This window comes from Coptis chinensis, chromosome 9 (genome assembly GCF_015680905.1).
Source record: "Coptis chinensis isolate HL-2020 chromosome 9, ASM1568090v1, whole genome shotgun sequence".
In the NCBI taxonomy this organism is placed as follows: Eukaryota; Viridiplantae; Streptophyta; class Magnoliopsida; order Ranunculales; family Ranunculaceae; genus Coptis; species Coptis chinensis.
In genome coordinates, this window is record NC_141464.1 from 72,003,041 (window position 1) to 72,069,168 (window position 66,128).

General features: G+C 39.2%; 5 protein-coding genes and 2 long non-coding RNA genes across 8 annotated transcripts in view; 4 read left to right on the forward strand and 3 right to left on the reverse strand.

The window, feature by feature from the left end:
* LOC147477846 (Pseudouridine synthase family protein) overlaps nucleotides 1-3,866 on the reverse strand; it is a 4,643-nt gene extending 777 nt beyond the window's left edge. Inside the window, exons 1-8 of the mRNA XM_086584721.1 lie at nucleotides 3,336-3,866; nucleotides 2,433-2,561; nucleotides 2,100-2,354; nucleotides 1,878-1,959; nucleotides 1,068-1,183; nucleotides 935-989; nucleotides 711-822; nucleotides 31-200 (exon numbers count right to left, since the gene is read on the reverse strand). Coding sequence (XP_086440847.1) covers nucleotides 31-200; nucleotides 711-822; nucleotides 935-989; nucleotides 1,068-1,183; nucleotides 1,878-1,959; nucleotides 2,100-2,354; nucleotides 2,433-2,561; nucleotides 3,336-3,640 — 1,224 coding nt within the window. The 5' untranslated portion in view covers nucleotides 3,641-3,866. The remainder of the gene's footprint in view (nucleotides 1-30; nucleotides 201-710; nucleotides 823-934; nucleotides 990-1,067; nucleotides 1,184-1,877; nucleotides 1,960-2,099; nucleotides 2,355-2,432; nucleotides 2,562-3,335) is intronic.
* A 2,034-nt stretch (nucleotides 3,867-5,900) lies between these two features.
* SGP1 (Ras-related small GTP-binding family protein) lies at nucleotides 5,901-8,609 on the reverse strand. The gene is made up of 6 exons (XM_086584722.1): nucleotides 8,123-8,609; nucleotides 7,914-8,034; nucleotides 7,712-7,808; nucleotides 7,586-7,625; nucleotides 7,404-7,487; nucleotides 5,901-6,289 (listed from the first exon to the last, which is right to left on the reverse strand). Exons 1-6 carry the CDS (start codon nucleotides 8,423-8,425, stop codon nucleotides 6,125-6,127), a joined length of 810 nt encoding a protein of 269 aa, XP_086440848.1. The 5' UTR covers nucleotides 8,426-8,609; the 3' UTR covers nucleotides 5,901-6,124.
* A 17,862-nt stretch (nucleotides 8,610-26,471) lies between these two features.
* LOC147477848 (uncharacterized) lies at nucleotides 26,472-28,463 on the forward strand. The gene is made up of 2 exons (XR_015208139.1): nucleotides 26,472-26,816; nucleotides 28,189-28,463. It is a non-coding gene; the product is annotated as an uncharacterized LOC147477848 (long non-coding RNA).
* Nucleotides 28,464-33,508: 5,045 nt separating this feature from the next.
* On the forward strand, nucleotides 33,509-33,871 carry LOC147477849 (uncharacterized). Its single transcript, XM_086586100.1, has one exon. The coding sequence runs from the start codon at nucleotides 33,509-33,511 to the stop codon at nucleotides 33,869-33,871; it is 363 nt and encodes a 120-aa protein (XP_086442226.1).
* Nucleotides 33,872-34,366: 495 nt separating this feature from the next.
* Nucleotides 34,367-37,204, forward strand: LOC147477850 (uncharacterized). 2 transcript variants are annotated; one of them, XR_015208501.1, is made up of 5 exons: nucleotides 34,367-34,684; nucleotides 34,777-34,864; nucleotides 34,977-35,050; nucleotides 35,458-35,532; nucleotides 36,898-37,204. It is a non-coding gene; the product is annotated as an uncharacterized LOC147477850 (long non-coding RNA). The 2 variants fall into 2 exon arrangements; XR_015208500.1 differs by lacking the exon at nucleotides 36,898-37,204 and having other exon boundaries at nucleotides 34,445-34,684; nucleotides 35,458-35,564.
* A 10,774-nt stretch (nucleotides 37,205-47,978) lies between these two features.
* Nucleotides 47,979-53,246, reverse strand: LOC147477851 (zinc finger BED domain-containing protein RICESLEEPER 2-like). The gene is made up of 6 exons (XM_086586101.1): nucleotides 52,914-53,246; nucleotides 52,672-52,839; nucleotides 52,434-52,593; nucleotides 49,495-49,625; nucleotides 48,727-49,383; nucleotides 47,979-48,626 (listed from the first exon to the last, which is right to left on the reverse strand). The coding sequence occupies exons 1-6, from the start codon at nucleotides 53,244-53,246 to the stop codon at nucleotides 47,979-47,981; spliced, it is 2,097 nt and encodes a 698-aa protein (XP_086442227.1).
* A 2,471-nt stretch (nucleotides 53,247-55,717) lies between these two features.
* CYP77B1 (cytochrome P450, family 77, subfamily B, polypeptide 1) lies at nucleotides 55,718-57,482 on the forward strand. The gene has a single exon (XM_086584138.1). It carries the CDS (start codon nucleotides 55,759-55,761, stop codon nucleotides 57,292-57,294), a length of 1,536 nt encoding a protein of 511 aa, XP_086440264.1. The 5' UTR covers nucleotides 55,718-55,758; the 3' UTR covers nucleotides 57,295-57,482.
* The last annotated feature ends 8,646 nt before the right edge of the window (nucleotides 57,483-66,128 follow it).

Genomic DNA, 66,128 nt, shown 5'->3' on the forward strand with positions numbered 1-66,128 from the left:
GAAGGAAAAAGGTATGGAAAACCAAAGCACCTGGTGAGTGCGACCTGTTAAAAGGTTGATTTTACATTCATATGCAACATCCTTTGAAGGCCATCCACAGTCATCAACGCAATACTTCTCTTGAATGAAGACATTTGGCCACGGAACCTCCTTACATTCCAAGACATCAAGCTGGCACAGATTCCATCCTCTATGAAAATCTGGTACAAAAGTCTTATGTATGTCACATACTCACATCAAACCACGGGAGCAACATAAATTTTGACTCATTCTAATAAAATCTGTATCCTTTTAAAACGTAAGTGTAAGTTGCAATTCTAACATACATCAATGAGGCTTACTAGATGAGATAATTATATAGCTGGACAAAAGGTGGCTTCTGCAAGTTTATGGTAACTTAAAACACGAAATCGGTAATGAGCAGTATAAGGGTGCCTTTACTGCTATATAAATTACTAGGTGGGACCCAGATCCAGTACTTATCAGTAATCACACTGCTTAAGTTTTATTCTCTGACTCAAGGCAAAGGCATCACTGGAGGGACACCAAACCCAGGTACACTCTTCAGAGTAACAAGGTGTGGGTGATAATTTTTTCTCTTTACTCTATGTCAAACTTATTTGTGGAGAACCCCACTATGTGCTACATAACATGACATATATTGAAAATAATCAATAAGAAATGCAATTTATGCTAATAATCTATATTACCTTTCGAAACAAGTCTTGGAGCAATATTCACTGGACGCATGTAATGAGTAATTGTTCCAAGTGGCACAGGAGCAGCAGCAAGAGCTCGATAAAGCTTTTTCACTCTTTTTTCCTGTTTAAGAAGATTATGGTTATAGCCGACTTCAACATAGGGTTTTTGGACAAAAGAATTCACATATTGCAACTGTCTTATTCACTATTAGAAAAATAAGTTGTGAAAATACCCTGATCTTTCCATGAAAAACCGAGCAGTACTCCTTAGTCCTAGCTAAAACAACACTGCAAGATATCAACTGATTACTTTTTGGCTATATTCCTAAGTACAGTCCTAAATCTTAATTCCTTCCAGATTAATACCAGCCTGCCGTGCAATTATCAATCTGATGAGTTGTCTTTAATGGAATTGCTAAGCCCAAAGCACGAGTAGCAAATGTTGCACAGCTCTCCTCAATATTGTCTGTTGTTCCTCCTACCTGCTCAAAACTGATATATATTAATTTACTCTTAAGAACTAAAAAGTTGTATTTGGTCAATAAGTTCCTAGATTAAATATCAATCAGACGAGATAGACATAGAGTCCAGAAGCATAGAGTTATAACCCGCATAAGGCAAGCTTTTGGTAATATGTCCAAATCAGAAAAGGAATATCTGTGTTGAACAAGTGGCTCAGGTTATGGAAAATACTGATATAATAGATTAATAGAATGAACACCAAGTGAGGAGCAACAATCATGTCACATTTAAATAAAGGATTATATTCTAAGTCAACAGTCACATCACATTTAAATAAATGATCATAGTCTAAGTCCAGAGTGAGAGTTCACTCCAGTGAAAAGTGTATGGACATAGATATTTGAAGCATGGTTTTATGCTAATTGTCTGACATTGCTTTCCATGTTCTTGGTATGAGACGTATATGCTTTTCCACAGACGCAGATAATAAAGGTTAACCTACAATGTATGATTTACATACATAACAAGATCAAGACCAACAAAGGGTCAAAAATGCTACACATTTATATATGAGTATATGACACAAGAACATCAGCATCATCCTATTACTCCTATCAAAATTTCAAAACTCTAATGACACCGCTTTGTTTATAAAAGTTAAATGTGGCTTGTAAAGGTGCAAAGTAGGCAGCAGGAAAAAATTATCAAACTGACCGAGGTACCAGCAGGTTTGTCCAGAACCACATAAGATTCAGCCACAGCTATAATTCTCGATTTCCAATCAATTTCATAGGACCTGCCCAAGTTACCAAGAGTAATGAGTGCTTTGAAAAAAAGATAGCATCAAAAAATATTAGTTGGAAAACTTGGAATGCACGAAGAAAAGGAGGTCAAAAACAGATCAATCACAATTTAATTGAAATGAAGATTAAGTACCTGGGAAAACGTTTTGGGTGTACATGAACTCGTATGTATGTTCCAGCCTCAACGAACTCATGAACATGGGTAATACGGAAGGTCTTCTGTGCTTCTCTTACAGTTTTTCCTTTCACTGACAGTCTCTTTTTCAAAACTGACGGTGATGTTACTTCTTTAAACAGTCGAATCTGCTCAGGAGTCGCACTAGGAGGAGGCTTCGGGCAAACTAAGGCATAGTACACAGCACCAAAGTGGATAAGGTCTGCAACAAACCTACACACGTAAAATCTTCAATATACGATGCATATGCTGTGAAACAAACCCCATTACAAATACAGGAGCAGCACTCACAGAGGAGGAAGATCCAAAGATTTACATATAAAATCAAGAACAGGCCCTCCTTCTGAGACAACTAGGTGCTCAATTCGTGGCGGTCCATTCTCTAGTGGACAAGGAAGCAAACGACCGTATTCAGGGTAGCTGCAATCGAATTATTTCTCAGATATTACAGACTCATAAAAAGATTTCACAGTCCAGATCTTAAAATCCTAAAAACAACAATAAATAAATGCATACATGGAAATGGCACATACACAGCACGAACAAGAGATTTGCGGTTTTATTAAAGGCATGCCTTCAATAAGAAGTTTCCATGTAACGTAGATTATTTTATTATACGTTTCAAGTAGATAACTAGAATCAGGGAAGTAACGAATGAGTCCAGGTACACAAACCCTGAAGTACCTTCATGCCACTGTCTAGAACAAGCTCATGATCCTACGTTGTAACTAAAACAAAGTAACACACTTACTTTAATGTACTGTTACAAACATCACTCATTCATGGCGTATCACCGGCATTGACCTCAAGACTTGAAGTACTGTTACAGACATTACTAATAGTGAAAATTTGATTGACTTGAAAAACAATGTACCAAGTACAACCAGTATATTGGATACAAAATGCTCTAGTCTGCAAATTGTCTCAGGTCCCCTACGTTCTAATGCTCTATCCCAAATACCATGAGCTACTCTAAACTATGGCATGCACAAACAAACTGAAAACAAACACACCCCACTATATAAACCATGAAAACTCAAAACGAAAGTACTCAACTTATCAACTTACAGTACAAAATAAAATTTTTAAAAAAAAAAAAAAAAAAACAATCTTTAACAATATTTAAACAAAACAAAGTAAAGAAACTAGCTCAAAGCCTCAAACAAACACATAAAACTTGAAAAGAAATAGTACCCATCATGTGTAGAGCTACTAATAGTAACTCCAATTTCTGCTTTCGAAGATGCATGACTAGTAAACGTTCTGTTGCTTGAGCCCCAAGAAAACTTCCCCAAGTTCTTGTTTTTCTTAGTGATAAAATGAGAAGTGGCTAGTGTGCGGAGAAGTGTGATAGGCAGAGATAAAGTTTTGCAATTTGAGGTGCATAGTGAAGAAATGAATGTGTTTGTGAAGATTGAAGTGAAACTAACGACGCCACTCATTTGCAGAGAAGGATGAAGAGAGAATGTAGAGGAAGTAGATATGGCAAAGTGTAGCATAATATGTCGGCATATATCACCATATCGATACTGAAATATTTGAATAGTGGGATTTCGTAGCCAATGTGGCAATGTTATAGCTATTGAAATTTTGCCGAAATTGGACCGGTATAAATAATAGCTTGAGATATACGTGAGGGCCCGGGCCCAACAAAAACATAAAGGCCAAGGCCCGTGGCTATATGAAAATTTAAAAGCAGTACCAGGTGTACCACACAGCCTAGATACTTAGGCTGTTCGCCATATGCCATCATCCCACATTCCCACTACCATTCAATCCTTCATATCATTCCAGATTGTATGTATAATTGTATATACACTTACTCCAAAACCTGCTAATAGGCAACATATAACTCTTTCAGTGTTCTTACTTAGTCCATACAACCTTGATATATATCATTACAGGAATGACCAACTAATAAAATTAGTATAATAAATACACAGAATATGAAACAAAAGAAGAAGAAAAAACTTGATAAGGCGAACTGGCCATGTTAGAGATATGGTCTTTTAAGGAATGGGTGGCATCAGAAAAATGGCACAAAGCTCCTTGCAAAGTTGAATTTTATTCATTTAGATCTTGATTGGCGATTGGGTTTGCTTCAAATTCCGTGGCAGTCCATTATTGAGTCCCAAATCATGAAGGGAAGTAGGCAAATTTATTACATCAGCTGTCCTTGCCCCAACCGGTTTATCTTTGGTGGCAAGTTTACCTTTGTCTCAGCCAAGATGAGGAATCTGATTCCGGTCACCAAGAGAAGGTTCCGATTTCTTTAACAATTAATTTACTTCAACATATTATCACTATTAAATTAAATTAATAAGTTATCATTAACAGCCAATTGAAGTTTTGAACCATTTCATTTGTTGTATATACGGCTTCCAATTATTCTTTTCACCCTCATATGCATACCTTTTCATTTTTCAATTCACATACGAAATTGCATTCTGTACTTTTCACCATCTCCATATCAATTCAAAAAAAATCGAAGTACACAATAACACAATTTTAACTACTAGTTCGTCTTTTATACGGTATAATATGAAAAAATTCAGTTATATTTTGTTGCATTATAAATTTCTAAGTAATATTTTGTCTGGATTGTTCATGAATTACTTACATAACTTAGTTCTTTGTTTATACTTAGAGCATTACCAATGGGTTGTGTAAATTTATACAGCCACGTAGATGCCATATGGGTTTTTTAAAAGAAATTTACACAATAAGTGTAATGAGTAAAAATATGCAATCAAAAGTAAACTAATATAATCTTTTTGCAAAATGTGCAAAAATGAGTCACGGCTTTCTATTGATTTAAATAAAGATAATGCAAAACTTGTGGAGTCCCATTTTTTTTTACCGGATAGTTAGAATTAATTGAGTAAAAAAAATGTATAAAACTATTCTCATTTTTAAACAACCATTTAAACACTTTTAAGTTAAAAGTCATTTTAGACAATAGAGGTTTTTTTAGTGAGAATTATGTAATTTTACACTAAAAGTGTTTTACACAATTCCTATTGGTCATGCTCTTACGTGCTAAGACTTTAGTTATTTGATATTTTGTTGGTGTCGACAGGAGCTCAAGACATTTGAGAGCCCTAAGCAAAATCCAAATACCAATGGATGCGAATAGTTTTTTTTGTTGGAGAAGGGCCAGAAAAATGTAGGAAAGAGCGAGGAAACGAAAGGTTTTAGAACTAATTTAATTTTATAATTTTCAATTTAAAACGTTATAAACCATTAGAACCATTATATTGGGGGCCTTTGGGCTGCGGGGCCTAAGCAGTTGCTTATTTGGCTATCGAGCTTAGGTGGGATAATTTCTCACAATGATTCTTATTTTAAATAATGAAGTGGAAGGTTCCAACTTAAGTGTTATTTCAAAACCTTCCATTTCAAAGTTTAAACATACTTTTTATAAACTATTTTTTTCGTTTAAAAAATACGGACATTATTATGGACCTTATTATATGGCAATTGTAAACCTGGATCTTAAAATTTAAGTATTAATCCTTAGGTTTAAAACGTTCGTCCTTATTATTCATATTATACGGAAAAAAATGTATAATATGTATATAATACGGGTATAAAACAGAGTATTAGCTAGGAAGATTACTAACCCCATATGTGAAGGACATATTAATTGAGCACATCATGAGCAAAGCTTTTTCGATGTACTTCAACTTGATATTTGAATTGGAAATAATCGTGAACTGTTGCGTGCCCACCAAGCTGTTCCCCAACTTTAAAGTACTCTTTTCTACATAAAGGAAAACCACTTATATAGCACTTTTCTCCAAAATGTATGCCTTCATGAACGCCATGTTAGAAAAGTATATCCATGATGCTGTAGAGGCTTTTTACAATCTCTCTTCTCTATCAAAATTTAAACTGGATTAATTAATAAAAAGAAGCCACTAATTCCAAGTAAGATATTTTGTAACTTTGGTATGTACATAATTTCTAAGCCTTTAAGACGCTTAGAAATCAATGATAGGTTCTCCAATCGTCAAATTTCGTTCTACAGTCCATGGCAAGTTAAAGAGCTTCGCCGTGATGAACTTGAAAATCTTATTGACGTTTATATTGTGGGTTGCACTCGAAAAGAAGAGTGTTGCTTTCATGGCCTTTGCGTACATTCTTGCCTGTTCAATTCAGATAAATTTATATTAGTGTTTCTGCATGTTAATGTTAGCAGATATTGATCAGAAAAATAAATATATTAAAGGACCTATTGAAGACAAATTGTAAGAGATCAGATCAGAGGTCATCAAATCATTCAGATGAATTATATTTTGGATATCTTGGATATCAATTTCAAATTAAAGTAGTTGTCTTTTACGCAACAAATAAATTGATCGATGCATAAATTCAACTAACCATTAAATATGACAATAAAAATAGGATAGAGGATTTGTCCCCAACTTTGAAGCCTTGCAGGTAGAAACAATAATTCTTTCAGTGGTTGAAATGTCAAGTGTCCAAATCGTACATTCATTTGCCAAGTTTTTTTTTTTTTTTTTTTTTTTTTTGGCAAAGCATTTGTTAAGTTATGAAACACAACTATCAGTCTTACATCCTGCGGAGGTGAAACAATATTCTTAATTTGCATGGCATTGCATATCCAAAATGTTAGTTCAAGCCACATTTTCGAGTCAACAGATGCATCATAATTCATACATACTCTGTTTGGTCTAAAATTCATGATATATAAGCAGATGGCTTCAAATAATTGTTCAAAATCCTGGTTGTGTGAGATCAACAACTTTCTTTCTTGTGTAGAAGCAGGCAATAGCTTTTTTAGGGATATGGAGAGGGACCATCTACAATTTCGTTTTGATGGAAACTTCTGAACTAAGCTGAAGAAGAACTCCACAGGATTTGGCTTTTGGTGTTTGTCAAAATCTAGCAGAATACAGACGTCAAGCATATTTGTCTTATAATTGACCTCGATCGTCTGTTCTAAAGTCTTGCCAAATGCCAATCACTTTCCATCATTTAATCATTACACTCCACCCAATTTTAACCCCAAGTAAGGTTGCACCTCAAAACTGACTTCCTTACAATTGCATACTTTCCTTAAAAAGCAATTATTCGATATTTCAATCTAAACTGTTCAGTTAAGACTTAAGACTTGCGAGAAGTAAAACTTATCCCCTAAATGCAGAGTTTACATGACACTTGGTACACATACTGCTGAGTGCTGATTAGAACTTAAGATTCATTCAACTAGTACGAGCAATGCAGTCGAAAATTTACCTGGCTCACAATTGTCCACTGCACAGCTAAAGGAAGATTTGCGAAATCATCGAACTTCGTTCCAATTAGTATAGGAATTGCCGTCTATAATAACGAAAAAATACAATGTTGTCAGATGGCTAAATGAGTGGTTACATCTAAATGTATGGACTGAAATTTGGGAGTTGAAGGACTTTAGGTACCTGATTGTATTTCCTTGCTTGTTTATACCAACCAAGAACACTGCAGTCATAAACCTTCCTCATTAGAAATCAAAAACAGAAAAAATAAGTCCAATCAGAACATGCTCAAATTAATCACGAACTAACCTGTTTAGTGTACACCGGCTAGTAAGATCAAACATGATCAGAATTGCTACCGCATCTTTACAAGCCATAGGAACATGGTCTAGAGATCCGTGATCACCTGAATCACAAAATTTGTTATAGAAAAAATAAATAAAAATAAAACTTGATAAATGTTAATGAAACAGTTACCAATATTACTTCAATTCAAACAAAACAAACTTACCTCCAACGTCCCATATACTATAAGCAATCCGTGCACCTTGAACAAAGAACATTTTGTCTACCAAATTCAATCCTTTCATTTCTAAGCATCTTTTTTCTTGCTCATCTCCTACGTACTTTACCTTTCAAATCAAAGAAAAAGTGTTACTATTAATCAAAAAGCAGGACTACTTATCATACAAAGACATGAACAAAATGTTTGATACTCACTAGAAAACTAGTTTTTCCAATCTGACAATCACCCAAAAGACTAATCTTAAGAGCCACCAAATCAGAATCTGTTTCGTACCCACTACACGACGGTTCACCGTTAACTAGCCCGGCCTCGACAAGTGCTGGAGAAGGGCAAGATGATATAGTACGATGCAGACGGCGATAACCAATTGGTTTTCGCATAGAACACATAAATAAATGATCCCAGAGATACCGAAAAAACCTCCGAAAGAACGCAACGCGCTCGTGTAGCATCCATTTAACGTTAAATTGGATGACTTTTCGACCAAGTTGAGTCATGTTTGTATGGCCTTAAGATCTGTTGTTGCCATGGAAATGCATTCTAAAGCTCCTTACATAACATACTTGCATATATTTTCCTCTTACTATGTGCTAATGGTTGCAAAAGTGACTTTGTTAACTGAGACGGTTGACCGGTATTTTGAGACTACCCAAACAGTCCAAATAGCCGGCTCGGTGCATTGCACGCTATTTGCCTATTTGGTGCTTTATAGGTTCCTAAGAAGGGTAGTTAGGTAAATCAAAATATTTAATTGATAAGAGGGTAGTGGTCATTTTAAAATAACGACCTTAGGTTAAAACTCTGTTTTTTTTTTTTTTGGTGCAATGGTTAAAACTCTGTAAATACACACAGAACACAAACATCTCGTGACGACCGCTGTTTAATAAAAAAGAAAACCTTTACAACGTGATGCGTTTTATAAGGAGTGTTATCTAATATCTAGTACTATCTATTTATCTAATGTAATTGGAAATTTAAAAAAAAAATACATTTCACTATTAATGCACCCCATCTGGCGTAAATGAGTCCAAACCAAAAGCACTGGTTTGCCTCATACAGTCATACCAAACTATTAGGAAGGTCGTAATTCGAGTCTCTTGTGGGGTTGGCAGGACTACACGGGCGTGGATGCTTCACGTCTGGACTTCTGGTGTTGGTTGAAAAAACAGTGGTGGTCAGTGTGTCAGTGATTGGCTTTTGAATCGCACGATGTCGAGTATTGATTCGAGGATGTAGATCAAGGACCTCATACCTTCATGTATATAAAAAAGTTAAAGTTGCAAACCTCATCAAAATGACACAAAGCGACACATATGCAGATATGCTTAGAGGATAATGATGGTGTGGTATAACCATAGTACAAAATATCATTATATAAGTATTTATCGATATTTAATTTTTGGATATGTATCGTGGATATATTCTCTTTTTTGGAGATATTTGACATTGTTTCACATACAAATATCGTAGATATATTCAATATATCAACAAATATCATAGATATTGTGGATATTTCTTGATATATCATGATATGTTATTTATATTTATTTGAAATATAATGATAATATTAAATAAAATTGTTATATACACAAAATATCGCAAAATATCACAAATATCACAAATATCGTTAAAATATCGCCGATATTTGCAGTCGCATATATCTCTGAACATATCGTGATATTTATATATCTTTATTTGAAATCCGGATAGATATCCCCAAATATCGCGATATATCGGGATATTTTGTACTATGGGTATAACTATATAATACCGTGTCTGATTTGCATATATTTAGAACATATTTAATGGTGAGACCTAAAAAACACTAAATTTTTTTGAGCAAACTAACACCAAACTAAATAAACACCAAACAATTTCAGCGGAAACTTCAAAAAGTGAGCAACAAATATACGTTACAGTGTTGAAACCGTGCCAAATAAAGCCCAACACAACCGCTGCTTTTGGAACACCGCGAGAGAAAAACCCACAATAAAAACTTGTTTTTAGTCAGAAATGAGAAAGTGTTTTTGCCCACGCGGTGTTGGCAAAACCGCACGGTGTTTCGAACACCACATCGCACATTTGGTTCAGCACCAAAACAAATACTAAATTCCAGCCGATTTGGTGTTTGGTTTGGTATCCAAGAGGTCTCACCATTAAAAATAAAAAACACCAAATTTTCAAGAATTTGGTGTTTGATGTTCAAGAGGTCTCACCATTAAAGATACTTTTAGGACGAGAATTGCTAGCGTCGTGCTAAAGGCCAGGGTAGGACCATTCTCTCCCACATGAAGACAGAAATAGATACCTCCTTACCTCTTCAACAAGTTCTCAATTTTAATAGGAAATAAACTAAAAGGCATAATCAAAATGTTAGAGGAAGAAAAATCTAATGGCAAAGTCATTAAGTTTTGGGCAGTTTGTGAAGTTTCAAATAAGAACAACCCACACCACTCCCTCTTCCCATTGAAACTTGGTCCATTTTCAGATAATTTGCAAACTCATAGGTTTTTTGGAACCCGAAATTGATGGAGAAAATTGGCAATTCAAATTATATATTTATAGATGAGCTATTCTAAAATGCGCTGGATGCACCGGTGCTCTGGATTCAAGACTTATGTGGGGCAATACACTCTCACCTTTTGCTGGTGGAGGGCTTAAATGGGAGAGTACACATACAACCATTGTCACCAAGTACGGTACAGGTTTAAAACGGTGTACTTGAAAAAAACTTAGTTTGTGTTTTTTAAACGGAACGCGTCCGGGAAAAAACAAAAAAAAAAAAAACGTAAAAAAACGTGGGGCATAAAAAACGGGTTTAAAACGGTAAAACGGGTTTAAAACGTATAATACGTAAAAAAAAGGTAAAAACCGATGATAAATAATATAATAGATAAGGAGTTTGATTTTCTATAAAAGTGGAAAAAAAAATAGACACATAAAATAAAAATAATAATAATACAAACGAAAGAAAATTCAAATACATGAAAGTATCAAATTATCATTACTCATCCAAATACTAAAAGTTTTAGACTCAGTGCCAAAACACTACTCAAAATAAGATACTACTAATTACCAACCATAATGGCATAATTAAGTACTACAAATAAGTTAATAACTTTAAAATTTTCAATTAATTATTAATAGTCCAAAGCAAAATAGAACGGTCTCAATAAGTCAATTTAACACCACTATTCAAAAAGGTAAACTCCAAAACCCTTTTCTTTTCTAGCGTTAAAAAAAAAAAAAAAAAAAAAGTTTTAAACAGGAGATTTTTAAAATCTCGGGTTTTAAATGTTTTTTAAGTTTAAAACGGGTCTTAAACTGGAACCAGACGCCTTGGCAATATCTAGGGTTTTAAACGCATTTTTTTCAAAAAAACGCCGTATTTGGTGACAATGCATACAGCATGCGTACTCTAGATTTTGCAATATATATATACCAAATTCCCATTGAGTTGAATATTTTGGGAAATTTGATGAGTTATCTAATGTTAGATGTCAATGTAATTGCCTAGAAAAGATGTGTTGAGGTCTAATGCTCTTCTTATGTTAATCATGTTAAGGAAGACAGTTGAACAAAATAATAATTTGAAGGATCATATCTGCGTCAGTGAGGAAGAAGTATGAGCGTTAGTTTGAGTTATTTTTATTATGCAGGGGTAATTTTGGCATGGGACAAAGACCATAAAGAATTGGTGTGAGGTCAATATCTTTTGTCACTTGGGGAGAAGAATGGTCCTAACTAGAGCTGTCAATGGGTTTCGATAATCCGATAATCGATTCGAACCAAACCGATAAAAAACGGTTTGGGTTGGGATAATTTGATTTATTTTCTACCGACTCGAAACCGAACCGAACCGATAAGATATTGGTTTGGTTTCGGATTTGTCCTCTACCGAACCGATATGAACCCGAACCGATAAGATGACATTTTAGTAATATTTATGATTAATTTTGTATATGTTTATCAATTATGTGATTGAAATTAATTGATTTAATTTAAGATTTAATTGATTTTATAGTTTTCGGTTCGGATCGGTTCGGATTTAGTTTGTAATATTTCTTATCAGTTCGGTTCGATTTCGGATTCTCAATTTTTTTATCGGTTCAGTTCGGTTTCGGGTTCCTAACTTTCTTATTGGTTCGGGTTCGAATTTTCCAAAACCCGACCCAAACCGATCCATTGACAGCCCTAGTCCTAACCCTTTAAAAGGAGCAGGACAGTAGCAATTCTCATTTTGAACATTTTGTTGTTTGTCTATTTTAACCTCCTATTTTGTTTAGCGCGCCAACTTTTTTTTTCTTTGGGCCACCAGCCCAAATTTGGCCCATTTGTAATTTTGTAAACAGCTCAATTCCCTGATGTCTTCTGTTAGTTTTTCATTTTGTTGTATTGTAGCTTAGTTTAGATAACTTGTAGTAAAAACTAAAAAGTAGAGTTGGGTAACTTGGTATTAGTGAGCAAATACATCATGTTTCTACCCTATATAACAATTCCATACATTTGTTCCCACGTATGGTTTGCTTCACCAAACGTCTATACTCTAATGTATCGTATTATTTAGCCTAACCTGGGAAATAATAGATTGCGAAAAGTAATTCCATGTATGGCGATGAGATGCAAAATTCCCAACAAGGCCCAACACCTAAAAGGGAACTACTGGAGCACTATTCTCAAGTCTCAACCATCTACTGGGGGCTCCATGAGCTGGTAGAAATGGTCGTTTAGTAGAGTATGATGGACACCTAAGACAGCAACCACCTAGCTAGTTTAGATATAGAACAGTTTTTAATTTTTATTGATGGACATTATAAGTTGGTTATTATAAAATACTATAATGTAGTACCCACCTAATATCATTAGAAAATTTAGTTCCATGTATGGAATCTTGTTAAAAATATCTAACCAGATTAGAAGATAAGATTTCATTTGAATTAGGTAATACATGCTCCTCAACTAGGTACAAAATTCCATAAGGTTCGATAAGATTGGATTTTTTTGGCCGACGAGGTTTTACACGTGTAAGAGATTATGAACATTATTATTTGAATGCCCCTTGTGACATAAAACGTGCAACGGAGTTGCAAAGTCCACGCATATATTCTAGAACGGAGGTATATATATCACGATAATTACGATGATTATTAAACTGGGTACAACTTGATAATTAAGCGGTCTTTAGTGGTTAAGAGCACTAATTTTCTTCAGTTTGGTAGCTTCTTAGTTTATTACTATACGTGAATTGATAACACAATGCTTGTTACGTTTGTCATCAGAAGTAGGAAGATTGACCATAATATGCAATGATCAAGCCTACTTCTTGAAGTCATAGTGAAGATAAAAAGTTGTGAAGATTTCAGCTAAGAAAATGACATTGCAACAGTTACGCCAAAATATCTTTATGGACTATATACCTCAATGATTAACCATATGCATTAGAAAAACAAGAAAGATCCTCCATGTGTAATGACTACTAACGTTCACATATGATGGATTTTCGTTGTTCAGATAACCATCGGTAATATTATCTTAAAATATATCAAATTAAGTTGTGAAGATTGATATTAATTAGTTTGCATGTAACAGAAGCTGGTGCATGATGCGTTCTTTCCTCTTAATTTTCTTTTAAAAACTATTCATATAGCTTCGCTTGCTAAAAAACACAGAAAATTGTTTAAATATATATCAAATTGTCGGAGCTCCTTAAGGATCAGACTTAACATTACACCAATTTCTTTCATAGAGGCCGGAAAGGTGTTGGTTGTGTGGAAATGGTTACTCTTCTTGTGAGGAAGAAGATGTCTACGTATCTAGTGTCTTGAAGGAACTGGAATCAAATCAACGTAATTCTTCGGCTAGTTTTTATAAGTGTCGAGAGCATGTAGTTGGTGTTAGAATAGTTGTATGAACACAAAGAACTAAAAGTAGAACGCGAAGGAGCGATGCAATGAAGAAACAAGGACGGAATGGCGGGAATAACCAAGGCGGATTAGTCCCGTCGTCCTTAAGGAAAGATTTAAGCCCCTTCCAATGGTACGTAAAGGCAACAGTGAAGCGTCTTCTTCCTCCACAGGATTCAATGGTTAAAGCACCTGACTTTGCACTAGAACGGACTACCCTCTAGAAGCGGCAATATAACTCTCTCGGGCGGCGACAAGAAGAAGAAGAAGAAAAAAATTTGGTTTGAGTTTTCGTCGTTTCACGAGTTGAGTTTCGATCAAGTCTCCTCTCTATGGACTCACAGTCCTATTTATAGAGGTTAGGAGGAAGAGAGACCAACTCCTAATAGAACACTGAAACTTGCTGCTTAAGAAAAAGGCAAAACAAGTTTAGGCTATTAGTCAAACCACTACCCACAACAGTAAGCCCAAGCCCAGGCTCGAACCCTACCCGATGTGGTGGATAACCAATGTGGGACTATCTACTCTGCACTAAAGTGGAGAGAACACATATGGTTCATCTCCTCCACTTTGCACACACTCACAAGTATTTCGAAATACACTTAGAGATTCCAACAATCCCCCACTATTTCAAAATACTAATAGTCCCCCACTATTTTGGAATAGGATATTACAAAAGAAATGGGTTAACGAAATGCCAGAGAGAATCGAAAAAGCAATGCATAAGATACTGGTGCTTTACGGGCTTGAACCAGTCATAGGGTAACATGTCTTATAATACGTGAAAGTAGTGGATTAAAAAATCTTTGAACCAACATTCCCTTGTAGTAAAATAGAGGACATGCACCCCATTGCTCTTTCATTATATGCCCTGCGGTGTTGCTTTTTGGCCCTTGTCTTTTGTGTTCCATGAATGCTCTAGAGTACTTGCACGAATACTCATAAGAACCGACCCAGTTCTACATTCACGTAGGTGGATATCCATCAAGTGTACATTGCAGTTAAAATACACTATCTCATTATAAAAAATGGACTATGGATTCCAATAAGAGTAAAATAACTCATCCTTTCTCATTGCAATTCAAGTTATACAAAGTATACAAAAAATGATATCTAGTCATAGGGTGGGACGTCTCAAAGAAAGACAATAGCATACCAGAGCGACGAGGTGACTTGTTTTTCCTTTTGAACCTAATTCATGGGATCTCCAATCACATAGGTGGGGTTGCCGTCAGTGTCGCCCTCTATCTAAGGCAAAAGTCCCATCCCCCTCGACATATAACCACTTGCCTCCAAAGAAGTGGTGCGGTTAGACATGTGGCCAAACTAAGTCCAACCTAACATAATCTCTAGCAGCTGTTTGATTAAGTTATATCTCAACTTACATGTATTATTTTCCCATTGCACATAAGATAACATGTCTTAGCTATTGCAATGAGACAGTTGCAAAGCATATACACATCAGAAGGCTTTTTAGAGCCAATGGGAAGATTTGCCAAAAGGTTGCTAACCCACTCAGCATCATCACATGCCTTTTCTAAGGTGATTAGCTTGGATGATATCCAAGACACTCAATTTTCACCAAAGGTAAACACATAAACATTACTGGATCCAGTTTATAACATATTACCCTTCTAACAATGATGGAAATCTACTAAATATCAGTCCATAATCAATGGCTCTGCTATAGTACTTGGATAATCTGACAATATACATCAAAGTTCCTTATAAGGACACAATGGGTTATCAGCTCAGTATGCCATTAATGTAGGCAATGTCATGTCTCACATATATTATCCATCAAGTACAATTGGCTACCATTAATATTGACATATTTAGTATGAGAAAACACAAGGAGATTATTTTTCATAAGATGGATATTTGCCACAAAAGGTGTTAACACATGCTTACTATCATAATACCCATACTTTTCGATGAAAAATATTTCTACTAAGTGCTATAACAATATAATGAGACCAACATGAGTTTTAATTCCTATATTCACGGTCATTCAATTACGTAGTGCGAAATTCCCTATACCATCCGGCGGTGCGGTTTAAGGTACGATGTGGCCTTCAACTATATTCAAACGTCAACATCTTGACAACTGAATATAGCAGTTACAGAAATGAGTTTAACAACATAATAAACTATCATTTTCAATGATGGTTTATGATGTGTTTCAAATAGGAATTTCTCTGTCTCATACACATTCTCAATGCTAGCACTCATGATATTAAATCATCTAAACAAAGAGAGATTAACACATATGTCTTGCTTTTACTCTAAAAAAGTATACATTTTTTATCAACAACGGTACTTTGACATCCATATGACACTAATATGTTGTTGAATTGCTCATGCCATTTATAGGCGCTTGAATCAACTCATACAAAGATTTAACTAAATTGTATACCTTCACTCATCACGGTACTACTTGGTATTGTAGTTCTGACAACTACTCAACTAGAGTCTTTAGAATTACGTAGAAGAAATTCTAGTTATATGAGCAAGGTTTCAAAATAGTATAAATCGGTCTCCGATGAAACCCCCGGCTATTATTATTAGCATTGTATTTTTTGCAATACAACTATCACGCGTTTTAGTTTTCTCTTGAAGATCCAATTCAACCTATAGATCCCCAATAAATCAAAAGTCCAGGTTTATAGGAGTTGTATCCTTCAAAAAGACATTTCTCATAGGCGGACAACTTCCTTATAGGTTAATGAATCTTCCTTAAGAAACATATAAACATCATCACCGTTAATGGTGGAAATACTCATTGATAGTCTTCCAAATTTCTTGTGCAGAAATAATGGGATTATCTTATGTAGTTCATTATGAACATTCAACCACTCTATGCCAATTTCGAAAAAAGCACAACCTCAAATAAAATTAGCATATAAGACATTCAATAATAGTGTGGTATCTACAAAATTGTTATCACTCATGACAACCGAAAACAAACATCACTATTATGAGTTTCACCAATGAACATCTACTTGATAATTCTAAAAAAAAAAAAAAAAATATATATATATATATATATATATATATATATATATATATATATATATATATATATATATATATTTCTTTTAGATTCATTCACAATAGCCTTGGCAAGACACCCCCACATTTTGAAACATTTTTTGGATAGGCCCAAGACCTTTCCATACTTTGTAGTCAGGTGTCTTTCCAATTATCTTGTGAGATGAACTATGGTAAAACAATTGTCATGCATATGAGTCACTACCCCCACAGTTCAATGGTTACTTAACCTAATCAAACTTACATGCAAAACATATTATACCGCTACAAACACTAAAAAAGAAACAACAACAATAAAATGCACTCTTATGACAAGAATATACTTTACTCAAGTCTATGATTCTAGATCATATTAAACATAGTCATATTATGTTCATGCTATCTATATGAAAGGAAATCCACAAGTGATTCAAATGAATTTTTAAAGAATAGAAGAATTAGATGAAAAAGGTTTTACCCAAGATAATATCATTATCATCCTTCTTTTCATCATTCAACATTCCAACTGTCATAGGGAGACAATCCACGCACTTGTACATCACCTTGGCTATTTATCCATAGTCATAGGAGGATAATGCCTAATAAGACAATCTACAAGCGTTACATCTCCTTGTCTAAAATAGTCACTGGAGGATATTGTCTAAGAAGACAAACCATTACCTTACATCTCCTTGACTAAATTAGGTTTAAGATGATATTGATTGTTTCCCATATTGTTTCCTCTCGTAGACAACGATGCTCATTACTTAATAATATATGATATGGTTAAACTTCATGTGAATGTTAAATAATGCATTCATGCCAAACATGGTAAATATCATATCATAGGTTCAGGAAAAGTAAACTTTAACTGTACCCTTCACAACAAAAAGTATATAATATTTAAGCAAATCTAGCCACTGAATATGCAAAACAACTGAGGACTCCACCTCCTCTTTTTATATGAGCTCAAGTAAGATAGAATACCTTATCAACAAGACCTCAAGTACTACCACAACATCTAATGGCTCAATCCATTAATGTCTTCAACTAGAAAAATTTACCAATAAACTATTATCAAGTTTAAAGTAAATCTACGATGATTAATATCCAAAACTAGCATGCTACACAACTTTAACATATGTTATATTGGATATAAGCTACAAGTTACTTCATCTAACATGTGTTTTCACAACAGTACAATTATAACCATCGTCTAACAACACGTTCACTCAATAAAGATAAGCAATTATGCATTGAATACATTATAATTACTATCCAAGATTTGAGTGTGGTTGATATTAACTATCTTAAGGTCTCTCTTAGACCATCTACATACATCTACATATGTACAAAGAAAATTAATATCAAACTACTTCTAGTCAAACCAATTAATTCCTCGATTGATAAACATTATAATTTGTTGACTAGGTTATTAAAGAAGTTTAAGCTTAGGGATTTCCCTCCTAAGAAAAACTAGCATGCAACTCAAGACAAGAATATCACCATATAATCAAACCAAAAGAATTGCAAAGAGTGAAAGAATACGATACCTAACCGATTGAAAAATCGGATTACCATATTTTCCTCCTAGAAAAAACAGTTCAAAAGAACTGTAATTCTTAACCAGCTCATGAAGAATTGGGTATCAAGCCTTATACCACTGGAAAGCTCTTTGAATCAGCTTTTCAACCCAAAAAGCGGATTGCAAAACCGAGTTCTGAGCTGAAAGTTATAGCAGTTTCCGTAACGAGTGATGCAGCAGTAAAAAAGACAAACTTTGACTTTTTCTTGATAGAAATCTCATATTTGACTCCCACAAACGTAGGAGAAAGGTCTACAACCATATAGGGTTTGATAAACCACAAAAGATCAATAAATATTGAATCTTTAATTGGTTTCCCTAACAAAAACGAAATTATTAGAAAATTTCTAAAGTCATAACACAATAACACAAAAATAATTCAAAGTAAAAGACTTATCTTTTGATTCTTCAGATTAAAGCACTCTCCTTTGTTCTACTACAAAACTCTTTCCTTAAGATTGTTAGAATAGTTGTATGAACACAGCAACTAAAGTAGAGAACGAGGACGTAGCAATGAAGAAACAAGGACATACAAAGCGATGGCGGGAATAACTAAAGCAGATTAGTCACGTCCCTTAGGAAAGATTTAAGCCCCTTCCAATGGTGCGAAAGGCAAGCAAAGCATGCCTTCCTCACGAGGATTCAATGGTTAACAGAGCCTGACTTTGCACTAGAACAGACTACCCTCTAGAACAGCAATATAACTCTCTCGGGGTGGCCGGGGAAGAAGAGAAGAAGAAAATTTGGTTTGAGTTTTTCGTTTCTCGAAGCGAGTTGAGTTTCTGATCAAGTCTCCTCTCTCTATGGACTCACAGTCCTATTTATAGAGGTTAGGAGGAAGAGAGACCAACTCCTAATAGAACGCTGAAACTTGCTGCTCAAGAAAAAGGCAAAACAAGTTTAGGCTATTGGTCAAACCACTACCCACAACAGTAAGCCCAAGCCCAGGCTCGAACCCTACCCGATGTGGTGGATAACCAATGTGGGACTATCTACTATGCACTAAAGTGGAGATAACACATATGGTTCATCTCCTCCACTTTGCACACACTCACAAGTATTTCGATATACACTTAGAGATTCCAACAGTTGGTTGGACATGTGTGACGATATGGACATGTGTGCTACGAGTATGAGTAACACGTCCTTATGAGCTGTACGTGTATAGTGATTCCTGATATAGTGTTGTTCGAGCAAGTGAGGAAGAGTATGGTTAATGTAGCAATGATTTGAGTGTTGCAGTGAACAAAAATCTTATACTAATGATAGTAATGATGAGTTTAGCAGATTGGCAAGTGATGACATCATGAGATGAGGTCGTTGTAAAGGTTGGATTTCGTTAACCTTACAGACGTAGGCAATTTCTGATGAGAAAGGGTTTGACGGATTGAATTGACCGAGTTCGTATGGGTGAACTGCCTACGTATCAACTCTCTTGGGGGAACTTGAATCAGGACAGACATAGTTCTTCATTCTCTTTATATATTCAAGGTTCCCTCGTCTCCCACGTCAGGTCAAATCCAGGTCTTTAGGTCACTTGCGAGCCATGATGACGAGTTATGGGTATTTACTATAATGCGTACCTGAAACTTCGGTCTTGATGGCAGTCATAAAGACATATGTTACTAGCCGTTGTGGGATGGGGAGAATGAGCACTGAGGAGATCGCTTATAGGTGAGATCATCTACTCTACTCGAGTCGTTTAGAAACGAGCTCATTCCACAAGTACCTGAGATCGGTTGGTGATGACATCGTTCTAAGTGCGAGTTGCGTAGGTTGTTTGCCTGAGTCAAATCTATATGAAGTGAGCTCGGAGGATGAAGATATGAGATTGGTTGTTAACTCTAATGTACTTGACACATGTTTAATATTCATTAGATTGTGAATATTACTCCCTCACAGTCGTGTATTGAGAGGTTAGAGTCGAGTCGATCTCCAGAGTTATATGAGTGTGAGGAGTATGTAGAGTCGAATCGAGGGTTTGTAGAGTCATCGGATGTTGTAGACTTGTTGGTCGCATGTGGTGTGAGTCGATGTCTTAATTGTGGGGTTCGTTGTATACGAGCTGTGGGGTGTCCACGTGAGTATGACATAGGACGTCCCTTAAAAATTGTAAAGAAAAATTTGAGTGATTTCAATTCATTTACAAATTACAACTATACAAGTCAGGACTCAAGTTAAAATTACAAATAAGATGCGATATAAAACCACGAATGTAATTCTCAATTCCTACTAAATTATGCGGCAGCACAAACTTAATTGTATTAATTTGGCTCTCCGCTCGCGCTTCATCAATTTATGTATAGTACTATGTCAATGATCTGTTCTTGATTGGGATGATCCACAATATCGCATTATGTTTCTAAATGGCCTTGCCAATCCAGAGTCCAGACATCCAGGACAGGAAGAAATCTACAGAAAAATAGTGTTTCTAAAATGAAAACCGAGCTAAGTGGGATCTACTTGGTTGCATAATTTTGGTCTTGAACTCATGGTTTTTGCTTTCAATCATTTTAGAGAAGTGAGTTCGAAATGTGTTTAAGCAGAATTTACATACATTTGAGTATTTGACATTCCCCAGTTGAGACAGTATCACAGATTCACAGTAGTGGGTAAAGTCAAAAGCGGGGCTTAGGCTTTAGGCCCTTATTGCAAAACTGATATCCACCATTCTCCGACCTATGGTTATGAATGGGTTGGGCTATTGGGCTTGGACCTATGCACTAATGAACCTTTAAACAGGCTGGACTCGTACTGCTCGGATAAAAGCCTAAAGAAATAAAGAGACTTCCATGGATCTTATACAACCCCACATCTTGATTCCTAGCATGCATTAGTATAAAGTAGCAAACCAAAAATTGCTTTGGAATAAAGAGTCGGTGCACTTTGATGATTACCACCACCACAACCAGGGATAGAAATGTATTAAAATGCTCATTTGTATAAGAAAAAAAATTCCATTACGTATCGTTATCATCCTCATGATTGCAATTAATTATAGTGCTCATGCTGAGTGTCATGATCATCACAACTAGTTATAGCAACTACACTAAGTACTATAAGTATATAATGACCCAAAATTGTTAATTGAATTGCAAATCCTCTCATATCCAACTAATGCTAAGGAGAGGTTCAGTGACCATGTCATTGTTTACTGGTCCGGCTGAAATGTTTATCGGATGGTGTTGGGTTCGTCGAGCTTCAAGGAGGCGGAGAAGTTGTACAGTACGATTAGGTAACAAGCGTCGTACTTTGGTCCAACGATCACGCCCAATAGTTCGGTTCCGCTTTGTGGTTGTTCCACTGCGAAGGTTGAAGAAGCTACTAATGGATGGAAGGTTGATAGATTCATTTTGCTTGTATTTCTCATCCATCTACCCCTCATTGTTTCCATTTATCTGATACTAGCTTGTAAAATGGTCACGTTCTATCTGTACGTGTTCTTATAATGTTCATAATGTTCATGATGTTCAAAATAATTCTTGGACATGTATGTAACATTCAAAAGTAATGACAGATTTGGAGGCATTCTATAATGTTCAATTGTGCATATTTTCCCCTCTCTAGCTCCCTTTTGTTTTTCCAGTGTAAATACATGCTTTTTATTTAGTACATGCTTAATCAGTCACCTCACTCAGTCCTGCAAGCTAGATAATCAACCTATTCTCTGTATCAAATTGTCCCAATTCGTTGCCAATCAATTATCGTGCGTTCACATGGTCTATATCTCTCGGAAGGCTTGAGCTCTAAAACTTTTGTATCATCACTCAAAAGTTTTACCAATTTTACTAGTCGGCACTTGCAAAAGAAAAACCAGAACTCATAACACCCTTTTATATATAATAGTATTAAGTATTAACTGCTTTGTTTTGATTCGAAAAAAAAATGACCAACCACTTGAATTCTTTTCAAGGTAAATCAAATGTACCTCGTTGCAATGGCCATTGTTTCTATATAGTTCTATACAGATCGGCAGTTCAAACATATAGTCCAAAGCATGAATGAGCATAGTAATAGAGCACAGAACACACTGGTCTGTTAATCTACAACAGCTCAAAGACTTGGAAGACTTGGTCTTATACAAGTGTCAGCAGATCCCATTTTCTGTAACAACTTAAGAGATCATTGTCTGTAACAACTTAAGAGATAACTCTTAGATATCCTCCAGAGATTGCTTCTGTATGGAGTCTATATAAGTCGAACAGTTTCACTTAAAGCAAATTAATAAAAACAACTTATTATTATCTATTTCTTTATGGTATCATAACTTCTATAGTCTCCAACGTGTAAGTAAGATCCTGTTTTTTATTCATTTAACAATTTCAGCCAATGGCCAACACATCAGTACCAAAGTATCCGTATCCAGCAAATCTCAATGTAGCCAATTTCGTCTCTCTTAAACTCTCCTCTACAAACTATCTCCTGTGGGGAACACAAGTAATTTTGTCATTGATTGAAAGTCAAGACCTACTTGGTTTTGTTACAGGTAATACAATTCCACCGTATACTGAGATTACTGATGCTAACAACACCAATATAATACCGAATCCAGATCTGGCAGCATGGACTCGCACCGATCGATTGGTAAAAGCATGGATAATGGCAACCATCTCTGAAGAAGCTTTGGGAGTCGTAGTTGGTTTGAAAACATCACATGATGTATGGTTTGCATTACAAAATGCATTTTCTCAAGAATCTCAAGCTAGGGAGTTTAGGGAGTTCGAACTACTTCTCAAACTTCAGGAGAAGAAAAAGGATTCAACACCTTTATCTGACTATATCAAGGACTTCAAGGCTATATGTGATCAGTTAAATGCCATTGGAAAGCCACTCTCTGATGATAAAAGGGTATTATGGCTTCTTAATACTCTTGGACCAAGGTATGAATCTTTTGCAACTGCTATGTTAAAACCTCTAGTTCCATCTTATGTTGATCTTATTCCACTTTTGCAAAGTCATGAACTCCGAAATAAGTCAACCTTTTCTGAAAATGTCAATCCTAATGTGGCATTTGTGGGGCAACGTCGTAACATTCGACCTCAATGGGAGCGTGGCTCATCATCATTTAGCTCTAGAGGTCGTGGCTTTACACAGACTAGCAATAGGCCTAACTATAACAACAGGTCACAGCTTACAGCACCAAGGAATCCTACTCTTGCTTAGGCTCAACCTCCTACTGCTCAACCTGCTATCTTATTCTGTCAAATATGTAACAAAAGAGGACACAATGCTCTCAAGTGTTGGCACCGATTCGATAACAGTTTTCAAGATGAGAACGTTCCACAAGCCTTAGCTGCTCTCCATATGAATGACTCTAATGATGGCGAGTGGGTTCCAGATACTGGAGCTACATCACACATGACTGATAATCCAGGTACTCTTTGCAATTTACAACCATATACTGGATTTGATTATGTTATGGTTGGTAATGGAGATCGTCTACCCATCACACATACTGGTGATGCCACTTATAACTCTTTACTACAAATTAAAATGTTCTTGTGGTACGATATTAAGAAGAAGTTGCTCTCTGTTTCTCAATTAACATCTAATTATCCGTGTTATTTTGAGTTTGAAAAAAATGGTTTTCTGATTAAGGATCGAAAAACGAACCAGGTGATGGCATCGGGGAGTAGACAAGCAGGACTATATGTTTTAGCCGATGCCAAAGCTAAAGCTTTCTTCTCAAATAGATTTCGAGTTACAGATGAAAGTACTTGGCACAGTCGGCTAGGCCACCCTCATTCCAGAATCATTGCTTTTCTTAAGAAGAATAACTCTATTTCAGTTAATAAAAGTTCTTTTGGCTTATGTATGAGCTGTGAGATGAGTAAAAGCTCCAAACTCCCATTTGTTTCGTCAAGCAGTAGGTCTTCTGAACCACTCTTTAAAGTTCATTGTGACCTTTGTGGTGCTGCACCAGTTTTATCTAATCAAGGCTTTCGATATTATGTTGTCTTTGTTGATGATTTTTCGCGATATACATGGCTTTATCCTATCAAGCAAAAGTCTGACTTTTACAGTGTATTTCTATTGTTCCAAATGATGGTGGAGAAACAATTTGAGAAGAAAATCAAAATTTTTCAGTCAGATAATGGGGGTGAATTCTTGAAACAAGAGTTCCTTGATCATCTTAGTGGTGAAAGCATAATTCATCAACTATCATGCCCAGGTACTCCTGAACAAAACAACGTAGCAGAGCGTAAACACCGTCATGTTGTTGAACTTGGCTTAGCTATGATGTTTCATGCGTCAATTCCTAAGAAATATTGGGTCGAGGCTTTTAACACATCCACATTTCTAATAAACCGACCTTCCCCAACTCTTAACATGGCCACTCCATATAATCTACTACATCAAAAACCGCCCACATATGATTTCCTTAGAACTTTTGGCAGTCTATGCTATCCTTATCTACGAGGATATACAAAGGATAAACTAGAACCAAGATCTCTCCCTTGTGTATTTATGGGTTATAGTGTTAAACACAAAGGCTATCGGTGCCTCAATCCTCAAAATGGGCGTGTTTATATCTCGCGTCATGTCGTCTTTGATGAGTGTTGGTTTCCCTTTCACAGGCCCACACAATCCCAAGATACACTCGTTGACACAAGTCACACAACTCATTTTCAGAATTGGTTGCATCCTATTGAAACTCATTCCAAAAATCCTCCCACTCAACTTTGCTCACCTGCTGGCCAAGAACTTGCTAGGCTATTTAATTCAGCTCCTATCAATCCATCACTACTGTAAAGTCCTGAATTATTATTAAGGGTATTTTCGTAAATTTCCTATTAAATCTAGGGTCGTTTATGTAAGTTGGTCGTCGGGTTTATATTTCAAAGGTACGTAACTTACCGAAACTTGACTCCGACTCATAAGTCACGTTAGGTAAGCGACCATAGGCGAAAATTTGACAAAATGCCGGTTAGCGGTTTTCTGCGTCGAAGCTGGCACGAGTTAACAGCTTACACGCAGGGGTGGGTTATTGTATAGCCTGCGGTGAGATAGAATATAGAAGACTAAATTTAGCGGGATGGGCCGAAAAATAATTACACGCCAGCGGCGTCAATTTCGTTAGTGGTTAGGAGTCTAAGTAGGGCGTTAAGGCTAATTCGGATATATTGGGCTTGGGCCCAAATATATCGGCCCAAATTGAACCCACGAAATCGCGAAACCGAAAAATCGAAAATCAGCAAACCCAAAATCGCGAAACCAACCTCTTCTTCCCCAATTCGACAGTAACAAAAACCTAGGAGAGAGAAACCAAAAAATCCTCTCCATTCACATCGATCCAACCATAAATTCTTCACACCCAAACCTATAGACACTAAACCCAAATGAGAGAATTCGAAATCTCTTAAAAAAATTGAGCATCTCGAAGCCAAATCGCGGCGGCAGTTGGGGTAATTCCTCTCCAACCGATTCAACCCCAAGAATTCGAACAACTAATTCCTAACAACACCCAAAGCAAGTGTGGGGATTCAAAAACGTTTGGAATTGAAAAGCGATTTTCATGAGAGGTGAGTTTGAATTCGTTTCAAATAAATAGTAGCTTCAATTTCGATTTCTTGAGATTGTAATGCTGAATTTGATTGTGTTAGGGGTGTTGAAGGTCGGCATGGCAGTTTGGAGGAGTTAAAGTGGAGGAAACTTGATGGTGGAGCCGAAAATTCTTGGAGTCAATCGTCGGGTTTCGCGAAAGGTTAGTGAATTTAAACACAAATCGATAGTATAAACTTCGATTTCGAGTTCATTAGTGGTATTGGAAAGAAAAATGATAATAATAATTGGAATTGGTTGTTTAATGTCGGCAGTAGCTCGGGTTGGAGAAGGAGAGCTACGATTTTGGTGGAACAGCGAGCTAGGAACGATTTTTGTTGCTGATTCGGTAAGAATCTTCGGCTATTCACTCGATTTTGAGCAGTTCATGTCAGTTTATAATTGTTTAAGAGTAGATTAAGTAATGAACGATTGATAAGGAAGACAACAGTAAATATTGCGAGAATTTAATGTGAATGAAGAGTGGAATTTGTTTGTAGTTGAAATTTTGAATTTGAATTGAGAGGGGATAGGATTGGCGTCGATATGAGGGCCTGCCATGGTCGAAATAGCCCGTAGAGACCGTCAGAGTAACAGTGCCAGAAATGGCCTGTAGCTCTGTTAACGGTAGTTAGATAAAAATTTATCCGAAACCAAATTCGTAGTGTCGAGATTCTTCTCGACTTACGTTATATAAGAATTCTCGTTCGTTCGATAATTTCTAATGGTCGACGTATATATATATGATGTGTAGGAGTAAATACTGAGGGATTGATTAAGCGAGCTTGATTCTGTTAAGTGGGCTTGAGGAGAACGGAGCTTGCTAAGGTAGGAACCTACATACCAATATATAGTCTGCTTATTTTCATGCATGATTTGAGTTGTTTAAAATGTTAAGAAATAGTTTGCGTATCAACCATGCATGTATATATGATATTCATGTTTTTGCATTGTAGTTTTCCTCGATATGAATTAAGTATATGGATAGCTTTCGCGTGAAATGGTTTTCTGTAAAATCGGGGGTAGCGAGGGATTGTTTTTTTGGTTAAAAGTGAAAAAACTGGTTTTGGGGAAAGGTTCGCGTCTCTTGTCTCAGTAAGGAGACAGAGAGATGGATTTTGTAATGCGGGTAAGGATTACCCGGTTGTTTGTAACTAGGTGCGAAGTTCTGGATTGGTCCCGGGATGGTCGTGTTATTTACGATGATTCGCCGTTTGGGAATCATCGGTTGTTATTTACTATGACTGGCCCGTTTGGGAGTCATAGGTTGTTCTGCTCGATTTCGGGAAATCCAGGAACTCACACCTATATAATCAACAGTTTTAAAAGAAAAACTAGATATGTAACTAGAGTATTTGAAAATAATCGGTAATACGAGTATATATATATATAGATATTACTATGTTTATCACGAGGAGATTTAGAAAAGGAACTGTGAATTCCTATAAAGAAGGAACTGTTGTCGCATTTCCGGAGACGGCAGTTCGCTCTAGGATTCCAACTGTGGTGTACACCTTTCGAGGTGGTGGGCCACCTTTAAAGGGATGCATCATGGATGTAGTAGTCGGGAATTCCTTTTCTACTTTTCTAGATAACCATGCTTGTAGTGTCATGTATTGTATGGTGATTAGCTTGAGTGGGGTTACATGTTACCTCGATGAGGTTTAGACGCGAGGAGTGAGAGTTTAGTCCACTCCTGGATGTGTGTCAGGATCCTGAGCAGTCTGCAGTCGTCGAACGGTTGACCACCGTAAGTTAGGTGACAGCCCGTATGGGGGGTAGGGTCACAGGCCCACCCGAGCCCTAAAAGCTTTGGGGATTTTTGTATAATACGAACACAACAACGGCATTTCAGCTCCTCCCCGGTAAAATCGAAAACAACGGTGCATGGTTCACCGGGAATCTTGAACCGAGATTGCCCGCGGATGGCCGAGTTGAGTACCAGTCGTACCCTCACCATTCTAATAGGATGCAGCGGCCACAATAGTTGTATGATGATTGTGAAAACTCTATTTTGAATATCAATGAAGCATGTCGAGATGATTTCTGCTAGTTAGTGATGTATATATACATAATCACAATATTTGAATACTATTATAGAACCCTGCATGTTTTAAATGTTTTCTATAAGTAGTCTATTTATTGGCTATGTGCGTTTCTACTGGGCATAGTTGTTTGCTCATCCTACTTAACATTTCAGACGAGCCAGTTGCGGAGGAGGGTTTCCCTAACCCTAGTGATGACGGGTATGGTGATTTGGGAGGATTCCCTTATGCTTGACGAGAGGCAGAGTCAAGGTTATATTTGGACTGTATAGAGATGACCTAGGTTATTCTTTTGCTGTATATAATGAGCCTAGCTCTTTTCCTTTGGTTGTATAGAAAGAGACTAGTTTCTTTTGTTGTATATATAGAGAGCTAGGTCATTTTGATGTAATAATCGTATTTGGCAACGGTTCTCCTTGTTTTGTAGTTATATCGTCCATATCCCCGTAGTAGTTAGAGTTAAGTGTAGTATATATGGTTGTTGGATGTATGTATGGTTGTTGGAAGGGAATTATAAGATGTCCAGGGTTTATGATGGTTATGACAGGTTTTTAGGGTTTACGAACGTCGATCAAACAAAGGAAACTCTGCCGAAATTTCGGTAGAATCGGGATAGGTGTGCGCCTCGAGATTCATTCCACGCCCCGGGATGTGTGTTGGGTCTCGGTGATGTGAAAACGGTATCGTGAGCGCCCACTATTAGATCCGTCCCGGGAGTCAGTAGTGGGGGACTCGGTCGCGACGTGTTTCAAAAGTTTTAGTCGGAAACCGATAAAACTCTGAGTAGGGGTTACGTACGTTAAGCGTTAGTACTAGCTTAGCAATGTCGAGGCGCCGTTCGGGGTAGTTGTTGTCAGCGGAGAGCTGGAGACGGTCGAAAAGTTTGGACGAATCGGACACTATAAGGGTCAGAGTGAATTTTCATTTCGAGGTGCGGTAACCGGGCGCTTGCCCAAGTTTTACCTCGAGCCGACTGCGCTCATTTCTTGAAATTTACTACTCGCTCATTCTATGCATGTGAATTCCATGGGCGGCCTATGCTTCTTGCATAATTTTGAGAACTCTCTCTCTAATTTATCATCATAATCGAGTTGGCTCTTTGTGTATGTGCGAGAATAGTCACCATGGATCCCGAAAGTACTAGTGGTGATGATGCTACGGATCGTGGTCGGGAGGACCGAATGGATAGGCTCTCTCTATGATGAATCAAATGGCTCAAGCCAAAAAATGAGATGAGAGCTGAGATCGAAAAGTTTGAGGGCTAGTCGGAACGAGCCCCAAACTCTTTCGACATCCATTATTATTCCACCTGGTGTAACACCGAGGTAGCATCCCCACCACGTGAGGGTTGAGGAGTTCAGCCACTAGTGCAAAGTCAATCGGGTTTTTGGCGGCAAATTTCATCAGTTACGCCCACTGAATTTGTGGGGTCTTCCGAGGTTAAAGTAGTCAAGACTGGTTGTTAGACATGTCTAGTATCTTTGGACTCCATGATGTGTACCGATGCGGAGCGGGTTACTTTGGCTGCCTTCATGCTTAGAGGTGAAGCCAAACACCGGTGGATCGGTGTTAAGGATGTGGAGACGTTTTCGTGAGTTGGCTAAGTTTGAGGAACTCTTCCTTTTGAGGTATGTCACCGAGGCGCGAGAGATAAGAAGCGAATGGAATTCCTCAAGTTAGAACAAAGGAAACATGACCGTGGGACAGGATGAAGAGAGATTCACTGTTCTTTCACGATACGGGAAGGAGATGATTTCCACAGAAAAAGCTAAGGCTCGGAAATTCATTGACGGTTTGAAACCGTATATGCAGAGCAAGATGTCGGTCCTTCAGATCGATACTTATGCTGAGGCTGTGAGAAGAGCTCAAGGAATTGAAAGAGTTGATGATCAGTTATTGCTACAGAGGCAAGAGGTTGGAAGGGTAAGACAGTCGGCATCTCAGGGTAGGCAGGATACGGGAAAGAGGCAGGTTTACCAGGGTAGTGGTTCAGGGTCACAACAGATGTATAGGCCAGTCATTCAGCAGGCACCACAGTGGAGGGCACCAGCTGTACACAGGGGTTTGAATGTGGTTAGGCCAGCACAGAGTCTACCAGCTGCGAGACCGATGAGTGGATCACAGAGGCCACCGAGGGTACCTGCTCCTTCTCAGACCAGAGCACCAGTGCAGAATTTGAGGCCTCCGGGTCAGAGAGCTAGATTGCAATCTGTAATACCCCAGAGTACACAGTCAGGGAGAGAGAGTGTGGTTTGCTATGGTTGCGGTGAAGCTGGGCATATCAAGCGGTTTTGTCCCAAGTCCACTTCAGGGGTGGAACAGAGACCACAGGCCAAGGTGTATTATCTAGTGCCAGAGGAAGAAGTTGTGGATCCTGCATCAGTCCAAGAGGAAGCCACGGTATATAATGCTATGGGGGCAGATATCAGTGCTACCGATCAAGTGGTGGAAGGTATGATATGTTTGTTTACTCATAAGGTGCATGTTTTGTTTGATACGGGTGCTACTCATTCATTCATTGCTAAAAATATGGTGGAGATTCTTGGTTTGGATGTAGTTAATACCGGGAGGAAGCTTATTCTATCTACTCCTCTAGGAAAGAAAACTATGTTCTTTGAAGTTTGTCACCATTGTGTGATAAAGATAGGTGATAGGGAGATGATAGTCGATCTAACGGTGATGGACCTAAAAGATTTCGATGTCATCGTAGGGATGGATTTGTTAGGGAAGTATCATGCCCATGTAGATTGTTTTGCCAAAACAGTGACGCTTAGAGTACCGGGACAGCCTGAGGTTGTGTTTGAGGGGATTAGAAATACGGTATCTCGAGTGGTGAAGGCCAAGTCTGATTTCAAGTATGATAGATAATGGATTGTTAGTCGGTCTTAGTCTCCAAGGGCGAAGTTGAATCTTCCGAGCTTGTTCCTCAGAAGTTAGTGAGTTTGGCGCAGTTGTTCCCGGATGCATTGCCGGGATTGCCTCCCGGGCGTGAGATAGATTTTGTAATAGATCTAATGCCGAACGCGTCGCCTATTTCGATGATTCCTTATCGAATGGCTCCTCTGAAAATGAGAGAACTCAAGTCCCAATTAGATGAATTGAAAAGATTGGGGTTTATAAGGGAAAGCCACCACCTTGGGGAGCAGCACCGGTGTTATTTGTGAAGAAGAAGGATGGGTCATTTCGCTATGTGTGGATTATCGGAAGCTGAATAATGTGACTATCAAGAACAAATATCCGTTGCCTAGGATTAATGACCATTCGATCGGTTAAGGGTGCCAAGTATTTCTCAAGATAGATCTCCGAACAAGGCTACCATCGATGAGAATTCGAGAAGAAGATATACTGAAGATGACTTTCCGCACCACGGCTAGGGCATTTTGAGTTTTTGGTGTTACCATTTGATTGACAAATGCTCCGCCTGCATTTATGGATCTCATGCACCGAAAGTGATGTGGAAATACTTAGATCAATTTGTTATCGTGATTCATAGATGACATCTTGATTTATTCCAAGACTAGGGTCGAACACAAGGAACACTTGAGGATTGTCTTCCAAACATTAGTTGATCATCGCCTTTATGCCAAGTTCAGCAAGTGTGAGTTCCGGTTGAATGAAATGAGGTTCTTAGGGCATGTCAGATCGGAGAATGGAATCAAAGTTGACCGCTCAAAGATAGAGGCAAATGAATAATTGGCCGAGACCGACGTCAGCGACAGAAATCAGGAGTTTCTTGGGATTGGCAGGGTATTACCGTCGTTTTGTAGAAGGATTCTCTAGCATAGCGTCGTCCTTAACTAGATTGACACAGAAGGATGTGAAGTTTGAATGGACGGAGGCATGCGAGAAAGCTTTCCAAGAGCTAAAGACGCGATTGATAACAGCGCCAGTTTTGACTATTCCAGATCCGGAGAAGAGTTATGTGATTTATACTGACGCCTCTAACACCGGGTTAGGATGTGTCTTAATGCAAGAAGGCCAAGTGATAGCGTATGCGTCTAGACAATTGAATGCCCATGAGAAGAATTATCCTACTCATGACTTGGAGTTAGCGGCGATTATCCATGCTCTAAAGATATGGAGGCATTATGTGTATGGTGAGAAGTTTGAGATATTCTCTGATCACAAGAGTCTCAAATACTTGTTCTCGCAGAAAGATTTGAATATGAGGCAGAGGAGATGGGTTGAGTACATGGAGGACTATACCTTCACATTGCAATACCATCCGGGTAAAGCAAATGTAGTTGCCGATGCTTTGAGTAGGAAGCGAGAACATGTCTGTGCTCAGATGATGATGAAGGAGTGGCAATTGCTGGAGTCTGCTGCTTCTTATGGTTTTGAAATCACGGGAAAGGGAAGTGGAGATCCTCAGAAATGCTGTTATTTAGCACAGATGACAGTGACGGCAGAAAACACCTTGGTTCAAGAGATTGTGAATGCTCAGAATACCTCGAGGGATGGACCTAGGTACCGAGGATATGTGGATAATGCTGAGGATGTTGATTGGGAAAAATCCGGAGATGGAAGCATCAGATTCCGAGGAAGAATTTGGGTGCCTTTTGATCACTCCTTGCGGAATAGTATCTTGAAGGAGGCACATAGATCGAAGTATACCATTCATCCTGGTGGTACCAAAATGTACAGAGATCTGGCGCCGGGTTTTGGTGGCCGGGAATGAAGCGGCACATTGCGGAATATGTGAAGAAATGTGCCACATGCCAACAGGTGAAAGCTGAACACCATAGACCACCTGGTCTTCTTAAACCTCTGGAGATTCCGGAATGGAAGTGGGAGAATATAACCATGGATTTTGTATCCGGGTTACCGAGGACCAGTGAGGGAATGGATTCTATATGGGTCATTGTTGATAGACTGACCAAGTCTGCCCATTTCATACCTGTTAAGACTACTTACTCTGCTGAAAAGCTAAGTAGGATCTACGTGTCGATGTAATTGAGGTTGCATGGGGCACCACTCTCTATAATTTCAGATAGAGGTACTCAATTTACCGGTTCATTTTGGAGAAGTCTTCAAAGGGAATTGGGGACCAAACTGAAATTCAGTACAGCATTTCATCCGCAGACCGATGGGCAATCGGAAAGAGTCATCCAAATAATAGAGGATATGCTTCGGGCTTGCGTGCTTGATTTTGGGGGTAGTTGGAAGACTCATTTGGCATTGGCCGAGTTTGCCTACAACAACAGTTACCAATCTAGTATTGGTATGGCTCCGTTTGAAGCGTTGTATGGCAGACCTTGCGTAACACCCTCTCGTTGGATCAAACCGAGATAGTATTATGTTCAGCCGAGATGGTTAGTGACACCACCGGAGAAGATTAGAGTGATAATGAATCGGTTGCTCACAGCCCCAGTCGTCGAAAAGCTATGCGGATAGGCGACGCGCCCCTTGGAATTTTATGAAGGTGACAGGGTATTCTTGAAAGTATCTCCGAAGAAGGGCATTCAGAGGTTCGGGATGAAAGGGAAACTTGCACCTAGATATGTGGGACCATTCCTGATTATTCAGAAGATCTTTGAGCTAGCTTATAAGCTCGAGCTACCAGAAAGGCTATCACGTGTTCATAACGTGTTCCATATCTCGATGCTACGCAAGTATGAGCCGGATCCACTACATGTTGTCGATTTGGAATCATTGGAGTTGGAAGAAGACATTACCTATCCGGAAGGGATTCCAGATCCTAGATCACGAGAGAAGAGAGAGAGGTCCAAGGTCATTCCATTGGTAAAGGTCTTGTGGAGAAATCACAATGTAGAGGAAGCAACCTGGGAAAAAGAAGCCGATATGAGGCGACAATATCCAGAATTGTTCGAGCAATAAGGTATGATTTAATTTCGAGGACGAAATTTTCTTTTAAGGAGGGTAGGATGTAAAGTCCTGAATTATTATTAAGGGTATTTTCGTAAATTTCCTATTAAATCTAGGGTCGTTTATGTAAGTTGGTCGTCGGGTTTATATTTCAAAGGTACGTAACTTACCGAAACTTGACTCCGACTCATAAGTCACGTTAGGTAAGCGACCATAGGCGAAAATTTGACAAAATGCCGGTTAGCGGTTTTCCGCGTCGGGCCGGCGCACGAAGTTAACAAACCTTACACGCAGGGTGGGTTATTGTATAGCCTGCGGTGAGATAGAATATAGAAGACTAAATTTAGCGGGATGGGCCGAAAAATAATTACGACACGACGTCAATTTCGTTAGTGGTTAGGAGTCTAAGTAGGGCGTTAAGGCTAATTCGGATATATTGGGCTTGGGCCCAAATATATCGCCCAAATTGAAAAAATCGCTGAAACCGAAAAAAAAAATCAAAAACCCAAAATCGCGAAACCAACCTCTTCTTCCCCAATTCGACAGTAACAAAAACCTAGGAGAGAGAAACCAAAAATCCTCTCCATTCACATCGATCCAACCATAAATTCTTCACACCCAAACCTATAGACACTAAACCCAAATGAGAGAATTCGAAATCTCTTAAAAAAATTGAGCATCTCGAAGCCAAATCGCGGCGGCAGTTGGGGTAATTCCTCTCCAACCGATTCAACCCCAAGAATTCGAACAACTAATTCCTAACAACACCCAAAGCAAGTGTGGGGATTCAAAAACGTTTGGAATTGGCGGCGTATTTCGCGAGAGGTGAGTTTGAATTCGTTTCAAATAAATAGTAGCTTCAATTTCGATTTCTTGAGATTGTAATGCTGAATTTGATTGTGTTGGGGGTGTTGAAGGTCGGCAGTGGCAGTTTGGAGGAGTTAAAGTGGAGGGAAACAGTGGTGGAGCCGAAAATTCTTGGAGTGCGTCGGGTTTTCGCGAAAGGTTAGTGAATTTCGCTTACAAATCGATAGTATAAACTCGATTTCGAGTTCATTAGTGGTATTGGAAAGAAAAATGATAATAATAATTGGAATTGGTTGTTTAATGTCGGCAGTAGCTCGGGTTGGAGAAGGAGAGCTACGATTTTGGTGGAACAGCGAGCTAGGAACGATTTTTGTTGCTGATTCGGTAAGAATCTTCGGCTATTCACTCGATTTTGAGCAGTTCATGTCAGTTTATAATTGTTTAAGAGTAGATTAAGTAATGAACGATTGATAAGGAAGACAACAGTAAATATTGCGAGAATTTAATGTGAATGAAGAGTGGAATTTGTTTGTAGTTGAAATTTTGAATTTGAATTGAGAGGGGATAGGATTGGCGTCGATATGAGGGCCTGCCATGGCCGAAATAGTTCAGAGAGACCGTCGAGTAACAAAGGCTTTAAATGGCCTCAGTAGCTCTAATCCGTAGTTAGATAAAAATTTATCCAAAACCAAATTCAGAAGTGTCGAGATTCTTTCTCGACTTACGTTATATAAGAATTCTCGTTCGTTCGATAATTTCTAATGGTCGACGTATATATATATGATGTGTAGGAGTAAATACGAGGGGATTCAGTTAAGCGAGCTTGATTCTGTTAAGTGGGCTTGAGGAGAACGGAGCTTGCTAAGGTAGGAACCTACATACCAATATATAGTCTGCTTATTTTCATGCATGATTTGAGTTGTTTAAAATGTTAAGAAATAGTTTTCGTATCAACCATGCATGTATATATGATATTCATGTTTTTGCATTGTAGTTTTCCTCGATATGAATTAAGTATATGGATAGCTTTCGCGTGAAATGGTTTTCTGTAAAATCGGGGGTAGCGAGGGATTGTTTTTTTGGTTAAAAGTGAAAAAACTGGTTTTGGGGAAAGGTTCGTCTCTTGTCTCGAAGAAGGAGAGAGAGAGATGGATTTTGTAATGGGGGTAAGGATTACCGGTTGTTTGTAACTAGGTGCGAAGTTTCGATTGGTCCGGGATGGTCAGAATATTTACGATGATTCGCCGTTTGGGAATCATCGGTTGTTATTTACTATGATCGCCCGTTTGGGAGTCATAGGTTGTTCTCTTTCGATTTCGGAAATCCAGAACTCACACCTATATAATCAACAGTTTTAAAAGAAAAACTAGATATGTAACTAGAGTATTTGAAAATAATCGGTAATACGAAAGTATATATATATAGATATTACTATGTTTATCACGAGGAGATTTAGAAAAGGAACCGCGGAATTCCTATAAAGAAGGAAACCGTTGTCGATTTAGGAGACGGCAGTTCATTTAGGATTCCAACGGTGGTGTACACCTTCGAGGTGGTGGGCCACCTTTAAAGGGATGCATCACCGGATGTAGTCCGGGAATTCCTTTTCTACTTTTCTAGATAACCATGCTTGTAGTGTCACATTTGTATGGTGATTAGCTTGAGTGGGGTTACATGTTACCTCGATGAGGTTTAGACGCCGAGGAGTGAGAGTTTAGTCCCTCGGATGTGTGTCGATCCCGAAAGCAGTCATAGATCGCCGAACGGTTGACCACCGTAAGTTAGGTGACAGCCGCATGGGGTCGGGGGGTCAGGCCCACCGAGCCCTAAAAGCTTTGGGGATTTTTGTGTGTATTTAACACAACAACGGCATTTTCATTTCCCCGCCGGTAAAATCAGGAAAACAACGGTGCATGGTTCACACGGGAAATATCGAACCGAGATTGCCTCGCGGATCGGGCCGAAGTACCACTCGCACCTCACCATTCTAATAGGATGCGCCACAATAGTTGTATGATGATTGTGAAAACTCTATTTTGAATATCAATGAAGCATGTCGAGATGATGATTCGCTAGTTAGTGATGTATATATACATAATCACAATATTTGAATACTATTATAGAACCCCCGCATGTTTTAAATGTTTTCTATAAGTAGTCTATTTATTGGCTATATGTCGCGTTTCTACTGGGCATAGTTGTTTGCTCATCCTACTTAACATTTCGACGAGCCGGGCCATGGAGGAGGGTTTCCCCTAACCCTAGTGATGACGGTATGGTGATTTGGGAGGATTCCCCTTATGCTTGACGAGAGGCAGAGTCAAGGTTATATTTGGATCAGATAGAGATGACCTAGGTTATTCTTTTTTGTCAGATATAATGAGCCTAGCTCTTTTCCTTTGGTTGTATAGAAAGAGACTAGTTTCTTTTGTTGTATATATAGAGAGCTAGGTCATTTTGATGTAATAATCGTGATTTGGCAACGGTTCTCCTTGTTTTGTAGTTATATCGTCATATCCCTGTAGTAGTTAGAGTTAAGTGTAGTATATATGGTTGTTGGATGTATGTATGGTTGTTGGAAGGGAATTATAAGATGTCCGTGGTTTATGACAAAAGTTATGACAGGTTTTAGGGTTTACTTAACGCCGATCAAACAAAGGAAACTCTGACGAAATTTCGGTAGAATCGGGATAGGTGTCTGCCTCGAGATTCATTCCACGTCCTCGGGATGTGTGTTGGGTCTCGGGGCGTGACAACTACCCACTGAACAGTCGCCTATCATACCAAATCAAAATGAACCACCTATTCCATCTCAAAATAATCCACCTCCAAATGAACCTAATACTACTCAAACAGCCCCAAGACTAGTACACATATCTTCTTCCACCCTTCCTAGGCCTGCACAACCGCACTTAATGATAACTCGTATGAAAGACGGCATTCACCAGCCAAACCCGAAGTATGGATTACTTGCTACTACTCCTCCTATCCCCACCACACCAAAATCCACAAAAAGTGCTCTTAGTCACCCAGGATGGAATTCTGCTATGCTAGAAGAAATGGATGCTCTCTCACACAATGAGACATGGGTACTTGTTCCACGACAACTCTACATGAATGTCATTGATTGTCGGTGGGTGTTTAGAGTCAAACTCAATTCTGATGGTTCATTGGATCGGCTGAAAGCAAGACTTGTAGCGAAAGGCTATAACCAAAGGGAAGGAGTCGACTTTCTCGAAACATTCAGTCCGGTAATAAAACCTGCTACTATCGGGATTTGTTCTCACCATTGACTGTTAAAGGCTGGAATTTCCAGCAACTTGATGTTAAGAATGCTTTTTTACATGGACATCTTCAAACCACAGTTTTCATGGAGCTACCCCCTGGCTTTGTAGATGAACTATTGCCAAATCATGTGTGTCAGCTCCAACGAACGTTGTATGGTTTAAAACAGGCTCCACGAGCCTGGTTTGACAGATTCAGTTCTTATCTCATTGAGTATGGTTTTAGATGCAGCCCAGCTGACTCATCATTATTCATTTTCAACAATGGTGTTAATATCATGGTTCTACTGGTATATATATGTTGATGATATAATACTCACTGGTGACAATAATATTTTATTAGATGAATTTGTTGCATAACTCGGGGCTCAATTCTCCATCAAGGATCTTGGCCCTCTCACTTACTTTCTCGGAGTACAAGTACAATATTTCAAAGATGGACTCTTTCTATCTCAAACAAAATATATGTTGGACTTGCTTCATAATACAAAGATGACTGACTGCAAACCGACATATACTCCTATGGTTGCTAAACCTGCTCTCATTTCAAATGGTGAAGCTCTCTATCATGATGTTACCGAGTATCGAAAGATTGTCGGCACACTTCAGTATCTCACCTTGACACGACTTGATTTGAACTATGTTGTGAGCAATGTTTGTCAACATATGCATGCACCTACCAATGCACACTTCCAGATGGTTAAAAGAATACTCTGTTACATCAAAGGAACTATCTCTACTGGTTTTATGATACTCAAGCAACGCCGATCTTGATCTCTATGCCTTTTCCGACGCCGACTGGGCTAGGTGCCCCCTTACTAGACGATCTACCATTGGTTTCTGTACCTTTCTGGGGTCTAATTGTATCTCTTGGAGTGCTAAGAAGCAGCCTACCGTATCACGTTCCAGCGCGGAAGCCGAATATCGAGCAATGGCATCTACAACTGCTGAACTCACATGGATTTCTTTCATCCTACGTGACCTTGGAATTTTCCAGTCAAAACCACAAGTTCTATTCTGTCAATCAATCCAGTGTTCCATGCTTGAACCAAACACATAGCTATTGATTATCATTTTGTTCGTGAGAAAGTTGCTCTCGGCACACTCGTTACTAGATTTGTTCCTTCAGCAAAACAACTTGCAGATATTTTCACAAAACCTCTGACTCGAGCTGTCTTTGAAGGATTTAAAAGCAAACTTGGACTTTGGTTCCAACCCACGTCAGGTTTGAAGGGGAGCAACTTAAGAGATCATTGTCTATAACAACTTAAGAGATAACTCTTAGATATCCTCCAGAGATTGTTTTTGTATGGAGTCTATATAAGTTGAACAGTTTCACTTAAAGCAAATTAATAAAAACAACTTACTGTTATCTATTTCTTTACATAGTTCAAAATTTTGAATGGGATGAAAACTGTATTTGCTCAAAGGCACATTTGTCGAAATTTCAAGACAATTTGGTATATACTAGCATACCAGTGTTGAAATTTATGATATGACTCGTTCAGCTGGTAACATGAAATACCAAAATATACTCGTAATGCTTTGTCGAATTCTCCTCATTGTGTTTGGGTAAGTTGCCTACTATGCTACCATTCCTTTAAAACGTTAGCAATGTGTCAATTGCCAAATGTGAAATGTACGTACTTGTGGCCATAAATCCCCTAAAAAAGGTATTGATAAAGTTACTAAAATTTAACTTGAAATCACCAGCTTTCAGTACGTTAGAATTTCATTAATGTTCTTCCCAATTCACATGGTGTTGTAAAGGTAATAAGGAAGCGACATTGTGATGAATGCTTATCGTTGTAAAACTTCACATCACACATTTGGTCTGATACTCCGTAGTACTGCATAATTTATCTCACCTAATATATCCAGAGCATTCACTCATGGACTGTGTTGTCAACATAGGGAACCCCTTTGTATATATGGAAGCTAACCTTGCATAATGACACTAGACTCTATACCTTGGCAATGAGGCAATGAGCTCAGTGTACAGTATGTTGAGTAGAACCTACAGTATGCAGTTGGTTACATTTATGATTTGACTTCATGCAGTTCGTATGTATCAAAATCTTTGAATCTTTCTCATTTGATCGTAAATTTTGTAGCTATATTTAAGAATACCTCAGTCGCTCAGTGCCTCGGGATACCCAATTTCGCTCATCTAATTTGGATTATATTAGTCGAAGCTTCGAGGAGAATTAGTGCACACCCCTGTATTTTCGTTTCGATCATACTTCAACTGAACTGTAGTTGAACTACGAATGACGGAATGAGGCAATGTGAGAGACAGTGTACGAGATAGAAAGTGGGACACACCTAAAAAAGTACACTTTGTGGTGCAGACTTAAACCCAGAGAGAACGAGACCTTCTACAACCAAAGCTCCAGTACCAGCTGGTCAACTAAGCGACTACACAGTACACATACCCTACTCGAGAGCTTGAACTTGGGGATGGAACAAAGAAAATAATGCGACCACTAGAAACATCATATATTGGCAATGTTTATATATGAAATTCCATATGTATAAATTAAAACACATTTTACTCCATAAAAGAATGTGAAAATCATATCATTAATCAACTTTTGTAAATTATAATTTATGGATTTCGATTTGTTAGGGTTTATACCAATGCCAATCGATTTCCCCACTACACAGATAATTTGTATTTGAACACAATTCAATTCCAGACAAATTCTAAATATCAACTACAACCTATATTAACATGCCCATCTCGCTAAACAACTATTAACAACAGATAATGATGTAAAACAGAATTAAATGCATACCACAACACAAAAATATACTGTGATTCGGCCAATGGTGCCTACTTCCACAAGAGCTCGTCTTTATATAAAGTGGGAAGAAAGATTACAATCTCTCCTTTCAGTCTCTCACCTTACTAGATCACTCTTATCTCTTTACAGGATTGTATCTCTGTAAAGGTTATCTCTCAATCTTGATAGCTTTCAAAATTGAATTTTATCTCACTGGTTGGTTGTTTGCTTGCATTAGTCCTTGGTTTTCCAAAACCTTGATTTTGTTTTTATAGGAAAAAACAAATTTCGCAGTTACTGTAGCAAAGCCCACAAAAAATAGTCTTGGGCGCGGGTCGCGCTAATAGTACTGGAGGTCTTCTATGGCATGGGCGCGGGTCGCGCCTTGGTCAAGGCCAATCTGGGCGCTGGTCGTGCTCTGACATCTCAACGCAGAATGAATCCCTTTCCTCCTTATGTGAGGGATAAAGCCAACAATCTCCCCCTCCCGAATAGTGAGGGGGGCTTCCTCCATGAAATTTCCAAATCAACAGGAAGAGCGTGTTGCCATTCCGACAATAGCAGAACAAACATCAAACTTACCTTTCGGTAAGACTTTGGTCATCATATCCGACCCGTTCTTGTCGGTATGGATCTTCTCGATACACAAATGTTTGTCTTCAAACACTTCTCTAATCCAATGATAACGCACGTGTATGTGCTTGGATCTAGAATGAAAACTCGGATTCTTGCTCAAATAGATGGCGCTCTGACTGTCACATAGAACTACAAACTGTTTCTGCTTTAGCTCTAGTTCATCGAAGAACCTCTTCATCCATAGCAACTCTTTACAACACTCAGTGGCTGCAATATACTCGGCTTCTGTAGTGGAGAGGGCAACACACTTTTGCAACTTTGATTGCCAAGAAACTGCTCCTCCTGCAAAAGTAACCAGATAACCGGATGTAAACTTCATCGAGTCAACATCACCTGCCATGTCTGCAACAGTGTAGCCTTCAAGTAAGAGCTTACTTCCACCAAAGCACAAACACGATTTGGAAGTGCCCTTGAGATATCTCAATATCCACTTAACACCTTCCCAATGCTCTTTCCCCGGATTTGACAGAAAACGGCTTACAACACCCACGGTGAAAGCTGTATCCGGTCTTGTACACACCATTGCGTACATCAAGCTGTATACTGCGGATGCATAAGGAATCTTTTCCATTTGACTCTGCTCATGCTCACCCTTTGGACACATCTCTTTGGTCATGCAGAACTGGCCACCAAGCGGACAACTGACTGGCTTCGCTTGATCCATGTTTAATCTCTTCAACACCTTCTCAATGTAGCTTTCTTGAGAAAGCCACAACTTTCCACTCTTTCTGTCTCGAGTGATCCGCATCCCAAGTATCTGTCTTGCTTGACCCAAATCCTTCATCTCAAATTAAAGGACTTACTCAAGTCTTTCTTCAACTTGGATATCTTGTTGATGGTTGGGCCAACTATCAACATATCATCCATATACAACAATAGCACTATGAAATTCCCATATGGAAATCTCTGAACAAACACACAATGATCAGAAGCAGACTTCTTGTATCCTTGCTTCGCCATAAAGGAATCAAACTTTATGCACCACTGCCTCGATGCCTGCTTCAACCCATACAAGCTCTTTATCAGCTTGCATACTAGGTGCTCCTTGCCTTTGACCTCAAACCCCTATGGCTGGTCCATGTAGACATCTTCTTCAAGGTCTCCATGAAGAAAAGTTGTCTTAACATCTAGCTGCTCAACCTTTAGGTTCATACTTGCAGTCATACCCAATACCATCCGGATAGAAGTCATCTTCACTACAGGAGAGAAAATCTTATCAAAGTCAATCCCTTTCCTTTGACCGAATCCCTTCACAACAAGGCCAGCTTTGTGCCTTGGGTGAGGATTGTTCTCCTCATGCTTGACTTTGTATATCCACTTATTCTTGAGAATTTTTCTCAACTAACTCATAAGTGTGATTCTTATGCAAAGAATTCATCTTGTCATGCATGGCCTTCAACCACTTCTCCTTGTCTGTACCCTCAAGTGCCTCTTGATAGTACATAGGTTCTCCACCATTCGATAGTAGTACGTACGTATGTGGTGGATACCTGGTTGAAGCTAGTCTCTCTCTGTCGACCTCCTTGCCCCATCCGGTTGGTGCCTCGGGGAGGATGCACTACGCTTGCTCGTGGTGGTTCATGCATCTCATCTGCATCTTCTATACCAATAGGTTATATCCCATCATGAGTAATAGGATTCTCATCATGAGCTTCGGTGCTCATGATTCTCTCAGATTCTCAATGCCTTTCGCGACGTTCCACGGTAGGAACCTCGGGTTTCGAATCAACAAGATCATTGGTGAAAGCCTGTAGCTTCTCACCCTCCTCAAAGTCTGCTATGATTTGGTCTTCCAGGAACACAACATCTCGACTTCGGATTACCTTCTTGTTAATCGGATCATAGAGTTTGTAACCAAACTTTTCATCTCCATAACCCAGAAAAATGCATTGCTTGGCTTTGTCATCAAACTTGGATCTCTCATCCTTCAGAATATGTACAAATGCCTTGCACCCAAATACCCTCAAGTATCCATAATCAACATCTCTGCCTGACCATACTCTCTCTGGATATTCACTATTCAGAGGCTTTGACGGTGATAGATTGATCACATGCACGGCTGTATCCATTGCTTCTACCCAGTAGCTTTTAGGTAGCTTAGAGTGAGATAGCATGCATCTCATCCTCTTTACAATGGTACAGTTCATTCTCTCTGCTATTCCATTCTGTTGCGGTGTCTTGGGAACGGTCTGCTCATAACGAATCCCATGACTCTGGCAATACTCTTCAAATGGCTCAATGTACTCACCCCCATTATCTGAGCGAATACACTTCAACAACTTCCCAGTCTCTCTTTCCACCATGCTGTGGAATTTCTCAAACACGCCAAGTACTTCATCCTTGGTCTTCAGACTATAGGCCCATATCTTTCTTAACGTATCATCAATGAATGTCAAGAAGTACAAAGCTCTCTGGTGGGACTTTACTCTCATAGGACCACATAAATCAGTGTGCAAGTTCAAGGACATTGTCCTTTCTGTGAGACGGGAATCTTTGGAAAGACACCCTGTGTTGCTTTCCTACCAAACCGTGAGTACATGTATTTAAATGTGTACCCTTAATGTCTGGCACGACCTTTTGCTTAGCAAGATTTTCCATCCCTTTTATGCCCATATGACACAGTCTCTTGTGCCACAGTTCGGAGGAAGCTTCTTCTTCTACCGCATTCACTTATGCTTTACACAAACTAGCCTGTGTTTTGTAAAGAGAGCAAGTTTTCTTTCCTCTGGCTGCTACAATAGAACATCTGCTCAGTTTCCATGCCCCGTTACCAAACGAGTTTACAAAGCCATCGTCATCTAATTTCCCAGCCGAAATTAGGCTTAACAGTATGTCAAGGACATGTCTTACATCCTTGAGTGTCAAGGTGTAGCCGACATTGGTTTCTACATGAACATCTCCAATGCCTATAATCTTCGAGACGCCACTGTTACCCATTCTCACTTCACCATATTCACCACAGCTGTAGGTAGTGAAGAATCCCCTGTGCGGTGTGACGTGATAGGATGCTCTTGTATCTATCACCCACTCTGTATCCTGACATGAGGTACTAAGACACCACACACCACAATCTGACATAATTCCCACTAGGTCCTCGACTAGTGCAGTAGTATCTCTGCATGTGTTTCCGTTCTCTGCACCATGTCTTCATGTACACAGTTATTCTTCTCATCCCTCTTCAGTGTTCTGCACTCATATCTGAAGTGGCCATTGGTGGCACAATAGTAACATTGCCTCTCTACCTTAGGAGTTCTAGCTTCACCCCTAGATTTATTTATATCATCACTTCTAGAACGAGATGATTGCCTCTCTGAGTGAGAGGAGCTGCCTTTTGAACTCCTTCTAGTCTCCTCATTCAACAAAGACGTGGTAGCCATCTCCATGGTAACTATTCCATCCTTGGCTACTCCGTGTAGAGAGACTATTAATGTCTCCCACCTTTCGGGTAGAGAGCCTAATAGAAACAAAGCCTCAACTTCATCTCCTAAATCAATCTTCATCAAATGCATCTGATTGATGGTATTCTGTAATTCGTTAAGATGCTCAGACATTGAAGAACCTTCTTGGTACTTCGTGTCGGCAAACTTCTTAATGACCAGCACTTTGTTTCCACCGACTTCCTCTCATAAAGGTCTTCGAAGTTCCTTCCACAAAGTGAAGGTCGTAGTCTCTTGGGACACATGGTGAAAGACATTAATGCCGTCAATCCACCGTCGAATGTATCCAATCGCTTTTACGTCAAGCTTTTTCCACTTTCGGCCTCATCAGTCTTTTCTGGTTTTACTCCCCCATTCTCAATGGGTAGTGCCAAGTCCTTGCAGTATAGCAAGTCTTCCATCTTGGCTTTCCAGATGGTGTAGTTCTTCCTATTCAGACTCGTCATGCGAGTGTTCACGGACTTGTCCATCTCAACAAGTTATTTAAATTCAAATATTCTCTCAGGAGTTTTGTCAAACACCTTCCAACCAAGATTTGGATAACACCTTAGGCTAATCTAACCAAGGCTCTGATACCACTTGTTGGGGTTTATACCAATGTCAATCGATTCCCCCACTACACAGATAACTTGTATTTGAACACAATTCAACTCCAGACAAATTCTAAATATCAACTACAACCTATACTATCATGCCCAACTCGCTAAACAACTATTAACAACAGACAATAATGTAAAGCAGAATTAAACGCATACCACAACACAAAGATATACCGTGGTTTGGCCAATGGTACCTACTTCCACAAGAGCTCGTCTTTATATAAAGTGGGAAGGAAGATTACAATATCTCCTTTCAGTCTCTCACCTTACTAGATCACTCTTATCTCTTTACAGGGTTGTATATCTGTAAAGGTTATCTCTCAATCTTGATAGCTTTCAAGATTGGGTTTTCTCTCTCTGGTTGCTCGCTTGCATTAGTCCTTGGTTTTCCAAAACCTTGATTTTGTTTTTATAGGAAAAAACAAATTTCGCGGTTACTGTAGCAAAGCCCACGAAAAATAGTCTTGAAGCTGGCTACGGCAAGAGTAAAAACAAGCTGGTCGCGCTTAACAAGATCGAGGTCTTCTATAAAGATGGGCTGGTCGCCTCGACATCTCAACGCAGAATGAATCCCTTTCCTCCTCATGTGAGGGATAAAGCCAACACGATTGTGCTAGATTATTTGTGTATTTCTATTTTCAGTCCATCATTCCATGACAAAATGTGAAAATTATTATAAGTACCATCCGTTTTACATTCATATCACTACAGCACACGTGTCTACACACACGTGTCGTTATCCTCACAAATTTCGACATTACCAAATTTCGTACCAAGCCATCGGGGACATAACAACGAACCCGCATCGTGTCGTTCCAAACATCAGATACAGCCATATATGGAAGCAAATGATCTACCGCAAAGGCCAACTCATCTTCGACGAGGTTCACAAAGGCGAATGTGAAAACAATGCAGGAGCAAGATCTCTGACCCATAAAGTAATCGCCCAAGGGTATTATTGGTCAGGCATGCACATCGAGGCAAAGAAGTATGTTCTCAAATGCCACCAATGCAAATATTTGGCCACAACCATCTAAGTCCAGCATAAGAGTTGATCAACATAGCCAGCCCCTGGCCTTTCCATATGTGGGGGCTAAACATCATGGGACTATTTATCCCATAAAAGAAAACATGACTCAAATACGTCCTTGCAGCCACAGATTACTTCGCCAAATGGGTTGAAGCAATACCACTCGTTCAAGTCAAGGAAGTTCACGTCATCAACTTCATATGGACCAATATCATCACAAGATTTGGTACCCCACACCCTCGTCATGGACAACAAAACCTAATTTGCTGGCACGCAAGTTAAGGCTTTCCTACAAAAATGGTGCATCACTCAAGCATTTTCTATACCTAGATATGCACAAAGCAATGGCCAAGCAGAGGCCACAAACAAATCTATCAAAAAAAATCTCCAAAAGAAGTTGGAGAACAAGAAAATCCAATGGCCATAACAACTCGAGAACATCCTATGGGCATACAGAACAACAGCTCAAGCCAGTACCAACGAGTCTCCTTTTCACACTTTGCTTCGGAACAGAAGCTAAGGGTGGAATTCGAGCTAATCAAGCCGAGCTTTAGTGTGCTCAGGCTCGGGTTCAGGGGCGAGCTTTAAAATAGGCTTGAGCTCGGCTCAAATGATATATAGAAAGCTCAGCTCGAGCTCAATAAGCTTGTTTAACCAAACGAGCTTGAGCCGAGCTCAAGCTCATTTGTTATATGAGCTTGTCAGGCTTGAAATCTGAATATGCAATACAAAATTAAATAATTGACATTCATAAATCATAAGTGATTGTATGAAGCTTGCTAGGCTTGAAATCTGATTATGCAGTACAAAATAAAAAGACTCCCAACCAGGCAACCACTTACTGACCTACATTCATAACTGACTGACATACTACCATTGCATACCAAAAAATCAAAAACATCTTTAGATGTCTTAAAAGATCATAAGTACAAGATTTGGTTAGTAGAATTGTGATTTGAAGGGAAAAAAAAGAACAAAAAGTGGGCACCACTTTGATCCCAGTTCAATCTACTTGGTAACTTGGACAAGCTTTCCCACCATCACACATTTGAAGCTTTAGTCTGCACAAAAAAGAATGAAGCCCAGTCTACACAAAAAGGAATCAAGGCCAGGTTAATCTACACAAAAAAGAATCAGGGCCAGTCTGCACAAAAACGAATCAAGGCCAGGCCCGTCTACACAAAAAAGAATCAAGGCTAGTCTACACAAAAAGGAATCAAGGTCATGTTCAATAATTTGTTTAGCTACAATTAATATACAAAAGCATTAACTATAGAAAGCATTATAATTACTAGACAACCAGTAAAGTAAAGGACAACTTACATTTATTTTACAAAACAAAATGCAAATGGTGATTAAGATTAGAAGAAACACCTTTACAATAGTGGAGGCATGGAGTAAATTAAGCTATGTGGCCTGACCCTGCAAAGCAAGCACCACTATGAGTGTATTTAATGCACTAAAGTTTTAGTAATATTAAACTTACATATAAAAAAATATATATACTTACATTCACAGATTTGCCAATCCCAAATTCAGTTCACAACCAATCTCCGGTACAAACCAATGCTTTTATTGTTTCCGCACTCAATGAACTTCGATGATCATCAATGACTCTACCAGCAGCACTAAAGGCACTCTTAGAAGCCACCGAAGTCACCGGGATCGAAAGAATGTCCCGAGCCATTTTTGAAAGGATTCGAAACTTCAAAGTGTTCGCTTTCCACCAATTTAGAACATCAAAAATACCATCACAGCCAACATAGATGCCTTCTTCCAGATACACTTCTATCTCAAACTTAGCATTTGATTGAACACAATTTGTTTCCCTGGCCCACATTTCAAATTCACACCTCGACTCAGCTATCTCGCTTGAGCTGCTACTTCTAGCTCCACTCTCTTGGTTAATATTACCCCCTTCTGCTTCTTTGAATACATAATCCTCAAAAAGTTCAATCATTGAATCACGAATAGCTTTAAGTTTATCTTTAGCACTTTGGGTAGGATAAAGTTTGTTGAAAGCAAACCCAATATATTTCAATTTGTTTCGGGGGTCTAGGACAGCACCTATTGCCATCAAAAGGTTGCATTCTTCCCAATATTTATCAAATTTGTCTTTCATGGCTTTTACCATACGAGCCATCCATTCTCTAGTATCCACAGACATTTGCAACAAGATATGTTTTATCTTCCAAATTTCAAGAAAAAACATATTAGAAGTTGGATAGAATTGACCAGAAAATATATGCTTTTGTTGCATCATTAAAGATCTTCAAAAACCTACATACCTCCGAAGCTCTAGCCCATTCATCCTCAGACGGTAACCACTCATATTGAGAGTCTCTAACCTTATACCTTGGAAAGGCTTCTTTAAAGAGAAGTGCAGACCTCAACATGTCATATGTTGAGCTCCACCTAGTGGATACATCCAGAACCAAAGATTGGGTGGTTGCCAACTTCAATTGTTTCACAATCTCATTAAACTTGTGAAGTCGTGAAGGGGTCAATGTGACATACTTCACACTTTCATGAACATTCTCCACAGCACGTTTGATCTCTTTCAACCCATCTTGAACCATAAGATTCAGAATATGTGCACAACACCTAACATGGAATATTTTACCACCAAAATAAAGGTTCTCTCCAAAACTAGTCAAGAGGCTAGTAATAGCTGCATCATTTGCAGAGGCATTATCAAGTGTAATGGAAGACACTTTTTCCTCGATCCCCCACACACTAAGACATTGAAAAATGCAATTAGCAATGTTAACTCTAGTGTAGGGAGGTGGCAAGCAACAAAAGCTCAAGACATGCTTTTGGAGCTTCCACTCTGAGTCCACAAAGTGACCGGTGAGGCACATATAACCAACGGTCTGGTTAAAGGTCCACAAATCAGATGTTAAACCAATCTTCCCAACATTTCCCAATGTTGACCTCAACTTCGACTTCTCACATTCATAGACTTTCAAACATTAATCTCTAATAAGTTTGCGATTAATTGGATCAAAACAAAGATTGAGAACTTTACAAAACAGCACAAACAATTCGTGTTCTACCATCTTAAAAGGATACTCATGCGCAATGATGGCCTTTGCTAAAATATCTACTATTTTTTGTTGATCAAACTTATATGCAGTCAAACCATCATGACTATCAAATGACAAAAGAGATTGTTTAAGACCTTTACCTTGACCAGAAATAGCAGCGATACGAGGTATACAAATAGGTATGTACCTTTTAAGATGACTTGTTGGGCCCCCATCAGTATAAGAAAGCCTCAGCTTGCAATGTTTACATTCAACATTCTTTACGCCTTCGACAATTACTTCTATAAATTCCTTCCAAACAACGGATGTCTTGGCCCTACCCCTCTTCTTTGGATTCTCAGATTGTTCGTGTGAAATTTCTTGTTATGTTACTCCACTTTGTTGTTCAGTATAGAAGTGTTTGGCGTTTGCAAAGGCATACTTGAAACAAGTTCAGGTTGCAAATCAGACATATCTAGTCAAAAGTTTCAAACCAATCAGTTTTTAAGAAGAAAGTAAAAAAAGGAATAATCAATCACAAGAAATAAACAATCAATTCATGCGTCCCTAGAAAAAATAAACAACTACAAGATTTCAACCGAGAATGAATTGAAAGAAGCTAAGAAGCTAGTCCAAAAATCACTTTCTCTCACCCATTCAAAAATGGAATTAGTCTCAAGTCTCAACACAACCACAACCAACTATACTAATCGGTGAAAACTACCAGACCATGTTAAAAGAATCAATCGATCAATTTCTCAACGAAATTAGCCGTGGCATTTCTGATTTTTCAGGTTTTGTTTTAATTTTCTTTCGTTTACTACATGCCAGAGTTGACCCACCACTTGAAACTATCTGGTTTTACTCTGCAGTTAGTTTTAAAACTAGTGTTGAACAGAATGATGATGTTTTGACTAGGGTTTTGAGAGTTAAAGACTTGTTTCAGTTATTTACTACTTGTGTCTGTTTCTTGTAATGGTTTGAAATCTATTGCTGTGATTTCTCCCGTGTTTTATGAGTTGTGGAAAGTGGGGCTGTTTCAGTTGTTGGGGAAGAAAAACGTTGATAAGAAAGCTGTGAGGGAGAAGCTAATCCATCCCTGCACAGTACAAAGACAAATAATAAATTGAAAGAAAATGGATTACCAAATACCAAAGAGAAGAAAAGAAAAAAACAGAAAATAGAGTGAGAGTGGTGAACTTGTCTCGGTGTTATTGGGAAAGAGAGAGAGAGAGAGAGAGAGAGAGAGAGAGAGATTAGAACCTTTGTTGATGAAACCCTACAAAGAATGATTCTTTTCTTGCGGTGCAACATGAATGAAACTTTGGAAATGAAGATGGGTTGCTAAACTATATAACTTGGGTCATGGGTATGGGTATTGGTTTAAACTTTAGTGGTTACTAGTTGGACTTGGACTATTGGTTGATTTACTGATCCGTAATCTACTATTCTATTATAGTGTATTTAGACGAGTCGGCTCGCGAGCTACTCAGGCTTGGCTCGGGCTCGGCTTGTTTATAGACGAGCCTTAATCTGAGCTCGAGCTTGGTTCATATAACTAAACGAGCAAGCTATAAACTAGCCGAGCCCAAGCTGAGCCTGAGCCGCTCGGCTCAAATTCCACCCTTAACAAAAGCAATCATACCATCATAACTTACAATCACAACCACGCGTTCTGACATCGTTGAATTAGGAGAAAATGACTACATCTTAGCCAAAGAAGTCAACCTCCTAGAGGAGTGGAGGGAAACAGTTGCAATATCCCTAGCTCGGTACCACCAAACAATCCAACGATCTTACAACAAAAAGGTCATCCCAAGATCTTTCCAAGCTGACGACCTAGTCCTCAAAAAGACCTTAGCACCAGCCAAGCTTGACCCAACTTAGGAAGGCCCATACATAGTTCACAAAGTCGTTGGAAATGGAGCTTACTGGATCAAAACTCAGTTCAGTGATGTGCTTCCCCAATCTTGGAATACAGCTCTACTCAAGCATTTTTACCAATAATCTGTCTCCAGATGTATCAATCAAATGAATAAAATTTCATCAGCATTTCGAGTATATATGTTATCCTTGCATTACATGAGTACCACGCACCTTGCACTCACTGCCCCGATCTGGGGTATCAAAATAGCCGACCTAGCACTAACGCCAGGGTTGAGCATGACTCAACTGTAATTACCACGCATTGGTTAATTATCAGTCAAATTCAATCCATGGTCCCCCAAAAGGACTGCAAATCAACTTAACACCAACGCCAGGGTTAAGAACGATTCAACTATAATTGTCACGTAAAGGCTAATTATCAGTCAAATACAATCCAAGGTACCCCCAAAATGATCACAAGTCAACTTAAGGCCTTTGAAATGTTTAAATTTGACTCAACTATAATTACCAATCAAAGGCTAATTATCAGTCAATAATCAATCATGTCGTACACAGACACTTACGACCTACAAGCATCAGACGATCTAACAAAGTTCAACAGGTCATCAAGTCTACTACTGTGCAGCACAAGTCAACAAATAACAAATCAAATAGAAATGGAAGCAATCACATTCATGCAAAACTCAAAGACAATCTCATTCAAAAGCAAGTAAGTAATTTAAATATTTTCAATTAATACAATTTCGGATAGACACTAGAGGCCCCAGGTTATCTTGGGAAAACGACCTCACCATCCCCATCAAAAATAGAAGTATCAGTATCAACAACAAAAGAGAAAATTGTTCAAATACTTCGTCCATCATCAAAACAACTTACAAGAAGAAAAAGATCAATTGACACAAGGAAGATTATCCACATTCAAGGGGTTTAGTTGGTAGCCCTCTTCACCAACAGAGCTGCTAGTCGGATCACCACTTGCATTCAAAGACTTCGTGGCAACATCTTCAGCTGGTCGAGAGTAGAGAGCAAGCATCCGTGTCTGGTTGGTTGAGCAGATCGTCTACTAGCATCTGCAACAGTACTTTCAATAGTTATTGTTGCAGCCCCACTTTCAATAGATCTCTTGAGGATTTTGTACTTACGTTCTAGCTCCATATAATCATCCACCAGAACGTAGACATCACCACTCTCTACCAAGTCAACCAGGTCTTTATATTCATTTTGAGCTTGCTCAGCAACGGCCTGCACATTTTTTCACTCCGCAACCTAATGTCCTACCTCCACCCGTGAAGCATCAAGAAATGGCTGCAACAAGGCTACCTTCCCAGCCAAATCCCCAACCTGAGCCCTCAGCCCCACCACTTCAGCCCACTCCACCTCTTGCACAACCAACAGCTTGTCATAGGCCTCCTTGGTAGCCTCCAGCTCCTTCATGTATAGGTCAGAGATAATTACCATCTCCCTCAGCTTCCTGTACATCGCCAAAACCTGACAAGATAGCAAAGTAAGTCAGAAATCAATATCAAAGCACAAAATAAATCGTAGGTCGGAGTTAAACTTACAAAGCAGATCGAGCAATCCATATCTTTTAGATTCGCTTCCAGATCCTTCCCCGTCTCCAACTGATGCCTATCTCCATCAAGGGCAATACTTTCTAGCAGCCCATTAGCAACCAGTGAAGACTTGAAGCTACAATCCTTGTTCTTCACCAGCCATTTCAACCCACTCACTAGGTCGTAGTAGGTGACCGTTCTATCCAAAACGTCAGCCTTGTCACCTGGGGCCGCACTCCCCGACCCCTTGCACTTCTGGATAGCTAGCTCAGTCTCACTAGCCTTCTTCTTACCGCAGGCATCAGCCACCCCAACATCCACTGCCAACTCATTCAGGTTCATCCTTTTCAAAGGAACCCGACTTGATGAGGTACATCCTTCCACCGAGACAGGTCATTCTTCAGACTCAGTTTGAGTCCTCTTTGCCCCCTCGGGCTCAACCACCTCAGAACGCCTCTTCAGCTGAGGCCTACAAAAGGGAGCAGGAGCATCACCACCTCCCCCAGCACTCCCACCTCCACGTCTAGCCCTATCACCCCCATCCACCTCAGCTCGGCGGGGCCCAAGACGGCTATCAGAGCCTCCTCTAGCATTTCTCACTCCAGAAACAGGTTCTCTCCTTTGGCTCTCTCTCTCCATCTCTGTATCCGAGCTAGAATCAGAGATATCAAACACTAGCTTTTGGGCCCTCTTCTTTTGCTCAACCTTCTTTCGGTTGATCTTCTCTCCTCCACGCTTCTTGAAGTAATGCGCAACCTCTCCCAAGACAGCTCGTTTCTCCTCCCAACTCAAACAAGCAAAATCTTTGATAACCCCGCTCCTTGTACGCCCACGAATAGCAACCTCTACAAAAACAAAATGAACTGATCAGAACGTTCAAAATATCAACTACCCTACATACACTACGACCTATAAAATAACAACCTACCATCCCACTTTATAGTACGATTATCCAACTCCCAGTCAGAAGGACTGTAATTACCTACAACCAATAAAGGCCTACGCCCCCAATCCTCCTTACTCACCCCCCACAATCACAGTAGATTTCTCCTTCACCACCTGCAAACTAAAGTTCATTGCAGACGACTTCTTCACAGAGAAATGCTCTAGCATATCTAATAAACATATGTTATAACCCCTCTCATTCAACAAATCTAACACATGGAAAACCCTCCAACTACTCCCTACAAACTGACAAGAGGCTTTTCTACAAAAGTTTAAAACTTCCACAGTAAGTCGTGAGAACGACAACCTTATCCCAGTCTTCAGTTGACCATAACAAACCACAACACCCCCATCCCGAGAAACGTAATCCAAGCCAAACACATTCCTCTCTCCACCCAGGTCGTATACAGTCAGGTCGGAGTCCACCTAGCCAAACTCCTCCCTCAAAGTAGCAGTACAATCTACCGACCTAGGTACCACCTCCTCAACCATCGTCTCTAATGAGGAAGACGATGACGTCTCACCTCCACTACGAGCCAGAACACCGGTCATCACCTCCATCACTCACAGCTCTCTCTCTCCACTGATCCAAGTCAACTTCCCCACTCAAGCTATCACTAGTAATCGACATGACAATAGCAAAAACGAAAACAAAAAGATCAGATTTTTTTAGTTCAAAAAGACACACCTGAAGACGAAAGGTTCGAAAGGTTTTTGTTTTTCTTTCTCTCTGCTTTGTCTCTACTTTGTGTTGATAGAATGAACAATGAAAAGTTTTCACACGCAAAAACCCTTCAGCTGCACAAATCTCGAAAACTGACAAACCTTTTTGCCTTCCCCCAAAAAGCAATCATAACCCCGCCCACAAACCACCACAATTTGGGCCCATGGATCAAATCCAACAGTTCCCACATTTTTCCAAACTCATTCAAACGAACCAGCTGTATGACACATATTTGAAAGCTTTATTTTATCCTTTCTTTTCACACCACAGCTGTCCAAAGAATAAATAAATAAAAGGGGTTGTGTAAGTATCCTCTGTTATATATTCATATCACTACAGCACACGTGTCCACACACCAGGTCGTATCCTCACAGCTCGTACTAAGCCATCAGGACGTAACAACGACCCAAACTCAGGTCGTCCCAAACATCAGATACAACCATATATGGAAGCAAATGATCTACCGCGGTCTTGGAACACAGTCAACGCACCAATCAAGGAGACATTTACTTTGAAACATCAGGAGTAATGACGAATCATCAAGATAGCACAAAATATGGATCTACACTTGAGAACAGCCTGGAGCAAATAAGAAAAGGCAGCTCAAATATCTATAAGTAGAGAGAGATGAACTACGTAAGGCTTGATTCAAGTTTACCCAAAGAACTTGATACTAGGCAACTCTTGTCCAAAGAAAGAGTGCAGTCATTTCCCTACCAAACTCAACATCAGGTCTTAGACACAAAAACCACACCTCTACAATTATTTATTCAATTTTTGTAGATTATCATATTTCGATTTTGATTGTGCTAGAGTTGTACTTGTATATTTCTATTTTCAGCATCAATTTACGACAATATATATCTGGCTATGTCCTGAGCTGAGCTGACTATCCACTTCAATATTATTAAAGGTTGTATGCAAAATATGTAAGTATGTATCAGAACCCAGCGTAACGCAAGAGACAAACAGACAATAATAGCATAGTGGCATCACACGGTCCATCAAGGGTCAGTAAATATCACTGCTGCAACATTGAATTTGATCTGTTGGTAGATAAAACTCATTTATTACTTCTTCCCTAACTTTTTTCTCTATTTCTACTATATAAACACAAGGTCACAGTACATTCCAAAACACTCACCACTCCTCACAACCCTTGTTTCCTAACACTTCTTTTCAGTGATGGAGTTTATAGACCTTCTTCTACTATTTGTAACACTTTTTCTTGCTATCATATGGTTCAAATACTGGTCAGTCACTGGTGGAGGCCAAAAAAACCTTCCACCAGGTCCTCCAGGGTGGCCAATAGTTGGAAATTTAATACAAGTTGTTCTACAACGTCGAAATTTCATGTATGTTGTACGTGATTTACGTACGAAATACGGTCCAATCTTCACCATGCAAATGGGCCAACGTACTTTGATCATAGTCACCAGTTCAGATTTAATTCATGAAGCACTTGTTCAAAAAGGTCCAATCTTTGCAAGTAGGCCAGCAGATTCACCAACTCGTTTACTGTTTAGTGTTGGTAAGTGCGCAATTAACTCAGCTGAATATGGGCCTCTTTGGCGTACACTGCGTAGAAATTTTGTTACTGAGCTTATTAATCCAGCTAGAATTAGACAGTGTAGTTGGATTCGTGAATGGGCTATGGATATTCACTTGAAAAGGCTTGAAAAGGGGGCTTTAGAGACCGGATCAGTTGAAGTTATGAGTAACTGTAGGCTAACTATATGTAGTGTTTTGATCTGTGTTTGTTTTGGTGCAAGAATATCTGAAGCCCGAATCAAGGAAATCGAAGCAGTACTGAAAGATGTTATGTTAATGACAGCTCCTAAATTACCTGATTTTTTGCCAATTTTTACGCCTTTGTTTCGAAAGCAATTAAAAGAAGCAAAGGAGCTGAGGAGGAAGCAAATGCAATGTTTGGTGCCATTAGTAAGAAGCCGAAGAGTGTTTGTACAAGGTGGTCGATGTGAAGAGTCCAATATTGGTGGAGATATGGAAATGGTGAGCCCAATTGGTGCAGCCTATATAGACTCATTGTTTGGGCTTGAACCGGCGGGCCGAGGCAGGCTCGGTGAGGAAGAACTAGTAACTCTATGCTCAGAAGTTATAAATGCAGGCACAGATACTAGTGCAACTACCGTAGAATGGGCATTGCTTCATTTGGTGCTTGACCAAAATATTCAACAAAAGTTGTACGAAGAAATTGTTAATTCTGTTGGCAAAAAAGGTTCTATAACTGAAGAAAATGTTGAGAGTATGAAGTATTTGGGTGCAGTTGTTAAAGAGACTTTTAGAAGGCACCCACCTAGTCATTTTGTGTTATCTCATGCAGCTACTAAGGAAACCGAGTTAGGAGGATACACCATTCCTGCCCACGCAAACGTCGAGTTCTACACGGCATGGTTGACTGAGGATCCAAGTTTGTGGAAAGATCCTGGTGAATTTTGGCCAGAAAGATTCCTTGAAGGTGATGGAGTTGGTGTGGATGTTACAGGTGCAAAGGGAGTGAAAATGATGCCATTTGGGGTGGGAAGAAGGATTTGTCCAGCAATGACCCTTGGTACTTTGCATGTTTACTTGCTGCTAGCTAAGATGGTGCAAGCTTTCAAGTGGGTGCCTATCAAGGATTCACCACCAGACCCTACTGAGACCTTTGCTTTTACTGTAGTGATGAAAACGCCTCTAAGAGCTGTTATATTGCCTAGATGATGAAATTAGGCTTTTTTAGAGTACGCTTTCTTTTGTCTGATTTCTGTCTAGTATGTTGGTTGGTGATCTAGACTTCATCACTATTCTCCTAGTACTATATTCGTAGATTGTTGTTCTTTATCACATGATACATATATTTAATACTAAGCGTCTATGACATAATAAATGCTTGCATTCTGTTGTTTGAATTTCTATTGACCATTTTCAGCGTGTATAGTGGACATTGATCACCACCATATCAATAATGTGCTATGAAACAATTATGGTTTTGTTGACTAGCAACGGAATTGAACGCTAAGAATCCTGAAATTTAAGATGGTGAGAATGGTAGTTGGTGGATTTTCCCAAAGTGAAAACTTGGAGACTTTTGCGAAGTTACAAATTAAGTACCATGTTTGTTGTAATGAAAGCGCAGCTGATGCTCATTGTCCTAACTGTTAGTCGTTAATAGCTTGTGAACTCTGGCCTTTCATATATTTGTAGGCCTTTCATATACAATCTGGTAGGTCGCACCATAGTTCTTCAAGCCGAATGGTAGGACGTTGTAACAGAACGTTCCTTGCTCGATTACGAAAGATGTTTTTTTTTGTCTTCTTCTGCAAGCGGTATTTGGTTGTATCCACTGTATGCGTCCATAAATGATAAAAACTCGTGGCCGCACGTTTGATCTATTAGTATATCGATCCTTGGTAGGGGGAAGCTATCTTTTGGGCAGTGTTTGTTGACGTTGGTGAAGTTTATGCAAAGTCGTATTTGATCGTTCTTCTTTGGAACGGCTACAATGTTGGCTAGCCAGGTCGGGTACTCGACTTCTTTGATGAATCCAACATTCTTGAGCTTTTCTATCTCTTCATTGATGGTTTTTTGAAATTTGAGTGCTAGTTTCCTAGGTCATTGTTTGATAGGCTTGACGGTTGGGCCTACATTTAACTTGTGGCAAGCGACCTGAGGATCGATTCCTGGCATATCGATATACGACCAAGCAAAAACATCTTTATTGAGAGATAGAAATTTGACAAGTTGCTCTTTGAGCTTGGGGTCTAAATCAGCCTCTACATAAACAAACTTTGGGTCTTCATCTGAGCCCAGATTGACTTTTTCTCCTGGTTCTATTTGAGCTTGTTTTCTTTGAGCTTGTCTACTGTAGTTGATGGAGGGCTGGATGCTTGATGATCTTGCTTCTTTGGGACGTTTTTGTGTTCGACGACCTGAGGCTTGGGTAAGGTCATTGTGCTGACGTGATTGCATCGGTGAGCTTCTAGTTGGTTGCTTCTAAGCTCCATGATGCCTCGGGGTCTGGGAAATCACTACTACGACCTGGTGTAGTAGTGAAAAAACAGCACACGTTAATGTATATGTCAGTGAGTTGCTCAACCGACAAGTCAATACTTGGGTCTTGCTGGAAGTCAATGCTGACGTTTCTTGGGCCATCAATAGCGACTGCTACAGAGAGGTATACTAAGGTGTTTGCATGTCTTATGTCATTTCGAGGTCTTTGAATGATTGAAATGACATCAAATTGACGAGCAAGCCTATGTATTAATTCTAGATATGCTGTCATCTTATCATCCCGTGCTTCAAAAGAGCCATCGAATTGACTTGCCACTAATCAAGAGTCTGTAAAAACTTGAAGCTTTCGAACTTTAAATTCTAAAGCGGTATGCATGGCATACAGGACTACTTCATATTCTGCTGCATTGTTAAATACTTTGAAACCAAAACGAACTGAGCGCTCAATTACTGAATCACCAGGCTTAATAAAAACACACCCGAGCGCGGATCCAAACTTGTTATGTGACCCGTCTGTGTAGACTATCCAGACGTCTGAAGACGGGGTAATAGATGTTGATGGGACCTCGCCGCCCCCAATTGTTGCCTCTTCACCGAATGGGCTTTCGTCTTGATTATTTTCTGGGACCATATCATCGATTGGAAAATTCGACATTAAAGATGCAAAAACATGACCTTTTTCTAAAGTGCGTGGTTCGAAAGTAATGCTATATGCACTCAAATATCTTTCCCATTATGCCAGTCTACTCGATTATTGTGCATTATGGAGCACTTTGTGAAGAGGGTACTCAATGTATACCTTGACCAATCGTCCTTGAAAGTACGGCTTAAGGCGTCTTGTAGAGTGAACCAAAGCGAGAACAATTTTTTCAATTCTTGAATATCTAGTTTCCGCCCCCGTTAGAGTTTTGCTAATGAAAAAAATTAGACGGTCATCTTCACCATCAACAAACAAAACGGCACTTACCGCCGTGTCTGTGGCCACCAAGTAAATTCCTACAGGTTCCCCTGTAGCTGGACTAGCCAGAATGGGAGGTGAAAACATATATTATTTAATTGATTGAAAGGCATTTCACATTCATCATTCCATAATGCTGAGTCTTTTAAAGTTTGAAAGAAAGGACGACATTTATCAGAATATTTAGAGATGAAACGATTTATTGCTGCCAGGCGCCCCGTGAGTTGTTGTATCTCCTTTTTCTTTGGTGATGGCATATCGAGGATTGCTCTGATTTGTTCAGGGTTTACTTTAATTTCTCTGCGAGTCATCAAGTAACCCAAGAACTTCCTTGAAATCAAGCCAAAAGAGCATTTTGAAGGATTGAGCCGCATATTAAAATTTTCCACTTTTGTGAATACTTCTTGTAAATCTACCAAATGATCACTACTAATTTTGGATTTAACAACCATGTCATCAATATATGCTTCCATAATCTTGCCTAGCATGTCTCCATATATAGTATTGATCATTTGCTGGTAAGTGGCACCAGCATTTTGATAGCAAAAAATACCTTGATCAGTTATGAATGATGTTAATTCCTGGTCTTCACCAAACAACGGGATCTGATAGTATCCTGAAGAAGCATCCATAAATGATAGGCGTGGAAATTCGGATGTAGCATCAACAAGTTCTGATATCCGCGGAAGAGGGAATTAATGTATATGGCATGCTTTGTTAAGATTGGTGAAGTCGATGCATACTATCATCTTGCCATTCTTCTTCGGCACTGCTACCACGTTGGACAACCATCTTGGGTATAAAACTGAGCGAATAAAATTGACAAAAAGTAAACGATCAATCTCTTCTTTAACCTTCAGCTATCTATCAGGAGCCATACGTCTGGGCTTTTGTCGTACAGGCTTAACACTTGTATCAATGTCAAGCTTGTGACAGGCAACATTTGGGTGTATACCTGGCATTTGCTCCAGCGACCAAGCAAAAATGCTCTTATTCTTTCTGAGTAGAGTAACTATTTCCCTTTGTTCATTTTCTGATAGCTCAGCTGATATGAAGGTTGTTTCTCTGCTAGACTCTCCAATTATTTGAACTTTTAAGAGGCGGTCTATAGTTGGTGGTCCTTCACTTGATGATATGGTGGAACAAATTATTTGTGGTGTGGATTGTGCTTGAATGACTTATTGTGAACTGCTTAAAATTGTGTTTCCATGCATATCAGATTGACGGTAGTCATCTAATATTTTTTCATGACAACGGCTAGAAGCCATCAGGTCTCCTCGTATTTTGCAAATTTCTTCTGGAGATGGAAATTTTACTGCTTGGTGGAGAGTAGAGACAACAGCACCCATACAGTGGAGCCAATCCCTACCTAAAATTGCATTGTAGGAAGATTTGCAGTTCATTAAAAGAAAATCAATGTTAACAGCCTTATCCATGAGTTTGACTGGTAAAGAAACTCTTCCGACCGGAGTTGATGTTGTTCCATCAAAACTGATTATTGGGTTGTTATCTGTGACAATCAAATTTTCTAACAGTTTCATGTCATTGTAACAACCTGCAAAAATTACACTAGTAGAACTTCCAGTGTCTATCATGACACGGTACACTCACCATAGACCAATGTAAGCTATGATAACAACAGCATCGTAATGAGGGTGATGGACGCCAATTAGGTCTCTATCAGTAAAACACAGTGGGCTAGGTTCGATAGTTTCTATGCGAGTTTCTTCAATAAAATCGAAGCGATTTATGTGATATAATTCATGTAAAAATCCTAACTTTTCTCTTTGCTCACATTTTTGTTTTGTGTGTGACATATCACTGATTCTGGTGTGACCAGCTTTAATTTGATGACGTTGTAACCTAAGATTGACAAATTCTGTTGAGCACTTTTGGTGCTTAAGAATTCCTCTAGCTGTCCTTTCTCTACTAGCTTTTGTATCTTTTCCCGTAATGATCTGCATTGTTTAGTTTCGTGACCAAAGTCATTGTGGAAAAGACACCATAGATTTTTATCATGCCTAGACTTTGTATCTTCGGGTAAAGGCATTGGAAGGAAAAGCAGATTGCGACTTTTAATCTTGTCATAGATCAAGGCATATTTGGTATTCAGTGGAGTGAGCTTTATTTCTTCACGAAAATTGTTGGTCTTTTTAAGATCCTGCTTCGGTTGTTGAGTTTCCATTGTGCTTTGTTTCTACTTGCTTTTGGTATCTATAGATTCTTTACCTCGAAAATCTTTGTCCCTTGAAGTTTGTGCTGCCGCATCTATTTCAACATTGATGAACTGTAGCGTTCGTGTGAACAAGTCAAATTTCGTCTGGAAAGGATCTCTTACCAGTGAGTTATATATTCCGTTAGTATCAAAATGGAGAGCTTCTTTTAATGCGTGAATGATCATCATAGCTGGCACTTCTGTGACACATGCTTGGATTTGGCGAAATCAAACAACGAATTTTGCAAGTGTTTTCATCCTTATGTTGTTTTGTGTTTAGCAAGATATTGACATCTTTAGAACGAGTCCAATTATGTTGAAATCGATCTATGAACTGATCTGCTAACTCCTGGAAAGATTCAATAGATCTAGCTGGGATTTTCGATAGCCATCGCAAAGCTTCCCCTTTTAGTGTTGCCAGAATAAGTTTGCACAAGAGAGCGTCATCCTTACGCCAAAGAACTAGCCTTCTTTTGAACTCCATAACATGGTTGTTTGGATCACCTTCTGCTTCATCATACTTAGGCAACTCTGGCTGTTTGAATCCTTCCTGATGTTCTGCATTTTGTATACGCCAGGAAAAACGTCCAACGATGTCTTCGTTTACGGCTAAGTCTTTCCAGTGTTTTTCCGCTAGATCAGTATTATTCATTGCTTTTTAACGATGTCTTTAATCTGCTGTTCTGTATATGTTATTCCTGCATTTGTTTGGCGACGGACTATTTATGGTTGAACTTCTAGACCTTGTGTCACATGCGCTTGCCCCCAGTTGTTGCCCATATCTAGAAACATTGGGCGCTCTGGACTGCGAGACCTGTGACGGAAGTTTGAAATGTCTCATTGCACTTGAGAGTAATCTATATGATGAGTGTTATATCTATGTCGGTCTTCAAGTTGTCTTCTGCACTGATTCCTTTCATTCAAGTCAAGTGTTAGGTCGTGATTCAGATCTTGCCTAAGGTCACAGCTCGATTGCCCCAAGTGAGTTCTATTGTTGGGTGGTATCATCCGATCTGACCGCCGTAATGTGCTGCTATCCTGGCTTATGAGGTTTGTATTACCTCGATAGTATGGCTAGTAGCTTGTTGGGTGTGAATCAGACTCCCTTGGGGAGATACGACGACTGGTATGTGCCCTATGATGTTGTCCATCGTGCCTGCTATTACGACCATTGACATCGGGAGTAGATGAAGCAGTATCATTGTTGTCTGTCTGTACTTGCTTTCCTTTATTTATTTGCTTCTGCAAGTCTGCATTATGCTCCTTTTCCCTTCTAAGTTTGTTACGCAGAGCATCCTGGGTCATTCTTCATCACCTGTGTCTATATCATTTGGATCTGCAACCATATTTGTATCTGCATCTGGATCTGCATCTAGATCTGCATCTGGCGAATTTGTATCATTAAGAGGAGAAGATACTGGAGCCTATGACCTTGGAAATTTAGATCTGCACTGTCTTGGTACTAGAAGCAACAAAAGTGGAGCTTGTTGGTTTGATGCAACTTGATCGACACGAACTTCAGCATTTTCTTGATTGTTTCCCTCAGATGGTTGTTTTCTTGCCTGTTTGTTTGCTAGAGACCTTGTTATAGTAGTCATTGACAAAGATTGAGAGAGATACGTGGAAGAGGGAACGTTAATAAGAACCGCAGACGGCGCCAATTATGTTTGGGTAAGAATTTACCCAGACACTCTATTGAATCTGCAAGGGAAGATGTTGTATAAAGAGTGAGACTGTGCCTTTAATGGTTGCCTACGTATCCAGAATATGTTTCCAGAATCAAGTCTCCAAAAACGTAGTTCTTTGTTAAATGAAGAGTCCTATTTATAGAAATAGAAAATAAGAGTTCTGAGAGCACAAAGACTCTCACTAGATAGAACTGGTTAACTGAACATGTGACCGGCTCAGGTGATTGACTAGACCTATGGACCGTCCAGATGTTTAACTTAACATGTGAGCCATCTAAGTGGCTAACTAGAACTGTGAGCCGTCTAAGTGGCTAACTGGAACTGTGAGCCATCCAGGTGGCTAAGTAGACTGTGAGCCGTCCAAGTGGCTAATTGGAACTGTGAGCCGTCCAGGTAACCAAGGATCAGTCTTTTAGACTTAATGTAAAGACCCCAATGGAATCCATTAGTAAGGGTACTAATATGGTGGTACATATAGATTACTTTCTCCTCATCGTGCTCGGAGGAGTGTTGTCACCTGTTGTGTCTCAACCAACCTGGAGATCATCGGGTTGTTCTGCTCCTGCTTCTGTTATTGGTAGGTCGTTCATTGGTGCGACTCCTGCTTCTGTGGAGTTTGGCATCCAGCTTGTGCCTTAGGTCGCTTTCTGGCAAGAACTCTTTCAATTTGCCCTCCTCCACTAAGTCTTGGAGGTAGTGCTTGAGGCTTCAACAATCATTGGTGTCATGGTGGTGGAGCTTGTGGAAGTGGCAGTATGGACGTTCTGGAATGGCGATCACCTTGTTAATGTTGGGCTTGAAGTGTGGTGCTGCATATATTTTCTTCAGGATCTGGTTTGGTGTCCAGGAGAAGTTGGAGAATTCCCTCTTTGTGTAAGAAGGTTTGTGGGAGCTGGGGTTCTTGTTGTTGCTCCCAGAATAGTGGATGCTTTGTTTGGGATCTTGTTTGTCACTCACCGCGAGGACTTCTTTGCCCTAGCTTGCATTGGGCCAACCATTCTTCGTACTTGATGTACTTGTCTATTCTGTGGTACAGGTCATCTAAGCGTTCTGGTTTGTTTCGCATTAGAGACCTTGCTAGGTCGGAGTCATCCAGGAGAGCGTTAGTGAATGCAGAAGTTGCAAAATTGTCCTTTAGACCTGGCTCCATTGAGAGGAGCTCCTTTTTGAAATATCCTAGGAAGGCGCGTATCGTCTCGCCATGTGCTTGTTTGAGATGGAACAGGGAGTCTAGGTCAGCTTGCTTCTTCCTGTTGTGGACGAACTCTATTGCGAACAACTCAGCTAGCTTGTCGAAGTTTCTGATTGAGTTAGGTGTGAGTGTGTAAAACCATTCCAAAGCTCCGTCTTTCAGGCTGGTTGGAAAGAGTTTGCACTTCAAGTAGTCGTACTCCGGAGCGCTGTATAGTGTGAGGATCTCGGTGAAACGAGCTACGTGCTGGCCTGGACACGAGCTTCCGTCGTACAGTGGGAACTTTGGTTGGATGAACTCTGATGGAGGGTGCTTGTCTCTAATTTCAGCTGTGAATGGTGATGCCTTGTACGTCTGGAGGATCTTCTGAGCGATCTGGAGCGCACTTGCCTTGTCATACGACTTCTCCAATCTTTGTTCGAAGTCTTCTAACCTTTTGTTTGTGGTTGTGGTGAGGGCTGTGACAGCGTTGTTCTCTACTGCGTCTAGAGTGACGTTGTTGTTGTTGGAGGTGGTGTGCTTGCGCATCGTCTGGTTCTCTTGCTGAAGCGTTATGAATGACTCCTGTAGCATCTTCATCTGATCTGCTAGTGCTTGTAATTGTGCTTCCATGGTGGCTTGTTTGTGACTGATAATGATAATAATGAGTAGTCTACCTACGAAATGAGTGATGAATTCACAAAGTAAGTAAACTAACAACTAAACTTTTACTAACAATTATCAAAGCTTCCACTCTCGATCAATAGTACGATATAGTGGAGTAGAGTGATTTGTTCCACTCTTAGTCCTTCCGTATGCTTGTTTTCTAGTCTCAATACTCTACTTAAAGTCAATGAGAGTTTTACGAAGGGAATTAGACTACGATGCAACTACCCACGAAATGCACTAGTCGGTTATCAGAATACTAAGGGAATGCTACGTTGATTTGATGATAAGGAGTTAGAGGGGGATTGATTCCACCTTAACTCAACTTAATCACTAGCGACGAAGTCGTCAGAATCCGAATTAACCGCTACACGTAACAATCGGTTCTTCCTAATCCCTAATTACACATGGCATTTCTACCAATTTATAACTAGCATGTGAACAATTAAACCCATTCTCATGGTGAACTAATTATTTTCGGCGTGGAATAGAAATTACGACGACTTCTACGTTAAACGGAATCAAGCTTTCATCAAGGCTTCTCAACCCCCTCTAATGGAGGTTTAGCCTTGAATCATTCCGCAATCATTTCCATTTAAATTTAAACTAAACATAATATAAAGCATTGAAATTTACTTAATTAAACAATAATGGAATCTAATTAATAACTAAGAATTGAATGGTAACAAGAATTGAATTTAGATCTAATAAATTGTAAATGACAAAAACGAAATTGATAAAGGACACTACTTTATTGATCTAATCAAATGAAGAACAAGATCCAAGGGTTTAATCTAATAAAGGATTTGAAACTAATAAAATAACACAATTAAATCTAGATCTAGA

Coding starts and splice junctions, on each gene's coding strand:
- SGP1 (XM_086584722.1), bottom strand. CDS start 8,425: ATGACTCAACTTGGTCGAAAAGTCATCCAATTTAACGTTAAATGGATG. Junction 8,035..8,122: donor TTGGAAAAACTAGTTTTCTA/GTGAGTATCAAA, acceptor TTGATTTGAAAG/GTAAAGTACGTAGGAGATGA. Junction 7,626..7,711: donor AGCCGGTGTACACTAAACAG/GTTAGTTCGTGA, acceptor TTATGACTGCAG/TGTTCTTGGTTGGTATAAAC.
- CYP77B1 (XM_086584138.1), top strand. CDS start 55,759: ATGGAGTTTATAGACCTTCTTCTACTATTTGTAACACTTTTTCTTGCT.
- LOC147477849 (XM_086586100.1), top strand. CDS start 33,509: ATGAAAGGGAAACTTGCACCTAGATATGTGGGACCATTCCTGATTATT.
- LOC147477851 (XM_086586101.1), bottom strand. CDS start 53,246: ATGAACCTGAATGAGTTGGCAGTGGATGTTGGGGTGGCTGATGCCTGC. Junction 52,840..52,913: donor TGGATTGCTCGATCTGCTTT/GTAAGTTTAACT, acceptor CTATCTTGTCAG/GTTTTGGCGATGTACAGGAA. Junction 49,384..49,494: donor ATGAGTATCCTTTTAAGATG/GTAGAACACGAA, acceptor GAATGTGAGAAG/TCGAAGTTGAGGTCAACATT.